We start from the raw sequence: 72,089 nt of genomic DNA, 5'->3' as shown, positions 1-72,089 counted from the left end.
CACTTTTGCGTGCTATTCTTAAAAGGAACTTGGATTGACATTTCTATGAACTTTATTTTGTGGTTGCATAGGACTAAGATGTGGAGGGATTCTATTTTTGTTGTTGTGGATAGATTCTCTAAGATGGCACATTTTATAGCTTGTCATAAAACCGATGATGCTTCAAACATTGCGGATTTGTTCTTTAGAGAAGTCGTTAGGTTGCATGGCATGACTAGGAATATTGTTTCTGGTCGCAATGTTAAATTCTTGAGTTACTTTTGGAATACTTTATGGGCTAAACTTGGTACAAAATTGTTGTTTTCTACTACTTGTCATCCTCAAAAGAATGGACAAACTGAAGTTGTAAATAGAACTTTGGGAACACTTTTGTGTGCAATTTTTAAAAAGAACTTGTATTGACATTTCTATGGACTTTATTTTTGGGATGCCTAGGACTAAGAAGGGGAGGGATTCTATTTTTGTTGTTGTGGATAGATTCTCTAAGATGTCACATTTTATAGCTTGTCATAAAACCGATGATGCTTCAAACATTGCGGATTTGTTCTTTAGAGTAAGTCGTTAGGTTGCATGGCATGCCTAGGACTATTGTTTCTGGTCGCGATGTTAAATTCTTGAGTTACTTTTGGAAGACTTTATGTGCGACACCCTGAGCCGTTACAATTAAATAAACAGCGGAATTTAAAATTTTCTTGCAAATGGAAGGAGTTTCCAAATATCATCAAAAGTATTAACATGATCAACTAAATGATACGTCAAAATACAAAACATCATTTTAATGATCATGTCCAAAAATATTGCTTGCAAAACAAACTAATTCCTTCCAATCTTCGTATGCATATGACTCCCATCCACAGTCAACGTCCTGGCCCGTCACTCTTATCTGCATCACATGAAAATAACTGAAATGAGTATAAAACTCAACAAGTGGAACTCTTACATAGCAATGAACATATCATACTCTGTAAAACATGGCTTTAAAACATAAATACCATCAACTCTGAAATAAATATCATAGCAATGGCATAGCAATAAGATAGTATTTCTCTTTACTCTGGTTGGATTGATATCAATAGTAACTCTGTCTGTGGTGCTCGTATCCCAATCGATATAAACCGATAACTCTGAGGGATATAAGCCAATGGGCGTTGATCAACTAATTGCATGCAATCTCTGACTATATATCTATCAATCCAATAAAACATTTGAAACTCTCTCTTGGCATTTAAACAACACTTTAGAAACTATACTCTTTGTATTCCCTTTGAACAATTGAGACATCAAATGCCTCCCATATATATAACAATTGAATCAATACATATTATGGATCAAATGGAAGGGAATATCACAATAAAATCTTTGAAACACAACACATATATATACATGTGAGCACAAGGGATGAAATTCCACTTACAAACCACAATAACACCTCAATCTATGATCTTGATACACCACCTACAACAATAATCCATAAATAACACCAACATCAACTCAATATCCAAGAACTTATGCCAAATAATCCATTAAACTAACAAATACATCAAACCTATAACATCTCTTCTCCAAAACCAAGAGATAACACCACCAAAAGCTTACCTTAGCTTCCTAGCACAAAGGAGAAACTCGAACTCAAGTCGAAAATCCAACTAGATCCAAGAATCAAAGGTAGGAAGTGAAAGAAAATGAAGAAAACCCTTGTCTTCCAAGAGAAAAACGAGATGGAGAGGAAAGGGATGGGAAAAAGTGAAGTCATCTTATCCAAAAAGGTACTTAAAATCTCGACCATACCTCTACTGTTCATCACCGCGGGTGCGCTGCCAACAAGCACCGCGGGTGCGCTGAGCTCTCGGCAATCCAACAATTTCTGAAATACTCGGACCGTGGGTACGGCGCTGCACACACCGCGGGTGCGGTCACTACCGCGGGTGCGGTCTCAACACCACCGCGGGTGCGGTGATGCCACGGCTCTCTAACAACAAAATTATGAAGAGTATACCGCGGGGGCACTCCTACTATGACCGCAGGTGCACTAAGGTCACGGCCAAGAAACAAAACAATGCAACCAAAATCGATCCGAAATGCTGAAACGAACAACCAACAACAACTACACCTCAAGACAATAATAACCAACAATACTATGGCCCATAATCACAAATCTAATCATCTAATCAAATAACCCAAATAAACATACAAAACTTAAACCGTACCGTACACCGGGCTCGGCTATTACAATCTCCCCTCCTTAAGGGAATTTCGTCCTCGAAATTGACGTCACTGCACGAACAACTCAGGATACTTCTCTCTCATCTCATCCTCTGGTTCCCACGTAGCCTCTTCGATCAAATGGTTCCTCCAAAGGACTTTAACGATGCCGATCTCTTTGTTTCTCAAAACTCTAACTTTGCGATCCAAAATCTGGACCGGAATCTCTTGGTAGGTCAAATTCGGCGTCAAGTCCAATGGCTCGTGGCGAAGAACATGGGAAGGATTAGCAATATATTCCTGAGCATCGATACGTGAAAAACATTATGGACTCTGTCAAGATTTGGCAGTAGGGCTAACGTGTAGGCTCGATCACCAACTCTGTCCAATATCTCGAATGGACCAATAAATCTCGGACTCAACTTACCCTTCCTGCCAAATCGCATCACACCCTTGAGAGGTGCTATCTTCAGAAACACGTGGTCGACAGCCTCAAACTGCAAAGGTCTACGACGAACATCTGCATAGCTCTTCTGTCTCGACTGCGCAGTCTTCATCCTCTCACGGATAACAGCAACAACATCGGCCGTCTGTTGGACCAACTCTGGTCCCAACATCTTCCTCTCACCAACCTCATCCCAATACAAGGGAGATCTACACTTCCTGCCATAAAGTGCTTCGTACGGTGCCATCCCAATCGTCGCTTGGTAGCTATTATTGTACGTGAACTCAACAAGAGGCAATTTAGAATCCCAGCTACCAGAATAATCGATAGTACAAGCTCTGAGCATATCCTCTAGAATCTGAATGACTCTCTCTGACTGACCGTCGCTCTGAGGATGATAAGCTGTACTGAATGCTAACCGTGAACCCATAGCTCTGTGCAAACTCTTCCAAAACTCTGAGGTAAATCTAGGGTCACGATCAGACACAATCGACACAAGGACACCGTGAAGTCTAACAATCTCTGCTATGTAATCCTCTGCATACTGGTTCATGGAATACGTCGTCTTGACTGGAAGAAAGTGCGCTGACTTGGTCAATCGATCGACAATAACCCAAATGGAATTAAAACCCATCTGCGTCCTAGGAAGAACAGTCATGAAATCCATCGTAATATGCTCCCACTTCCACTGAGGAATCGGCAAAGATAGCAATATCCCAGCAGGTCTCTGGTGCTCAATCTTCACCTGCTGACAAGTTAAGCACTGAGAAATGAACATAGCAATATCTTTCTTCATACCTGGCCACCAGTAAAGTCGACGAAGATCCTGATACATTTTGGTGCTGCCTGGATGTATCGAATATGGCGCGGTATGAACCTCTGTCAAGACGTCTCGCCGAATATCATCACCAACCGGAACACAAATACGGCCTCTGAAAGTCACCAAACCATCACCATTCATCGCAAACTCTGAGTTACCTCTCTCCTCTACTCTAGCTCTCAACTCTGTCAACTGAACATCAACAGTCTGCTCTCTATGGATCCTGTCCGTCAATGTAGCCCGAATGACCAACGCTGAAAAGCGGGCAATGGTCCTCGAAACTACCAAAGAAATCTTCTCTCTCTGCAAATCCATCAACAATGGTCTCTGAATCAAAGAACTCAAGGAAGAACTCGACTTACGGCTCAAAGCATCAGCCACAACGTTCTCCTTCCCCGGGTGGTAACTAATAGTCACATCAAAATCTTTGACAAGTTCTAACCACCTCCTCTGCCGCATGTTGAGCTCTTTCTAGGAAAACAGATACTTCAAACTCTTGTGGTCTGTGAAGATGTCACATTTTTCGCCATACAAATAATGTCTCCAGATGTTCAGGGCGAAAACCACAGCTGCTAGCTCCAAATCATGCGTCGGATAATTCTTCTCATAGTCTTTCAACTGGCGAGAAGCATAGGCTATAACCTTACCTCACTGCATCAGCACTGCACCAAGGCCTTTCTTCGACGCATCGGTATACACAACGAAATCCTCTGAACCACATGGCAATAAAAGAACAGGAGCTGTCGTCAATCTATCCTTCAACTCTTGGAATGAACTCTGGCAATCAATGGACCATTCGAACTTCACAGTCTTCCTCGTCAAATTGGTCAATGGCAAGGCAATCTTGGAGAAATCTGAAATAAAGCGACGATAATAACCCGCCAAACCAAGGAAACTGCGTACCTCTAAAACAGTAGTAGGAATAGGCCATCTCTGAACTGCCTCTATCTTCACTGGATCAACGGCAATGCCATCTTTCGAAACAACATGGCCTAAGAAAGAAATCTGATCCAGCCAAAACTCACACTTCTTCAACTTGGCAAACAGTCTCCTCTCTCTCAACAACTGAAGAACCACTCTAAGATGCTCTGCATGAAGCTCTCTGGTCTTGGAATAAATCAAGATGTCGTCGATGAAAACAATGACGAAGCTATCCAAGAACGGTTTGAACACACAGTTCATCAGGTCCATGAAAACTGAAGGAGCATTTGTCAGACCAAAAGACATCACAAGAAACTCATAGTGACCGTACCTGGTCCGGAACGCTGTCTTAGGGATATCGGACTCCCTAACCTTCAACTGATAGTAGCCAGACCGAAGATCAATCTTCGAAAATACGGTGGCACCCTGAAGTTGGTCAAACAGATCGTCAATCCGTGGCAACGGATACTTATTCTTGACAGTCACTTTGTTGAGCTCCCTGTAGTCGATACACAGCCGCAAAGACCCATCTTTCTTCTTGACAAACAGAACCGGAGCTCCCCAAGGCGAAGAACTCGGACGAATAAAACCCTTGTCCAATAGATCCTGCAACTGCGTCTTCAACTCCTTCATCTCGGTAGTGGCGATTCGGTACGGAGCCTGAGAAATAGGAACCGTACCTGGAGCTAGATCAATAACAAACTCAACATCTTTGTCCGGTGGCAAACCCGGCACATCATCCTCAAACACATCAGCAAACTCCCTCACAACATCGATATCATCAATATTCAACTTAATCATTCTATCCACATCCACAATCGAAGCCAGAAACACATCACAACCTCTACACATCAACTTCTCAGCCTCAAGACAAGAAATAAAAGGAAGGACCATCGAAGTACCTGCACTGGCGAGAACTCCTCCCTTAATGCTATCATCTGCAAATGTCACCGTCTTAGCAACGTAATCAATAACAGCACGATAGGTCGACAGCCAAGAATAACATCAAAGGCAACCATCGGGATAACAATCAAATCAGCAAAAACAACTCGCTCCTCAATACGAACAGGGCATGCAAAAACAATAGACGTCGGGCACAACACGTCCCCCGAAGGCAAAACAACATTAAGCTGGAGGGGAAGAATAGAAGGAACTATACCCAACAATCTCAAAAACAATTCAGATATAAAAGAATGAGTAGCACCAGTATCAATCAAATTCGTAGCTACTCTGCCTGAAATCAAAATAGTGCTAGAGATCACAGAAGAATCATGATTAATACCTTCCTTGGTCATCGAAAAGATGTGACCCTGCACCTTAACCTTGCTTGCTCCCTTCGGACAATCTCTGGCAATGTGGCCTGCCGTGCCACAACGATAACAAGAATGAGTGCCAAATCTGCACTCTCCTCTATGATGTCTGCTATACTTAGGACACAGCGGCTTCTCGGGATCAACTGGAACTGACGGTGGTCTAGGACTCGACTCCATCTAGCCCTTCCCTTTGAAACGATCCTTGCCTCGCTGATTCGGGCCCTGTCATCTCTGAACAACAGCTTGATGCCTCTCCTGCCTCTCTCTGGCGATATCTTTCTCGTCCTGCTCAGCCAACAAAGCCTTGGACACGATCTCCTCGAAAGTCACAGCCTTGGACATGTTAATGTCCCTCCTGATCTCTGCTCGAAGGCCTCGAATGAAGTGAGCGCCCTTGTCCTTGTCGTTCGAAGCAATATACGGAGCAAAAAGACAACCCTCCTCGAACTTGAGAATGTACTCATCAACATTCAAGCTCACCTGTCGAAGCTCCAGAAACTCTGTAACCTTCCTCGCTCGAAGTGCGTCGGGGAAATACTTGTCATAGAACAAATCAGTGAACTCTGATCACTTCAACGCTGAAACGTCAACACCAACCTTCGTGGCATTCCACCAGATACGTGCAGCCTTTACCAACATGAATACTGCACAGCTGATCCTGTCTTTATCATCATACTGTAGATGATCGAAGATCGCCTCTAGAGCCTTGATCCACTCCACTGCAACTAAAGGATCAGTGCTACCTGCGAATTCCGGTGGATCCATTCTCTTGAAAGTAGAAAAGACGGCATCAGTGCCAACTGCCTGAGCTACTTGGCCTCTCACTTGGCCTCTACCCTGTCCTGTTCCTTGCAATCGAAGCAGCTGCTGAATCTCCTCGCTATGAACTTTGGCCTGCTTTTTAAGCAACTTGCCGAACTCGTCGACAACTCTCGAGGAAGAACTATCCTCACCCTCTGACGCCTTACGCTTAGGAGGCATACTCTACAATGTGCTCACAAAACACCAATCAATAGATAACAATGGATAGATGCAAAGAAAACATACCCGGACAGTTGAAAGTAGACGAAGTCATATGCATTGTGTGGGGACCCGGGCTAGAGAGACTCTTTCTTTGGGATTTAATGGATCGTTAATATAAAAAGTGGGTCAAATTTTTTTGCTTTTCAACATTTATTCTAATGTTGTATAAACAAGCATACAATCTTTATTTATTTTACAATCATAATATACAAACATAAAGTACAACATGTATTGTTCCAACCATACTCAATAACTAGTAATTAAATACAGTACATGCCAAAAGTACAACTACTAGCTCTTCTGCTAAGCCCGAGATCACCACGCTATGTCCATCTCTCATCCTCTGCGTGACCCAGATCCTGCCCCACCTGTTGTTATGCACACATACAGACATAACAACAGCCGGAAACTCCGGTGAGAACAAATCCCAGTATAAACATGTATACATGCATATAATCAATTAAACATGAAACATACTATCATGAATGACATCATATGCACATGAAATGCAATGCGAATCAAATCATGTCTAGACTCGATTCGACTAGAACTCTAGGGATCCCGGTGTGAATAAGATGTCAATGGCTGTCACCTACCCTCCACTCGGGGTGACTGTACGTCTTATTCCTAAACTTCGGTCTGAGCTGTATCAACGACTGCAATAGGAGTCAAGGCTGCTCCTAAGCTGAGATACACCGAACATCTAGATTGTTGACAATGGCTGTCAACGACTCTCCTATCTTAAATGCAATGACTATCAACCTGTAACAAAGCATGCTCATATTCATATCTGAATATTACAATAATCTTACATGCTTGAATACAATTCTATAATCAAAGCAAACTCATGTAACAAGATTTGAATATAATTCTATAAACAAGTCATAAACATGTTACCATATATACAACAATACTAGTATGTGATTTTGGTTTTGGGAAACTCAAATAATATCTTATTTGAGTTGTGGCTTCCCAACCAACATGGTTTATACCTTTCGTTGCACAATTGCTGTCGCTGTCACCAATACGAATCGGAAATGGAAATGTTGATACACAATCTATCAATTTATAATCTCAATCAACACATACCCACTTAAATACTTGATTTCGATATTCTTTCAACGGCATAATCTCCATATTAAACCATCTATATTAATTCTCCTAATTCATAGTCGATAACGGTATAAATTTGATACCATAACTCAACTAATACAACTCTGAAATTCATAACAATTCTATACGGTGTCCGTTCTTAATTCCGCTTGTAATTATACGATGTCTAATATGTCAGAAACAACATATATGAATCATATCTGATTCTTTCAACATCATAATTTCAAGACATGCCAAAACATAGTAAAACTTACGTCCACGCGTAGCCTACAACGATAGGAACACGGTACCGAAGTCGGATTTAAAATCTGACGGACGGATTGAAATAAAAAGGCGTAAGGATTTGAAGCTTTCTCTCGGGAGCCTTATTTGATTCTTACCTCATTTTCTGAAGAATGGCAACATGATATACGTTTATATATATATATATATATATATCCCTTGCATGCTGATGAGACGTGTCACACATTTGCTCAATTCCAAACGACGCTCGGGCGGTCAAATCTTACCGCCCGGGCGCGAGCTCGGCGCTCGGGCGGTCATAAATTACCGCCCGGGCGCCACACATTCTGCCCGAACATAATTCCATTGAACATTGGCGCTCGGGCGGTCACTTTCTACCGCTCGGGCGCCACTAGTTCTGCCCGAATCTTATGAAATTTATATTTTTTGTCCAATCTGGTCTCGTAGTGGCCCGTTTACAATTATATCTATTTAATTCACTAATCTCATAGCAAATTATGATAATCAAATTCTTGGGCATTACACATTGGTCCGAAGAACGGTGCTCTGATACCACTAAATGTGACACCCTGACCCGTTACAATTAAATATACAGCGGAATTTATAATTTTCTTGCAAATGGAAGGAGTTTCAAAATACATTTCCAAATATCATCAAAAGTATTAACATGATCAACTAAATGATACGTCAAAATACAAAACATCATTTTAATGATCATGTCCAAAAATATTGCTTGCAAAACAAACTACTTCCTTCCAATCTTCGTATGCATATGACTCCCATCCACAGTCAACGTCCTGGCCCGTCACTCCTATCTGCATCACATGAAAATAACTGAAATGAGTATAAAACTCAGCAAGTGGAACTCTTACATAGCCATGAACATATCATACTCTGTAAAACATGGCTTTAAAACATAAATACCATCAACTGTGAAATAAATATCATAGCAATAGCATAGAAATAAGATGGTATTTCTCTTTACTCTGGTTGGATTGATATCAATAGTAACTCTGTCTGTGGTGCTCGTATCCCAATCGATATAAACCAATAACTCTGAGGGATATAAGCCTATGGGCGTTGATCAACTAATTGCATGCAATCTCTGACTATGTATCTATCAATCCAATAAAACATTTGAAACTCTCTCTTGCCATTTAAACAACACTTTAGAAACTATACTCTTTGTATTCCCTTTGAACAATTGAGACATCAAATGCCTCATTGAATCAATACATACTATGGATCAAATGGAAGGGAATATCACAATAAAACCTTTGAAACACAACACATATATATACATGTGAGCACAAGGGATGAAATTCCACTTACAAACCTCAATAACACCTCAATCTATGCTCTTGATACACCACCTACAACAATAATCCATAAATAAAACCAACATCAACTCAATATCCAAGAAATTATGCCAAATAATCCATTAAACTAACAAATACATCAAACCTATAACATCTTGTAATGCCCGGTTACTCGTACCAATGATTATAACACGTTTATGTCGTTTATTTTGTAGTTAATTACCTTATTAGATTTCACGTGATGATTGAAGTATCAATATTGAGATTGAACATGACTTTTATATTGTTTATGGTGCATTGAGAATGAATAAATGTCAAAATAGTGATGGTAAGATGTGTACATAGAAATAGTGTTATGAAGTTGGTAGGAAATGAGATGTAGATATGGTAGTTCGTACGGGTTTTAGCATAATGATTTGAATATTGATCCAAATTGAGTGAGGCCATAACCATTAGAAAGCTAAGATATAATGCTACAACTTTCAAGTTTTGAGTTTTGTCCAAATCATTGTGGAAGACAAGCCAAAAGCGCCCCGAAGTGTGTCGTGTATACCGTCATTCCTTCACTGACACATGTTAGGAGAATGGGCATAACTTTTTACTCAGACCTCCAAATGACCTGAACGTTTGGGAGCTTAAAGCCAAGACATAGGGCTACAACTTTGTAGTTTACCATTTTTTCAGATTATGAACGGAAGAGACGTTTCTGGAGCGATCTTTGGAGAAGCAGTGCGCAGAAGTAAAATAGGTGGCGCTCGAGCGGTAAGAAATTACCGCCCGAGCGCCAATGGTTCTGGAATTTTGTTTCGGACAGAAAGTGCCGCGCTCGAGCGGTAATTTATGACCGCCCGAGCGCCGCCTTGCATATAAGAAGATAAGTTTCGACTTTCTGAACCATCTCTTTAGTTCTTCCCCTCCTTTATCAGCAAAAGCTCGAAGTAAAGCAAGAAACTCATCCTCCAAAAGCTCTCTTCTTCCTTTCCTTCATCATTTTGAAGATAGATCTTAGTTCTCCATCACAAGAACATCATAGAAGTGTAAGTTTTCTTCTCTTTTAGTTGTCCTACATGTAGAGGAGTGATTTTCACCTAGTCTAAACAATAGTAACTGAATTATTGATGTATTTGACAGTATAGGAGCGAGATACACCGTCTCAAACCAGTGTTCATAAGCTTGGACTGTAAGTTGGCATGTTCTTGAAGTAATACATGAGTAATATTATGAATTTCAAATGCATCTCATTGTCTATTGATATATGTACATTGTTAGTATGTTTATTGATGAAAACATAGCACCATATTCCATTGTTATGTATTAAATATGTAAGGAACTCATGAATATTGATGATGGGTGCTATGTCATGAACAAGAACATGAACATGAAAAGAAAATGATTGATTTACATGATATAGAGCTTGTTGACATCATGGGTGGTTTTAAGTCCACGAAAGCTATTGGCCAATATATGTTCATGGGGCGTGGGGTTGCCAAAGGTTGCTCCCTGACGTCCAACACAGTAGTAGCTATATAATAAAGCAAGCACAGTAGTACAGGTCAACTAATGAGGCTCAAGTACAAAAATGAACATTGAATATATGCTACGGTATGACATGTTTTTAAGATTCATTATTGATCACGACTTGATATGTATGTTCCTTCGAAGCATATTGATACGTACAGGTGCCAACTTATTGAGTTTTATAAACTCACGTAGCTCATGTATTACAGGATCAGGTAGTGAAGATGTGTAGGATGCCGGTTCGCCAATGGATGCTTGTGACGTGCCTCACCTAGACAAGAACCTGGACTTATTATTGTATAGCTTCCGCATATGTATTATAATGAGTGAAATGTTAGGGTTTGAAACAAGTATCATATTATGTTTATGATGATACATAGTATGCATGTATATGAGAATATGGACAATATGGTGCATAGTTTTATATGAAAATATAGTTGATATTGTTGTATATATGGTATTGCTTGAGGTTTGGTTTAAACAAAATGTAGGGACATCATGCCAAATTTTTTTATAAACCATTAAAGTGATGCCTCTTGTTTGATTTGCTTCATAATATATTTATATCATTCAAACCTTATTTTAATTATGGTAATTATGCTAAGTATAGAGTAAGGGTGTGACATTTTTATGGTATCAGAGCCCACGGTTCTTTGACAGGGAAGACACTGCACTTCATCCAAATGGGGAACTCGGCAAGTAAGTATCTTTGTATTCCATAGTTTATGCTAAGTTATGTGTCTATGTATCCTAATTGTAGGTTAAGATAGGCGACGATGCCACCGAAACGTAAAGTACAGGAAGGAGAGTCATCTAAGGGCAAGGCCCCAGCAGTCGAAGGTGAGGGCAGTGCGCCACGACCTGTAGATGACTTCGCTCAATTACTCCAACAACAAGCAAAAGTCCATGGTGAACAAATCCAGCAGCTACTGGAGATGCAACGGACTACTCATGAACAGGCACAAGCTCAAGCCATAGTACACAGACATGTGCCTGTTCAAACAGATGTATATGATCGTTTTAGACGTTTAAATCCTCCGGAATTCATGGGAAGCACTGATTCAGCTGTAGCAGAAGAGTGGATTAAGTCGTTGGAGTCCATCTTCTCCTACCTTCATATGGAAGATGCTGATAAAGTCACTTGTGCCATCTTTTTGTTAACAAAGCATGCAAGGATATGGTGGGAGAGTGCAAGAGTGGTATTACCTGCGATACCATTGACATGGGAAACTTTCAAATCCATGTTTTACAACAAGTATTTCAGTAAAGACGTACGAGCCAAGAAAGCCAGTGATTTTCTGAATTTAAAGCAAGTAACCATGTCAATAACTGAATATATACAACAATTTGAGGCCGGAGTCCAATATGTACCATATATTGCACAAGATGACACCAGTAAGGGCGAACATTTCATGCGAGGACCTCGCTCTGAAATTAAAAGAGATGTACGAATGTCGAAAGTTGCTACGTATGGGGAGATAGTGGAAAGAGCACTTATGGCAGAACAGGATGAACAAGAAATTGACAGAGACGGGCAACAACGAAGGCAGCAGTACCTTCAAAGGAGCCAAGCAACAGGACAAGGCAAGAAGACTGACAGTAAAGGTACCAAACCAGAGGAACCCCGTGGCAAGGGTCCCCCTCCACGTAAAGAACAGGACAGACCACCTTGTCCTAAATGTGGAAAACTCCATGGCGGGGAATGTATGCAAGGTTCTAATGTCTGTTATCGTTGCAAAAAGCCAGGGCATCTCGCCAAGAATTGTCCAGGAAGTTCTGAGAAAGTACAGGGACGCCTTTTCTCTATGACTAAAGAAGAAGTGGATGCGGATACGTCGATGATCACTGGTATGTTCTTGATTTCTGGTATTACTGCTATTGTTTTACTAGATTCAGGAGCCACGCATTCTTTTATTTCGGAATCGTTTGTAAGGAGACTGGGCATTACAGCAAGTACAACAGAGACACAACTCGCCATATCCTTACCTTCCGGGCAAGAATTACAGACAGACCAAATTGTGCGAGGATGTCCACTTTATGTCCAAGGATATCAGATGTATGCTGACTTGATAGTTCTTAGGATGACTGATTTTGATGTGATATTGGGAATGGACTGGCTCTCGAAGTACAGAGTTACTATTGACTGTGGCTTAAAGATGATCAAGTTTGCGCTAGTAGGAGCTGAACCATTCACAGTATCAAGTGTAGGTATATCCTTACCTCTACGGATAATCTCTTGTATGAAGGCTTGTAAATTACCGCCCGAGCGCCAATGGTTCTGGAATTTTGTTTCGGACAGAAAGTGCCGCGCTCAAGCGGTAATTTATGACCGCCCGAGCGCCACAATGCATATAAGAAGATAAGTTTCGACTTTCTGAACCATTTCTTTAGTTCTTCCCCTCCTTTATCAGCAAAAGCTCGAAGTAAAGCAAGAAACTCTTCCACCAAAAGCTCTCTTCTTCCTTTCCTTCATCATTTTGAAGATAGATCTTAGTTCTCCATCACAAGAACATCATAGAAGTGTAAGTTTTCTTCTCTTTTAGTTGTCCTACATGTAGAGGAGTGATTTTCACCTAGTCTAAACAATAGTAACTGAATTATTGATGTATTTGACAGTATAGGAGCGAGATACACCGTCTCAAACCAGTGTTCTTAAGCTTGGACTGTAAGTTGGCATGTTCTTGAAGTAATACATGAGTAATATTATGAACTTCAAATGCATCTCATTGTCTATTGATATATGTACATTGTTAGTATGTTTATTGCTGAAAACATAGCACCATATTCCATTGTTATGTATTAAATATGTAAGGAACTCATGAATATTGATGATGGGTGCTATGTCATGAACAAGAACATGAACATGAAAAGAAAATGATTGATTTACATGATATAGAGCTTGTTGACATCATGGGTGGTTTTAAGTCCACCAAAGCTATTGGCCAATATATGTTCATGGGGCGTGGGGTTGCCAAAGGTTGCTCCCTGACGTCCAACACAGTAGTAGCTGAAAGGGGATCGGTTACGGTGGCCGGAAATGCAACGGAAGCACAAAAATTTTCGATTTTAGCATATAAATTTCGGCCACCATGATTTTGTGTAGGAAATACAATAAAACACCAAAATGACATTCATATTGTGTTTAGAAATAGTTACCTATCAACCTCTTAAGGTTGATGATGGCTCCAACCAAGTTGTGAACAACTTGGCTCTTGAATGGAATGAAGATATACAAGCTTCCTTAGACTAATTTCTTTCCTTCAAAATTAGGCCCACCACTAGCAAACTAGAACCCCTCTTATTTTGCACTAGAAAAATAAAAGGATTTTTCAAAGAGAAGTATTTTTCTTCTCAACACTTGAAGAGAAAAATCGAGAGAAAACCTGAGAGAATGGTGTGTAATGTTTCGGCCATCATGCATGGAAAAGAGGGGAGGGAGACTTGTCTTGGACTTGCAAAAAATAGAGACAAAAGTAGCATGCCAAGCCTTGATATTTGAAAAAGTTGTCTCCAACCCTTCACCTCCCATGCATGCATATTATATGGTTTATTATCAAAATAAAAACCATGGACTAAATTTAATTATCTCAAACATTTTGAGACTAATTAAACATTACTTGAATTTACCCAAGTCCCACTAGTTAAATAATTAATTTAAATTGAGCTCTACAAGACTCAATATAATTTAATTAATTCAACACTTGAATTAATTTAATTATTTGGACTCTACTAGGTCCACTAGTGTTTAATTAATTCAACACTTGAATTAATTTAATTTAGTCCATAATAATGTTTACGTAAAGAACAGGACAGACCACCTTGTCCTAAATGTGGAAAACTCCATGGCGGGGAATGTATGCAAGGTTCTAATGTCTGTTATCGTTGCAAAAAGCCAGGGCATCTCGCCAAGAATTGTCCAGGAAGTTCTGAGAAAGTACAGGGACGCCTTTTCTCTATGACTAAAGAAGAAGTGGATGCGGATACGTCGATGATCACTGGTATGTTCTTGATTTCTGGTATTACTGCTATTGTTTTACTAGATTCAGGAGCCACGCATTCTTTTATTTCGGAATCGTTTGTAAGGAGACTGGGCATTACAGCAAGTACAACAGAGACACAACTCGCCATATCCTTACCTTCCGGGCAAGAATTACAGACAGACCAAATTGTGCGAGGATGTCCACTTTATGTCCAAGGATATCAGATGTATGCTGACTTGATAGTTCTTAGGATGACTGATTTTGATGTGATATTGGGAATGGACTGGCTCTCGAAGTACAGAGTTACTATTGACTGTGGCTTAAAGATGATCAAGTTTGCGCTAGTAGGAGCTGAACCATTCACAGTATCAAGTGTAGGTATATCCTTACCTCTACGGATAATCTCTTGTATGAAGGCTTGTAAATTACCGCCCGAGCGCCAATGGTTCTGGAATTTTGTTTCGGACAGAAAGTGCCGCGCTCAAGCGGTAATTTATGACCGCCCGAGCGCCACAATGCATATAAGAAGATAAGTTTCGACTTTCTGAACCATTTCTTTAGTTCTTCCCCTCCTTTATCAGCAAAAGCTCGAAGTAAAGCAAGAAACTCTTCCTCCAAAAGCTCTCTTCTTCCTTTCCTTCATCATTTTGAAGATAGATCTTAGTTCTCCATCACAAGAACATCATAGAAGTGTAAGTTTTCTTCTCTTTTAGTTGTCCTACATGTAGAGGAGTGATTTTCACCTAGTCTAAACAATAGTAACTGAATTATTGATGTATTTGACAGTATAGGAGCGAGATACACCGTCTCAAACCAGTGTTCTTAAGCTTGGACTGTAAGTTGGCATGTTCTTGAAGTAATACATGAGTAATATTATGAATTTCAAATGCATCTCATTGTCTATTGATATATGTACATTGTTAGTATGTTTATTGCTGAAAACATAGCACCATATTCCATTGTTATGTATTAAATATGTAAGGAACTCATGAATATTGATGATGGGTGCTATGTCATGAACAAGAACATGAACATGAAAAGAAAATGATTGATTTACATGATATAGAGCTTGTTGACATCATGGGTGGTTTTAAGTCCACCAAAGCTATTGGCCAATATATGTTCATGGGGCGTGGGGTTGCCAAAGGTTGCTCCCTGACGTCCAACACAGTAGTAGCTGAAAGGGGATCGGTTACGGTGGCCGGAAATGCAACGGAAGCACAAAAATTTTCGATTTTAGCATATAAATTTCGGCCACCATGATTTTGTGTAGGAAATACAATAAAACACCAAAATGACATTCATATTGTGTTTAGAAATAGTTACCTATCAACCTCTTAAGGTTGATGATGGCTCCAACCAAGTTGTGAACAACTTGGCTCTTGAATGGAATGAAGATATACAAGCTTCCTTGGACTAATTTCTTTCCTTCAAAATTAGGCCCACCACTAGCAAACTAGAACCCCTCTTATTTTGCACTAGAAAAATAAAAGGATTTTTCAAAGAGAAGTATTTTTCTTCTCAACACTTGAAGAGAAAAATCGAGAGAAAACCTGAGAGAATGGTGTGTAATGTTTCGGCCATCATGCATGGAAAAGAGGGGAGGGAGACTTGTCTTGGACTTGCAAAAAATAGAGACAAAAGTAGCATGCCAAGCCTTGATATTTGAAAAAGTTGTCTCCAACCCTTCACCTCCCATGCATGCATATTATATGGTTTATTATCAAAATAAAAACCATGGACTAAATTTAATTATCTCAAACATTTTTGAGACTAATTAAACATTACTTGAATTTACCCAAGTCCCACTAGTTAAATAATTAATTTAAATTGAGCTCTACAAGACTCAATATAATTTAATTAATTCAACACTTGAATTAATTTAATTATTTGGACTCTACTAGGTCCACTAGTGTTTAATTAATTCAACACTTGAATTAATTTAATTTAGTCCATAATAATGTTTATGAAAATCACAATTTTCAAATACATTATTCAATTGGCCAAATTTTAATTTAGGAACACTTCCATAAATTAAAATTTACGTTTCTCTTATAGAAGTCATACTTCTATTTTTCCTTACACTTATAAACTCCTTTATAAGCCGTTCAACACATTGAACTAATTTTACTTCTCAACGGGATCTAGAAAGCCAGCACTTGTGTGGCCCTCAATGGTTCATTGATACAACTAGCCGTGGGTTCACATCTCCATGTGATTCGGACTAAACATGTCCTTATATGAGCATACCCCAATTGCTCCATTCTTACTTATCAACTCCTTGATAACAAGAACGTCAGAACTCAAGTCTGATAGTACCCAACCAATCATTTTAAATGCCTAGCAGCATCGCTTACATGATTCCCTAGGTATCAAATGATATTGCCTGCAAGAACCATTCAATTATGGTTAGCGTACAGTATGGTCCCTTCAACTCAAATATCCCGACCGATTCGACAACCATTGGTTTATCGAGAGTTGTCAATGAATCGATACTATGTGTCATGACGTAGTTGCATCGATGGTGTAATCTATGAAACTCCTTTCATAATTACCACCATACTCTGATCAGAGATTTCACACTACATATACATGAAAACACATAGGATATCCATACCCGAAGGTAAGCGGTGAATACCCGACTACAATGCATCGACTCCTATATGTTTCGACAGAACACCCAACCTTGCCACCTGATGACCCCTTGAGAGTCGGTAAACAAGTCAAAGTGCAATGCTAGCACATAGAGTCTCAATGTTGTCCCGGTTCATAAGGACTAATGGTGTACAACCTTAAACTAGGACGTTTCCACTCGATAAGTGAGAACCACTTGGAAAGTCCTTTAATGGAGGGTTGTTCAGTGCACTCTACCAGGAGCACCTATCTGCATGCTTGAACATCACAATGTCCCCTACCAATGAAACATGGTACTCACATCGCAGATAATAGTCTCTAACACGAGCGGCCTATATCCTTCTTAGCGGCGGCTGAATCGACTAGGAACTGTTTAGAATATACATTATTCCAAATATGAGTTTCATGATACTCATTGAAACTAGAGCCAACTACCCATATGCTTCAAACCCATTGATTCGCGATGCTTCTCGAATAATGGTCCAGGTAAAGGCTTAGTTAGTGGATCAGCAACATTATCTGTGGAGTCGACTTAGTCAATCATGACATCTCCTCTTTCCACGATCTCTCTGAGGATGTGGTACTTTCTCAATACGTGTTTGGACTTCTGATGAGACCTCGGCTCCTTTGCTTGAGCAATGGCTCCCGTGTTGTCACAAAACACCGGGATAGGAGCAACTCCATTAAGAATGACGCCCAACTCTTGGACGAAATTCCTTATCCAAACTGCCTTCTTTGCTGCAGCTGATGCAGCAATGTATTCTGCCTCAGTGGTGGAATCCGCTGTACTGTCTTGCTTGGAACTCTTCCAAGAGACAGCAGCACCATTGAGCATGAATATGAATCCAGAGGTTGACTTTGAGTCATCAATATCGCTTTGGAAGCTAGAGTCGGTATAGCCTTACAATTTTAGTTCTCCACCCCCATAGACCAAGAACAATTTATTGGTCCTCCTCAAGTACTTGAGGATGTCTTTCACAGCTTTCCAATGTGGAAGACCAGGGTTCGATTGATATCTAATCACTACACTTAGTGCAAAAGCCACGTCAGGACGTGTGGATATCATTCCATACATGATACTACCAATTGCCGAAGCATACGAAATATGTGTCATCGCCGCTATCTCCGCATCAGTCTTGGGAGACATAGACTTGGATAGGGTCACGCCATGACACATTGGTAGATGTCCTCTCTTGGACTCATCCATCGAGAATCGCTTCAGGATGGTATCAATGTATGTGGACTGGGTGAGACCAAGCAATCTCTTTGATCTATCTCTATAGATTTGTATTCCCAATACAAAAGATGCTTCACCCAAGTCTTGCATCGAGAACCTGCTTGCTAACCATATCTTGGTTGATTGCAACATTCCTACATCATTCCCAATGAGTAGAATGTCATCAACATACAACACCAAGAATGTCACAGCACTCCCACTGACCTTCTTATACACACAGGGTTCCTCAGGATTCTTAGTAAAATCAAACTCTTTGATTGTACTATCGAATATAAGGTTCCAACTCCTAGATGCCTGTTTTAGACCATAAATAGATCTCTGAAGTTTGCATACCATATGCTCACTTCCGACAGATGTAAACCCTTCGGGTTGAGACATGTAAATTTCTTCCTTAATATCCCCATTAAGAAATGCTGTCTTAACATCCATCTGCCATATCTCATAGTCATACCATGCAGCTATGGCTAGCAAAATCCTTATGGACTTGAACATTGCGACTGGAGAAAATGTTTCTTCAAAGTCAACTCCTTGTCTTTGAGTATATCCTTTTGCTACCAATCGCGCTTTGAAGGTCAATAACTTCCCATCCACCCCAAGTTTCCTCTTGTAAATCCATTTACACCCTATGGGAACAGTTCTCTCAGGTGGATCCACAAGATTCCACACTTGGTTCGAATGCATGGAATTCATCTCAGATTCCAATGCTTCAAGCCACTTGGATGAATCGGCATCAGATAACGCTTTCTTGAAGGTCCTTGGATCACATCCAAGGTTAGGCTCATCACGGCCCTCTTCAAGAAGCAGATCATACCTCATAGGTGGTCTCGAGACTCTCTTGGATCTTCTAGGAGCTTGTATCTCCTCCCTTGGCTCTTCGGGTGTGGGTTCTACAATTGTGGGTGTCTCTCGAACTTCTTCGATTTCTATCATCTCTCCTTTTCTATTCAATAGAAATTCCTTTTCCAAAAAGGTTGCATTCCTAGAAACAAATACCTTTGTTTCTTGGGGATGATAGAAGTAATATCCAACAGAATTCTTTGGATATCCCACAAATTAACATAAAATGGATCGACTATCCAATTTATCTCCCACTACCTGCTTCACATAAGCAGGGCACCCCCATATTCTAAAATATGAATATTTGGGTGGCTTACCCATCCATATCTCATATGGTGTCTTATCAACTGCTTTTGTATGAACATTGTTCAACAACAGTGCCGCTGTCTCAAGCGCATATCCCCAAAAGGATGGCGGCAACTCCGTGAACCCCATCATAGACCGAACCATGTCCATCAAAGTCCGGTTACGACGCTCCGAAACACCATTCAACTGCGGTGTAGCGGGCGGAGTCCACTGCGAGAGAATCCCATTCTCCCTAAGATACTCTTGGAACTCGGCACTCAAGTACTCACCACCTCGATCCGATCGAAGTTTCTTGATGCTTCGTCCCAATTGCTTCTCTACTTCACTTCTGAATTCTTTGAACCTTTCAAAGGCTTCAGACTTGTGTTTCATCAAATACACATACCCATACCTCGAAAAGTCATCGGTAAAGGTGATGAAGTAGGCATGTCCATGCTTAGTAGTGATGCTAAGCGGACCGCACACATCGGTATGGATCAAATCCAATAACCCTTTGGCTCGCTCCGCATGGCCCTTAAAGGGAATTTTGGTCATCTTTCCTTTTAGACAGGATTCACAAGTCGTGAGAGCATTAATATCGGACATATCAAACATGCCAACTCTCACTAGCTTGTTCATCCTTCTTAAGGAAATATGTCCTAATCGAGCATGCCATAATTGTGCCGAATTTAGAGTATCTTGTTTTCTCTTGTTTGTTGTTGTTATTGCTTGGACATTGTTTAGTGGAATATCTTTCAATTTTAAGTTATAGAGATCGTTTTCAAGTTCCCCGGTACCAACTAAACATTCATTCTTGTAAATGTTGCAAACACCTTTGCTAAATAAACAAGAAAATCCATCTTTGTCCAACATAGAAATGGAAATAATGTTTTTCACCAAGTCGGGTACAAATAAAACATCTCTCAAAATTAACTTAAAATCATTGTTCAAAAGCAAGTAAACATCTCCTACGGCCTTGGCAGCAACCCTTGCTCCATTGCCCATCCTCAAAAAGGTCTCACCTTTTCTAAACCTTCTACTTCTTCCCATCACCTGCAAATCATCACAGAGATGTGAGCCACAGTCGGTATCCAATACCCAAGAAGTAGAGTTAATTGAAATGTTTACTTCAATATAGAACATACCGTTTCCAGAACCCTTCTGGGCAAGATATTCCCTGCAGTTACGCCTCCAATGTCCAGGCTTCTTGCAGTAATGACAAACGTCAACAGTCTTGTTAGCCTTCACTGGTGTCGCTACCACAACGGGACTCGGAGCTTGTCTCTTCAAGGGCACGTTCTTCTTGGGACGTTGGAAAGAACGCTTCTTCCTCTTCCCACGTGGATCAGTCTTCGTACCAGATGAAGAACCCACATAAAGAACCGACTTCTCTTTCTTGATAGTGGACTCAAAAGTCACAAGCATGTTCACCAACTCCTCAAGGGTCGGCTCCATCTTGTTCATATTGAAATTCACCAAAAAAGGATCAAATGAACTAGGCAGCGATAACAGCAACACGTCGGTGGTCAACTCCGAAGGCAATATAAAATCCATGCCAACAAGCTTGTCCACGAGCCCAATCATCTTTAGGCCATGCTCATGGACCGAGGCTCCATCTCGCATGCGCAAAATGATTAGCTCCTTGACGGTAGCATGCCTAAGAGGCCGAATCTGCTCACCAAAGAGCTCCTTGAGGTGCAAATGAATGTCAGCAGCACTCTTTGCACCCTCAAAACGCCTCTGCAGCTCATCATTCATAGAAGCCTGCATATAACACTTGGCCTTCAAGTCATGGTCACACCAATCCTTGTAGGTCTGCAAATCCTCAGGAGTGCAGTCAGTTGGAGCCTTATCAGGGGGCGACTCAGTCAGTGTATATGCAATCTTTTCCGAGTTCAAGACGATTTTCAGGTTTCTTAGCCAAGTGAGGTAGTTAGGTCCGGTTAACACATGTTTTTCGAGTATGGCAGAAAGCGGATTGCGAATTGAAGACATCGTTAAATAGTACTGAAAAGTAAACAGATAAATGTTAATGACTATTTTAAAATATTTAGTAAGATATAAAGTATGGACTTTAACTTTATAAATGTTTACTCCCACTGTTTTGACATCTTTCACTACCCTCTAGTGAAAACGGGAAACTCCTTTCCTCAGTAGGTACGTAAGGTCCAATTAGCGAATTATGATCCCGAATAATATCAGCCAATCACAATTCCTAAAAGGTAGTTTCCAATTGCATCACAATGCAACCCTCTACGTAAACTTTTGTCTCACGTTTGATTAGGACCCAATAATATGACGTCGTTCATCTTTACGTGTCAAGCCTTACCCATCGATGTTGAACCTTAATGGACGGTCGCCAAGAGTTTCCTCAATAATATGAGCCGAAGTCATGGGAGTTCCACGTAGTTCACATCACCATGTCAAATGGATGTCACAGCTTTCCGGTACTAACGGCTCCACCAATAATATGAGCCGAGCCCCGAGTACGGGTAGCGATTCGTCATGCACCCATTTGTCGATGGAAGAGAAGGAAATTATAAAAAAATTTATAATTCACCTTTTCGGGCTTGATATTAATTTTGAATCTAATTCAAAACGAGGGTTTTTAATTTGAAAAGGTCTCATCATTAATTTTATTTAAAAGCTCGCCATGTTTGATCGTATGTTTGTCGGATTCATGCAACTTTGTTATTATAATAATAACGCACATACTCATTATTTATAACATATCATGCATATATTATAAACAGTAAACAAACAAGGATGATCAATCGCCCCAATACTAACGGACCGTGTGAGCTAAACACGGGCCTAGGTCCAATCCTAGGGAAATGCACGGGATGCAAATGCAACTATTACATAAGCTTCCAATATTTACATGTCTTCGATCTTCATAATCATCATGGCCACCATCTTCCAATCTCGATCATCCACTATACTAATATTTACAAATAATTATCCATGGCAAATAGGGATACATCTCATGGGGTGGGAACGGGCCATAAACCAAGCCCACTTTATAAATTGATAATTATTACAATCATTCAACACAAAATATCCTAGCATACACCTAGCAAATTGGGCTTGGGCTTTTGATCATCCTTCATGCATAATATCACATATCCTACACCATCAATTAATTATCACATTAATTAATTGATCCAATATTATATATCTTGATCCAATCACTAACCGCAAACTAAATTAACAAAGTATACAAACACCTTTGTATACTTTCCAATTAGTTTATTTATAACTGAATTTCTTGTAAATCACCATTTACTATAAATAATTAAAGTCCAACTTAAATTATTTATTTCATGAGAAAATATTTGCAACTTTTGTAATTTTAAACTTAAGGGCCCAAAAACTCATTTTTCACCAAAAACGTTTTGGCCCATTTAAAATTCACAAATATGTTAGCCATCCAATGGCCCAACAACTCAAGGCCCATGACACTTGGATATTTCAAAACACCTTTTGAAAACCCTAGTCGTCATTGCCGTCGCCGGAGCTCCGTCGCCGGATTCCGGTAACAAATTTTTTTTTTTTTATTTTTAAAAGAGGGGCGTTCGGGCAGCCCCTCGGGCAGCCCGAGCTGCCCGACACGGGCAGCAACATGCTGCCCGAAATTTCCCCAAAAAAGCCTTGGTATTTTGTTGCAAAAAATAGACTCATGCGGTTAGAAATCGATCTCAACATAATATCTTGTATTTGCTACACAAAAACGTAACCATAGCTCGGATACCACTTGAAAGGGGATCGGTTACGGTGGCCGGAAACGCAAGGAAGCACAAAAAATTACGATTTTAGCATATAAATTTCGGTCACCGTGATTTTGTGTAGGAAATACAATAAAACACCAAAATGACATTCATAGTGTGTTTAGAAATAGTTACCTATCAACCTCTTAAGGTTGATGATAGCTCCAACCAAGTTGTGAACAACTTGGCTCTTGAATGGAATGAAGATCTACAAGCTTCCTTGGACTCCTTTCTTTCCTTCAAAATTAGGCCCACCACTAGCAAACTAGAACCCCTCTTATTTTGCACTAGAAAATAAAAGAATTTTTCAAAGAGAAGTATTTTTCTTCCTCAACTCTTGAAGAGAAAAATTGAGAGAAAACTTGAGAGAATGGTGTGTAATGTTTCGGCCATCATGCATGGAAAAGAGGGGAGGGAGACTTGTCTTGGACTTGCAAAAAGTAGAGACAAAAGTAGCATGCCAAGCCTTGATATTTGAAAAAGTTGTCTCCAACCCTTCACCTCCCATGCATGCATATTATATGGTTTATTATCAAAATAAAAACCATGGACTAAATTTAATTATCTCAAACATATTTGAGACTAATTAAACATTACTTGAATTTACCCAAGTCCCACTAGTTAAATAATCAATTTAAATTGAGCTCTACAAGACTCAATATAATTTAATAATTCAACACTTGAATTAATTTAATTATTTGGACTCTACTAGGTCCACTAGTGTTTAATTAATTCAACACTTGAATTAATTTAATTTAGTCCATAATAATGTTTATGAAAATCACAATTTTCAAATACATTATTCAATTGGCCAAATTTTAATTTAGGAACACTTCCATAAATTAAAATTTACGTTTCTCTTATAGAAGTCATACTTCTATTTTTCCTTACACTTATAAACTCCTTTATAAGCCGTTCAACACATTGAACTAATTTTACTTCTCAACGGGATCTAGAAAGCCAGCACTTGTGTGTCCCTCAATGGTTCATTGATACAACTAGCCGTGGGTTCACATCTCCATGTGATTCGGACTAAACATGTCCTTATATGAGCATACCCCAATTGCTCCATTCTTACTTATCAACTCCTTGATAACAAGAACGTCAGAACTCAAGTCTGATAGTACCCAACCAATCATGTTAAACGCCTAGCAGCATCGCTTACATGATTCGCTAGGTATCAAATGATAGTGCCTGCAAGAACCATTCAATTATGGTTAGCGTACAGTACGGTCCCTTCAACTCATATATCCCGACCGATTCGACAACCATTGGTTTATCGAGAGTTGTCAATGAATCGATACTATGTGTCATGCCGTAGTTGCATCGATGGTATAATCTATGAAACTCCTTTCATAATTACCACCATACTCTGATCAGAGATTTCACACTACATATACATGAAAACACATAGGATATCCATACCCGAAGGTAAGCGGTGAATCCCCGACTACAATGCATCGACTCCTATATGTTTCGACAGAACACCCAACCTTGCCACCTGATGACCCCTTGAGAGTCGGTAAACAAGTCAAAGTACAATGCTAGCACATAGAGTCTCAATGTTGTCCCGGGTCATAAGGACTAATGGTGTACAACCATAAACTAGGACGTTTCCACTCGATAAGTGAGAACCACTTGGAAAGTCTTTTAATGGAGGGTTGTTCAGTGCACTCTACCAGGAGCACCTATCTGCATGCTTGAACATCACAATGTCCCCTACCAATGAAACATGGTACTCACATCGCAGATAATAGTCTCTAACTCGAGCGGCCTATATCCTTCTTAGCGGCGGCTGAATCGACTAGGAACTGTTTAGAATATACAGTATTCCAAATATGAGTTTCATGATACTCATCATATGAGCATCTCATATTCTTTCTACTATTTGTATATACAAGGACTTTATCTATGCAACTAGCATGGGTATACAGATAAAGATGTGCCAAAATAATAATTTCAAATATAATTAAAATAAAGATCGTTTATACATAGAGTTTCATTGTGAACACTTGGCTCGACGGGCACCTACTCTAACAGTAGCTATATAATAAAGCAAGCACAGTAGTACAGGTCAACTAATGAGGCTCAAGTACAAAAATGAACATTGAATATATGCTACGGTATGACATGTTTTTAAGATTCATTATTGATCACGACTTGATATGTATGTTCCTTCGAAGCATATTGATACGTACAAGTGCCAACTTATTGAGTTTTATAAACTCACGTAGCTCATGTATTACAGGATCAGGTAGTGAAGATGTGTAGGATGCCGGTTCGCCAATGGATGCTTGTGACGTGCCTCACCTAGACAAGAACCGGGACTTATTATTGTATAGCTTCCGCATATGTATTATAATGAGTGAAATGTTAGGGTTTGAAACAAGTATCATATTATGTTTATGATGATACATAGTATGTATGTATATGAGAATATGGACAATATGGTGCATAGTATTATATGAAAATATAGTTGATATTGTTGTATATATGGTATTGCTTGAGGTTTGGTTTAAACAAAATGTAGGGACATCATGCCAAAATTTTACATAAACCATTAAAGTGATGCCTCTTGTTTGATTTGCTTCATCATATAGTTATATCATTCAAACCTTATTTTAATTATGGTAATTATGCTAAGTATAGAGTAAGGGTGTGACACATCTCTTCTCCAAAACCAAGAGATAACACCACCAAAAGCTTACCTTAGCTTCCTAGCACAAAGGAGAACCTCGAACTCAAGTCGAAAATCCAACTAGATCCAAGAATCAAAGGTAGGAAGTGAAAGAAAATGAAGAAAACCCTTGTCTTCCAAGAGAAAAACGAGATGGAGAGGAAAGGGATGGGAAAAATTGAAGTCATCTTATCCAAAAAGGTACTTAAAATCTCGACCATACCTCTACTGTTCATCACCGCGGGTGCGCTGCCAACAAGCACCGCGGGTACGCTGAGCTCTCGGCAATCCAACAATTTCTGAAATACTCGGACCGCGGGTGCGGTCTCTACCGCGGGTGCGGTGATGCCACGGCTCTCCAACAAAAAAATTATGAACAGTACACCGCGGGGGCACTCCTACTATGACCGCGGGTGCACTAAGGTCACGGCCAAGAAACAAAATAATGCAACCAAAATCGATCCGAAATGCTGAAACGAACAACCAACAACAACTACACCTCAAGACAATAATAACCAACAATACTATGGCCCATAATCACCGTACCGTACACCTCAAGACAACTACAACTCTAATCATCTAATCAAATATCCCAAATAAACATACAAACTTAAACCGTACCGTACACCGGGCTCGGCTATTACATTATGGGATAAACTTGGCACAAAATTGTTGTTTTCTACTACTTGTCATCCTCAAACGGATGGACAAACTGAAGTTGTCAATAGAACTTTAGGAACACTTTTGCGTGCTATTTTTAAAATGAACTTGGATTGACATTTCTATGGACTTTATTTTGGGGTTGCCTAGGACTAAGAAGGGGAGGGATTCTATTTTTGTTGTTGTGGATAGATTCTCTAAGATGCCACATTTTATAGCTTGTCATAAAACCGATGATGCTTCAAGCATTGCGGATTTGTTCTTTAGAGAAGTCATTAGGTTGCATGGCATGCCTAGGACTATTGTTTCTGGTCGCGATGTTAAATTCTTGAGTTACTTTTGGAAGACTTTATGGGCTAAACTTGGCACAAAATTGTTGTTTTCTACTACTTGTCATCCTCAAACGGATGGACAAACTGAAGTTGTCAATAGAACTTTGGGAACACTTTTGCGTGCTATTCTTAAAAAGAACTTGTATTGACATTTCTATGGACTTTATTTTGGGGTTGCCTAGGACTAAGAAGGGGAGGGATTCTATTTTTGTTGTTGTGGATAGATTCTCTAAGATGTCACATTTTATAGCTTGTCATAAAACCGATGATGCTTCAAACATTGCGGATTTGTTCTTTAGAGGAAGTCGTTAGGTTGCATGGCATGCCCCTAGGACTATTGTTTCTGGTCGCGATGTTAAATTTTTGAGTTACTTTCGGAAGACTATATGGGATAAACTTGGCACAAAATTGTTGTTTTCTACTACTTGTCTTTCTGAAACGGATGGACAAACTGAAGTTGTCAATAGAACTTTGGGAACACTTTTGCGTGCTATTCTTAAAAAGAACTTGGATTGACATTTCTATGGACTTTATTTTGGGGTTGCCTAGGACTAAGATGGGGAGGGATTCTATTTTTGTTGTTGTGGATAGATTCTCTAAGATGTCACATTTTATAGCTTGTCATAAAACCGATGATGCTTCAAACATTGCGGATTTGTTCTTTAGAGGAAGTCGTTAGGTTGCATGGCATGCCCCTAGGACTATTGTTTCTGGTTGCGATGTTAAATTCTTGAGTTACTTTTGGAAGACTTTATGGTCTAAACTTGGAACAAAATTGTTGTTTTCTACTACTTGTCATCCTCAAACGGATGGACAAACTGAAGTTGTCAATAGAACTTTGGGAACACTTTTGCGTGCTATTCTTAAAAAGAACTTGGATTGAAATTTCTATGGACTTTATTTTGGGGTTGCCTAGGACTAAGAAGGAGAGGGATTATATTTTCGTTGTTGTGGATAGATTCTCTAAGATGGCACATTTTATAGCTTGTCCTAAAACCGATGATGCTTCAAACATTGCGAATTTGTTCTTTAGAGAAGTCGTTAGGTTGCTTGGCATGCCTAGGAATATTGTTTCTGATCGAGATGTTATATTCTTGAGTTACTTTTGGAAGACTTTATGGGCTAAACTTGGCACAAAATTGTTGTTTTCTACTACTTATCATCCTCAAACGGATGGACAAACTGAAGTTGTCAATAGAACTTTGGGAACACTTTTGCGTGCTATTCTTAAAAAGAATTTGGATTGACATTTCTATGGACTTTATTTTGGGGTTGCCTAGGACTAAGAAGGGGAGGGATTATATTTTCGTTGTTGTGTATAGATTCTCTAAGATGGCACATTTTATAGCTTGTCATAAAACCGATGACGCTTCAAACATTGCGGATTTGTTCTTTAGAGAAGTCGTTAGGTTGCATGGCATGACTAGGAATATTGTTTCTGGTCGCGATGTTAAATTTTTGAGTTACTTTTGGAATACTTTATGGGCTAAACTTGGTACAATATTGTTGTTTTCTACTACTTGTCATCCTCAAATGGATGGACAAACTGAAGTTGTAAATAGAACTTTGGGAACACTTTTGCGTGCTATTCTTAAAAAGAACTTGGATTCACATTTCTATGGACTTTATTTTGGGGTTGCCTAGGACTAAGAAGGGGAGAGATTATATTTTGTTGTTGTGGATAGATTCTCTAAGATGGCACATTTTATAGCTTGTCATAAAACCGATGATGCTTCAAACATTGCGGATTTGTTCTTTAGAGGAAGTCGTTAGGTTGCATGGCATGACTAGGAATATTGTTTCTGGTCGCGATGTTAAATTCTTGAGTTACTTTTGGAATACTTTATGGGCTAAACTTGGTACAAAATTGTTGTTTTCTACTACTTGTCATCCTCCAACGGATGGACAAACTGAAGTTGTCAATAGAACTTTGGGAACACTTTTGCGTGCTATTCTTAAAAAGAACTTGGATTGACATTTCTATGGACTTTATTTTGGGGTTGCCTAGGACTAAGAAGGGGAGGGATTCTATTTTTGTTGTTGTGGATAGATTCTCTAAGATGGCACATTTTATAGCTTGTCATAAAACCGATGATGCTTCAAACATTGCGGATTTGTTCTTTAGAGGAAGTCGTTAGGTTGCATGGCATGCTAGGACTATTGTTTCTGGTCGCTATGTTAAATTCTTGAGTTACTTTTGGAAGATTATATGGGATAAACTTGGCACAAAATTGTTGTTTTCTACTACTTGTCATCCTCAAACGGATGGACAAACTGAAGTTGTCAATAGAACTTTGGGAACACTTTTGCATGCTATTCTTAAAAAGAACTTGGATTGACATTTCTATGGACTTTATTTTGGGGTTGCCTAGGACAAAGAAGGGGACGGATTCTATTTTCGCTGTTGTGGATAGATTCTCTAAGATGCCACATTTTATAGTTTGTCATAAAACCGATGATGCTTCAAACATGGCGGATTTGTTCTTTAGAGAAGTCGCTAGGTTGCATGGCATGCCTAGGAATATTGTTTCTGGTCGCGATGTTAAATTTTTGAGTTACTTTTGGAATACTTTATGGGCTAAACTTGGTACAAAATTGTTGTTTTCTACTACATGTCATCCTCAAACGGATGGACAAACTGAAGTTGTAAATAGAACTTTGGGAACACTTTTGCGTGCTATTCTTAAAAAGAACTTGGATTCACATTTCTATGGACTTTATTTTTGGGTTGCATAGGACTAAGAAGGGGAGGGATTCTATTTTTGTTGTTGTGGATAGATTCTCTAAGATGCCACATTTTATAGCTTGTCATAAAACCGATGATGCTTCAAACATGGCGGATTTGTTCTTTAGAGAAGTCGCTAGGTTGCATGGCATGCATAGGACTATTGTTTCTGGTCGCGATGTTAAATTCTTGAGTTACTTTTGGAATACTTTATGGGCTAAACTTGGCAAAAAATTGTTGTTTTCTACTACTTGTCATCCTCAAACGGATGGACAAACTGAAGTTGTCAATAGAACTTTGGGAACACTTTTGCGTGCTATTCTTAAAAAGAACTTGGATTGAAATTTCTATGGACTTTATCTTGGGGTTGCTTAGGACTAAGAAGGGGAGGGATTCTATTTTTGTTGTTGTCGATAGATTCTCTAAGATGGTACATTTTATAGCTTGTCGTAAAACCGATGATGCTTCAAACATTGCGGATTTGTTCTTTAGAGGAAGTCGTTAGGTTGCATGGCATGACTAGGAATATTGTTTCTGGTCGTGATGTTAAATTCTTGAGTTACTTTTGGAATACTTTATGGGCTAAACTTGGTACAAAATTGTTGTTTTCTACTACTTGTCATCCTCAAACGGATGGACAAACTGAAGTTGTCAATAGAACTTTGGGAACACTTTTGCGTGCTATTCTTAAAAAGAACTTGGATTGACATTTTATGGATTTATTTTGGGGTTGCCTGGGATTAAGAAGGGGAGGGATTCTATTTTTGTTGTTGTGGGTAGATTTTCTAAGATGACACATTTTATAGCCTGTCATAAAACCGATGATGCTTCAAACATGGCGGATTTATTCTTTAGAGAAGTCCCTAGGTTGCATGGCATGCCTAGGACTATTGTTTCTGGTCACGATGTTAAATTCTTGAGTTACTTTTGGAATAATTTATGGGCTAAACTTGGCACAAAATTGTTGTTTTCTACTACTTGTCATCCTCAAACGGATGGACAAACTGAAGTTGTCAATAGAACTTTGGGAACACCTTTGCGTGCTATTCTTAAAAAGAACTTGGATTGACATTTCTATGGACTTTATTTTGGGGTCGCCTAGGACTAAGAAGGGGATAGATTCTATTTTTGTTGTTGGGGATAGATTCTCTAATATGGCACATTTTATAGCTTGTCATAAAATCGATGATGCTTCAAACATTGCAGATTTGTTCTTTAGAGAAGTCGCTATGTTGCATGGCATGCCTAGGACTATTGTTTCTGGTCGCGATGTTAAATTCTTGAGTTACTTTTGGAAGACTTTATTAGCTAAACTTGAAACAAAATTGTTGTTTGTAGTGACCCGTTCCAGAATCACCTACTAATCAGAACTTAAGCATGCAATTAACTTAATAAAAATGAATCAGATAAACAGCGGAAAAAACAACATATACAGCCCGATCGAATCAGTAAGTACGAATACTAAAACAACCAAATCAAACTAAATCCCAAGAATAAAATACCAGCAACTACAGGTCAACCCCTGCTAGCTCCCTGTCCTCTCCCTCCTGGACCGTCCAACCTGAGACCTGCCCCATCGAATAGGGTGTCCAAAACAGAGATAAACCGAGGACGTGAGCATAAAACGCTCAGTACCGAGAGAATGAGTATACAAGACTATGACATGCATGTATGCAAAATGTACTGGATACCAGGGTCTGGGTATAACGAAAAACTGCTCAGGCAAATGACGTCAAGGTATGTAGCACTCTGCGCCGTCGCACCAGGAGGTGGCTCCCATACCATAAACCTGTGGATATACCGGTATCCTGACCACCGTCGGCCAACGGGGTCCAACCATCCACAACAACCGAGGGCTGAGCACCCTCTGAACAGGCTATCTCAAAAGATAAACAGGCCCAACATGATTATGCAAATGCCGCATAATAAACCATGCATCATATGTCAGATAATAATGCAACACATAAACATGCAACACATAGTAAAGCATACTCAACCAGGATATCTCGGATAGTACTTCCGTACCTCAAACCAGTAGATCCTAGTAATCAGCCCTAGAATCAAGCCTACAATCCAAGTGATACCATATCACTAAACCACATCTAAAAGCCTTAACTAGACTAATAGATACTTCCAAATCTCAAGGGAACCTAGAACCATACCTGCGTCCGTAGTCAGCCCACTGATGCAGCTAGCTCCCAACTAGAGCACAGCTCCGCTACAAAGCCAGTAGCTCCCTGCTAGTGCCCGAACCTCGGGAAAAGCTAGAAACCCATCAGAAACGACTAAAACGCTCTGGAACTCTCGGAATTGGTAATTGAAAAGTGAAGCCTCGCGCCTCTATTTATAGACGACGATCGGACGATCCGATCCACTTCGGAAGATCCGATCCTGTGCACTTCGGACGATCCGATCCACTTCGGACGTTCCGAACTCTGCATGTCTTCCACGTGTCCAGCCACCTGTCTTCGGATGATCCGAACCTCTTCGGACGATCCGAACCCTGACACGGTCTACTGTTGACAAGACTCGGTCTGACACCGAACCGAACGGTCCATCCGAACCCACTTCGGACGATCCGAACCTCTTCGGACGGTCCGATCCTGGTTCGTTCCTTCCGAACTCGCAGAATATAATTAATCCAATAATTACTCAATTTAGGCATCGGGATACTACATTCTCCCCCTCTAAAAAGGATTTCGTCCGCGAAATCGAGTCTGAAGAATAACAATTCTGAACAATCAATACATTCATCTCAAGAATGAATTACAAATTGAAAGCCCAACTGAAATTACAATCATAACTGAAAATGCTACAACTAGAACAACTCAGGATGCTCTGACCGCATGCGACTCTCTAGTTCCCAAGTAGCTTCTTCAGTACCTCGGCGCTGCCACTGCACTAAGACAAGAGGAATAGTCTTATTCCGCAGTACCTTATCCTTCCGGTCTAAGATCGAAACCGGTCTTTCTACAAAAGACAAATCCGGATTCAACTGAACTTCTGTCGGATGCAAAACATGGGACTCATCCGCTACGTATCGTCTCAACAAGGACACATGAAACACATTGTGAACACTAGACAGATACGGTGGCAAGGCTAATCTGTAGGCCAAATCTCCCACACATTCCAAGATCTCAAAAGGACCAATGAATCTCGGAGATAGCTTACCCTTGAGTCCAAATCTCAGAATCCTCCGAAAAGGTGATACCTTGAGAAACACTTTCTCGCCTGCATCAAAATGAAGAGGCCTGCGCTTGGTGTTCGCATAACTCGCTTGTCGATCCTGAGCAGTCTTAATCCGCTGCTTGATCACAAGAACTTTATCCTTGGCCTGCTGAATCAATTCTGGACCCTCGACCTGTCGTTCTCCGACTTCCTCCCAGAACAGAGGAGTACGACAACGTCGACCATACAACGCTTCAAACGGAGACATACCAATACTCCTATGAAAGCTGTTGTTGTATGCAAACTCTATCAGTGGCAAATGATCCTGCCAAGCTGGCCCGAAATCCATCACACAAGACCTCAACATATCCTCAAGCGTACGAATAGTCCTCTCTGACTGTCCGTCAGTCTCTGGGTGATACGCAGTACTCAAACTCAAAGTAGTGCCCAAAGCTTGCTGAAAGCTACCCCAAAATCTAGACGTAAATCGAGGATCTCTGTCACTAACGATACTCACAGGCACACCATGAAACCGTACAATCTCCTGAATGTACAACCGTGCCATCCGATCGAAAGTGAAATCTCTGTTATACGGAAGAAAATGGGCAGACTTGGTAAGCCGATCTACTACAACCCAGATAGCATCTCTATTCCCCACAGACATAGGCAAGTGAGTCACGAAGTCCATCGTGATATGCTCCCACTTCCACTCCGGAATAGGAAGATTCTGCAACAAACCTCCAGGTCGTCGATACTCTGCCTTTACCTGCTGACAGACCAGGCACTTGGAGACATACTGATAAACATTGCGTTTCATACCTTTCCACCAAAATCGAGTCCTTAAATCTTTATACATCTTGTTGCTCCTCGGATGAACACTCAACTTGCTACGATGAGCCTGGGACAAAATCTCCTCCCTCAAAGTGTCATCCTCCGGTACAACAACACGACCAGATAAGCACAAAAGACCCTGAGACTGATAGTGGAAACCAGAAGTATTATCTCCATCAGCCAACCGAGCTAATTTCTGAACCTTAGAATCAGACATCTGAGCATCTCTAATCCGAGAGTACAACACTGGTTCAGACAAAATAGTAGCCACACGGATACTCTCTGATCCCTTCCGATGCTTATAATTGAATCCCATCGAACAGAAATCCTGAATAATCCCAGATACAGCACAAGTCTGAAGAGCAGACAATCTCACCTTGCGACTAAGAGCATCAGCCGTGAGATTCGCAGATCCTGGATGATACTTGATCTCACAATCATAATCCTTGAGTAGATCCATCCAGCGACGCTGACGCATGTTCAACTCTGCCTGAGTGAACAGATACTTCAAACTCTTATGATCGGTGAAAATCTCAAATCGCTCACCATACAGATAATGGCGCCAGATTTTCAAAGCAAAAACGATCGCTGCTAATTCCAGATCATGAACAGGATAGTTCTCCTCATGAGGCTTCAACTGCCTCGACGCATAAGCAATCACATGCTCATTCTGCATCAAAACACACCCTAGACCCTGCAAAGAGGCGTCGGTGTAAACACTAAAACCACCAGATCCAGCCGGTAAGGCCAAAACAGGCGCAGATGTCAACCGTCTGCGAAGCTCCAAGAAACTCTCTTCGCACTCTGATGTCCACTCAAATGAAACATCTTTCCGAGTGAGCTGAGTAAGTGGCTTAGCAATCTGAGAGAAGTTGACAATGAAGCGGCGATAATACCCAGCCAATCCCAGAAAACTGCGGATCTCGGCTACTGTCGTCGGACGCGACCAGTTCAATACCGCCTCCACCTTGCTCGGGTCAACTGAAACTCCCTCGCTAGAAATAACATGACCAAGGAATACAACCCTGTCAATCCAAAACTCGCATTTACTCAACTTCGCATAAAGCTGATTCTCGCGAAGTATCTGTAAAATAATTCTCAAGTGTTGTACGTGTTCTCGCTGATCACGCGAATAGATTAAGATATCATCTATGAACACCACAACAAATTTATCCAAGAAGTCTCGAAATACCCGATTCATCAGATCCATAAAAACTGCTGGTGCATTCGTCACCCCAAAAGGCATAACCAGAAACTCATAATGCCCATACCGGGTCCTGAATGCAGTCTTTGATATATCTCCCTGATGAACTCGAAGTTGATGATAACCAGACCTTAAATCGATCTTGGAATACACAGAGGTACCTTGCAGTTGATCAAATAAATCATCAATCCGTGGCAACGGATACTTATTCTTTATCGTAGCACGATTCAACTGCCGATAATCTATGCAGAGCCGCATAGAACCATCCTTCTTTTTGACAAAAAGAACTGGTGCTCCCCACGGGGACACACTGGGTCGAATATACCCCTTGTCAAGAAGATCCTGCAACTGCTGTTTCAATTCTTGCATCTCTGATGGAGCTAAACGATAAGGAGCTCTGGAGATTGGTGCCGTGCCTGGCACTAAATCAATGCTGAAATCCACTTCCCGAACTGGAGGAAAACCAGGAATCTCCTCGGGAAAAACATCCGGAAAATCGCAAACCACTGGAATGTCACTGACCCCGACACTGTCTGCGGACGAATCAATAGCATAGATAAGGTAGCCTTCCCCGCCCGACTCTAAGGCACGACAGGCTTTCAGAGCAGAAACCACAGGCATCGGGGGTCGCGCTCCCTCTCCATAGAAAAACCAACTGTCGCCCTCCACTGGACGAAACTGCACGAACTTCTGGTAACAGTCCACAGTAGCTCTATACACAGTCAGCACATCTATTCCCAGAATGCAATCAAAATCCTCCATCGCAAGAATCATCAAATTAGCAGTTAAGATATTACCCTCAAACTCTAGAGGACAACCCATCACTAGACGTTTAGCTAACACCGAATGACCCATCGGTGTGGAAACAGATACCACAATGTCCAAAGAAGTGAAAGGTAAAGCATGACGCTTAGCAAACCTCGCAGATATAAATGAATGCGATGCACCAGTATCAATGAGAACGTAAGCAGGTAATCCACATAAATTACAAATACCTGCAATAACTCTCTCGTTCTCCTCAGCAGCCTGATCCTGGTTAAGAGCAAAGACCTGCCCTTGAGTACGCGGTCGGAGGTTAGAGCCCTGAGTAGACTGTCCCTGCTGTGGCCTCTGATGAACTGAAGCCTGAGAACCAGATCCTGATCCTCCACCCATCTGTGGACAATCTCTCTTCATGTGGCCCATCTCACCGCACCTGAAACAAGCACCCGCAACTCTGCGACAACGCTCTGTCGGATGGTCCTTCCCGCAATGCTGACACGGGCCCTTCTTCTTCCCAAAATGGTGAACTCCTCCAGATCCAGAGGAAGAAGAAGTAGATCCAGCCTTCTTAAATGATTGGGCACGGGGACCCAAAGAACTAGTAGGACGAGCAGACTGCATGGCTCGACCCCTCAGCAAACTGCCCTCTGCCTGGCGACAACGGTTCACAAGGCCCTCATACGACGTCGGATCATCACAGACCACGACCCGATCATAAATCTCCTGATTGAGGCCCTGAAGAAAATGATTATACTTGGCCACCGCATTGTCACTGACGTGCGGAACATATGGGAGCAACTCAAAGAACTTCTGCTTATACTCATCAACAGACAAACTTCCCTGCTTCAGATTGATCAACTCAATCGCCTTGGTCTGCAGAAGAGCTGGCGGAAAGTAAAGCAGTATGAAAGCAGCTCGGAAATCGGCCCAAAGAACTCGGCCCTGACGCTGAACTATCGGTGCAGAGGTAGACCTCCACCACTTACGTGCACCGCCCTCCAGCAAGAAATCAAGGGTATCCATCTGCTGCTCCGCCGAGCACTGGAAAGACTTGAAACAGCTCTCCATCCTCTCAAGCCAGTTCTCCGCAACATCCGGAGTCTCGCCGCCCGAAAGAGGTTTCGGCCCCATCTGCAAGAACCTATGCATACTGAAACTCCGAGGCTCATCTCGTCGGTGTGGACGACGTTCCCGATGCTCTCGACGACGCTCCCGATCGTCGCGGTCTCCCCAGCGTCCCACGCTGCCATGACTACTAGCATCGTCGTCAAAACCAAACATCTCTACAAAAAGTCACCAGAGATTAGACCCAAAAGAACAGTTCTAAATCCCAAAATCTTAATGCATGCTCTGATACCATAAATGTAGTGACCCGTTCCAGAATCACCTACTAATCAGAACTTAAGCATGCAATTAACTTAATAAAACTGAATCAGATAAACAGCGGAAAAAACAACATATACAGCCCGATCGAATCAGTAAGTACGAATACTAAAACACCCAAATCAAACTAAATCCCAAGAATAAAATACCAGCAACTACAGGTCAACCCCTGCTAGCTCCCTGTCCTCTCCCTCCTGGACCGTCCAACCTGAGACCTGCCCCATCGAATAGGGTGTCCAAAACAGAGATAAACCGAGGACGTGAGCATAAAACGCTCAGTACCGAAAGAATGAGTATACAAGACTATGACATGCATGTATGCAAAATGTACTGGATACCAGGGTCTGGGTATAACGAAAAACTGCTCAGGCAAATGACGTCAAGGTATGTAGCACTCTGCGCCGTCGCACCAGGAGGTGGCTCCCATACCATAAACCTGTGGATATACCGGTATCCTGACCACCGTCGGCCAACGGGGTCCAACCATCCACAACAACCGAGGGCTGAGCACCCTCTGAACAGGCTATCTCAAAAGATAAACAGGCCCAACATGATTATGCAAATGCCGCATAATAAACCATGCATCATATGTCAGATAATAATGCAACACATAAACATGCAACACATAGTAAAGCATACTCAACCAGGATATCTCGGATAGTACTTCCGTACCTCAAACCAGTAGATCCTAGTAATCAGCCCTAGAATCAAGCCTACAATCCAAGTGATACCATATCACTAAACCACATCTAAAAGCCTTAACTAGACTAATAGATACTTCCAAATCTCAAGGGAACCTAGAACCATACCTGCGTCCGTAGTCAGCCCACTGATGCCGCTAGCTCCCAACTAGAGCACAGCTCCGCTACAAAGCCAGTAGCTCCCTGCTAGTGCCCGAACCTCGGGAAAAGCTAGAAACCCATCAGAAACGACTAAAACGCTCTGGAACTCTCGGAATTGGTAATTGAAAAGTGAAGCCTCGCGCCTCTATTTATAGACGACGATCGGACGATCCGATCCACTTCGGAAGATCCGATCCTGTGCACTTCGGACGATCCGATCCACTTCGGACGTTCCGAACTCTGCATGTCTTCCACGTGTCCAGCCACCTGTCTTCGGACGATCCGAACCTCTTCGGACGATCCGAACCCTGACACGGTCTACTGTTGACAAGACTCGGTCTGACACCGAACCGAACGGTCCATCCGAACCCACTTCGGACGATCCGAACCTCTTCGGACGGTCCGATCCTGGTTCGTTCCTTCCGAACTCGCAGAATATAATTAATCCAATAATTACTCAATTTAGGCATCGGGATACTACATTGTTTTCTACTACTTGTCATCCTCAAACGGATGGGCAAATTGAAGTTGTTAATAGGACTTTGGGAACACTTTTGTGTGCTATTCTTGAATAGAACTTGGATTGACAATTCTATGGACTTTATTTTGGGGTTGCCTAGGGCTAAGAAGGGGATTGATTCTATTTTTGTTGTTGGGGATAGATTCTCTAAGATGGCTCATTTTATAGCTTGTCATAAAACCGATGATATTTCAAACATTGCGGATTTGTTCTTTAGAGAAGTCGTTAGGTTGCATGGCATGCCTAGGACTATTGTTTCTGGTCGCGATGTTAAATTCTTGAGCTACTTTTGGAAGACTTTATGGGCTAAACTTGGCAGAAAATTGTTGTTTTCTACTACTTGTCATCCTCAAACGGATGGGCGAACTGAAGGTTTTAATAGGACTTTGGGAACACTTTTGCGTGCTATTCTTAAAAAGAACTTGGATTGAAATTTCTATGGACTTTATTTTGGGGTTGCCTAGGACTAAGAAGGGGACGGATTCTATTTTTGTTGTTGTGGATAGATTCTCTAAGATGGCACATTTTATAACTTGTCATAAAACCGATGACGCTTCAAACTATCGAATCTGAGGTTCCAGCTCTTCGATGCCTGCTTAAGACCATAAATAGATCTTTGAAGTTTGCATACCATATGCTCACTTCCGATGGATGTAAACCCTTCAGGTTGAGACATGTAAATTTCTTCCTTAATATCCCCATTAAGGAAGGCTGTCTTCACATCCATCTGCCATATCTCATAGTCATACCATGCAGCTATGGCTAGCAATATCCTAATGGACTTGAACATCGCAACTGGAGAAAAGGTTTCCTCATAGTCAACACCTTGTCTTTGAGTATACCCTTTTGCTACCAATCGCGCTTTGAAGGTCAATACCTTCCCATCCGCCCCAAGTTTCCTCTTGTAAATCCATTTACACCCTATGGGAACAGTTCCCTCAGGTGGATCCACAAGATTCCACACTTGGTTCGAATGCATGGAATTCATCTCAGATTCCATTGTTTCAAGCCACTTGGATGAATCGGCATCCGATAACGCTTCCTTGAAGGTCCTTGGATCACATCCAAGAATAGGCTCATCATGGCCTTCTTCAAGAAGCAGACCATACCTCACAGGTGGTCTTGAGACCCTCTCAGATCTTCTAGGAGCTTGTATCTCCTCACTTTGCTCATTGGGTGTGAGTTCTACAACTGTGGGTGTCTCTCGAACCTCTTCGAGTTCTATCATCTCGCCTTTTCTATCCAATAGATATTCCTTTTCCAAAAAGGTTGCGTTTCTAGAAACAAACACCTTTGTTTCTTGGGGATGATAGAAGTAATATCCAACTGAATTCCTTGGATATCCCACAAAGTAGCATAAAATGGATCGACTATCCAATTTATCTCCCACTCTCTGCTTCACATAAGCAGGACACCCCCATATTCTAAGATAAGAATACTTGGGAGGCTTACCCATCCATATCTCATATGGAGTTTTGTCAACTGCCTTTGTATGGACATTGTTCAACAACAGTGCCGCTGTTTCAAGCGCATATCCCCAAAAGGATGGCGGTAACTCCGTGAAACCCATCATAGACCGAACCATGTCCATCAAAGTCCGGTTACGACGCTCCGAAACACCATTCAACTGTGGTGTGGCGGGCGGAGTCCACTGCGAGAGAATCCCATTCTCTCTAAGATACTCTTGGAACTTGGCACTCAAGTACTCACCACCTCGATCCGATCGAAGTGTCTTGATGCTTCGTCCCAATTGCTTCTCTACTTCACTTCTGAATTCTTTGAACCTTTCAAAGGCTTCAGACTTGTATTTCATCAAATACACATACCCATACCTCGAAAAGTCATCGGTAAAGGTGATGAAGTAGGAATGTCCATGCTTAGTGGTGATGCTAAGCGGACCGCACACATCGGTATGGATCAAATCCAATAACCCTTTGGCTCGCTCCGCATGGCCCTTTAAGGGAATTTTGGTCATCTTTCCTTTTAGACAGGATTCACAAGTCGTGAGAGCATTAATATCGGACATATCAAACATGCCAACTCCCACTAGCTTGTTCGTCCTGAAAGCGGACCGGTTACGGTGGCCGGAAGCCGCAACGGAAGCTAAAATTCGAAATTTTGAGGCACAAATTTCGGCCACCCCAAATGAATCTTGTGTAATATTTACAAGATCAAAAACATACATAGGATGTTTAGAAGTTTTACCTATCAACTTTAAAAAGTTGATGTTGGCTCCAACTTTGTTGTCAAACAACAAAGCTCTGGAATGGAAGATGAATCTACAAGCTCTCCTCCTTTCTTCTTGAATCTTTCCTTCAAATTAGGCCCACCACCAACTAGGTAGATCCCCTCACAATTTGCACTAGAAAAATGTGAGGATTTTTCAAAGAGAAGTGTGTGTTTTCTCCAACAAATTGAAGAACACAAAAGAAGAGAAAAATGGAGAGAATGAGGAAGAGAGGTTTCGGCCATCATGCTTGGAGGAGGGAGGAGAATAATTTTTAATTCCATGTCTTGGTGTTGCAAAAAGCAAAAGTGAAAAGTAGCATGCCATGCCATTATTTTATTCAAAAGTAATCTCCAACCCTTCACCTCCCATGCATGCATACAATATAGTTTTTAATCAAATTAAAAACTTTGGACTAAATTTAATTATCTCAAACATATTTGAGACTAATTAAACATTACTTGAATTTACCCAAGTCCCACTAGTTAAATAATTATTTTAATTGAGCTCTACTAGACTCAATATTATTTAATTAATCCAACACTTGAATTAATTTAATTATTTGGGCTCTACAAGGCCCACTAGTGTTTGATTAATTCAACACTTGAATTAATTTAATTTAGTCCATTATAATGTTTATGAAAATCACAATTTTCAAATACATTATTCTCTTGGCCAAATTTTAATTTAGGAACACTTCCATAAATCAAAATTTACATTTCTCTCATAGAAGTCATACTTCTATTTTTCTTTACACTTATAAACACATTTATAAGCCGTTCAACACATTGAACTATTTTCTCCTTTATAGAAGTCATACTTCTAATTTTCCTTACGCTTATAAACTCCTTTATAAGCCGTTCAACACATTGAACTATTTTACTTCTCATCGGGATTTACAAAGCTAGTACTTGTGTGGCCCTCAATGGTTCATTGATACAACTAGCCGTGGGTTCACATCTCCATGTGATTCGGACTAAACATGTCCTTATTCGAGCATACCCCAAATTCTCCATTCTTACTTATCAACTCCTTGATAGTAAGAACGTCAGAACTCAAGTCTGATAGTACCCAACCAATCACGTTAAACGCCTAGCAGCATCGCTTACGTGATTCCCTAGGTATCACATGATAGTGCCTGCAAGAACCATTCAATTATGGTTAGCGTACAGTACGGTCCCTTCAACTCATATATCCCGATCGATTCGACAACCATTGGTTTATCGAGAGTTGTCAATGAATCGATACTATGTGTCATGTCGTAGTTGCATTGATGGTGTAATCTATGAAACACCTTTCATAATTACAACCATACTCTGGCCAGAGATTTCAACCTACATACACATGATTACACATAGGATATCCATACCCGAAGGTAAGCGGTGAATCCCCGACTACAATGCATCGACTCCTATGTGTTTCGACAGAACACCCAACCTTGCCACCTGATGACCCCATGAGAGTCGGTAAACAAGTCAAAGTGTAATTCTAGCACATAGAGTCTCAATGTTGTCCCGGGTCATAAGGACTAATTATGTACAACCATAAACCAGGACTTTTCCACTCGATAAGTGAGAACCACTTGGAAAGTCCTTTTATGGTGGGTTGTTCAGTGCACTCTACAAGGAGCACCTATCTGCATGTTCGGACATCACAATGTCCCCTACCAATGAAACATGGTACTCACATCGCAGATACTAGTCTCTAACTCGAGCGGCCTATATCCTTCTTAGTGGCGGCTGAATCGACTAGGAACCGTTTAGAATATACAGTATTACAAATATGAGTTTCATGATACTCATCATATGAGCATCTCATATTCTTTCTACTATTTGTATATTCAAGGGCTTTATCTATGCAGCTAGCATGGGTATACAGATAAAGATTCGCCAAAATAATAATTTCAAATATTATTAAAATAAAGACTGCTTATTCATAGAGTTTCATTGTGAACACTCGGCCAACACTTGGCTCGACGGGCACCTACTCTAACAATCTCCCACTTGCACTAGAGCCAACTACCCATATGCTTAAAACCCATTGATTCGCGATGCTTGTCGAATAATGGTCCAGGTAAAGGCTTAGCTAGTGGATCAACAACATAATCTGCGGAGCCGACTTTGTCAATAGACACTACTCTTCATTCCACAATCTCTCCGAGGATGTGGTACTTTCTCAATACGAGTTTGGATTTCTGATGAGACCTTGGCTCCTTTGCTTGAGCTATAGCTCCCGTGTTGTCACACAACACCGGGATAAGAGCAATTCCATTAGGAATGACGTCCAACTCTTGGACGAAATTCCTTATCCAAACAGCCTCTCTTGCTGCATCTGATGCAGCAATGTATTCGGCCTCTGTGCTGGAATCCGTATTATTGTCTTGCTTGGAACTCTTCCAAGAGACAGCAGCACCGTTGAGCATGAATACAAAACTAGAGGTTGACTTCGAGTTATCGATATCGCTTTGGAAGCTAGAGTCGGTATAGCCTTCCAATTTCAGTTCTCTACCCCCATAGACCAAGAACAACTTATTGGTCCTTCTCAACAACTTGAGGATGTCTTTCACAGCTTTCTAGTTGTGGAAGACCGGAGTTCGATTGATATCTTTTCACTACACATAGTGAAAACGCCACGTCAGGACGTGTAGATATCATCCCATACATGATGTTACCAATTGCCGAAGCATACGGAATGCGTGTCATCGTCACTATCTCTGCATCAGTCTGAGGAGACAGACTTGGATAGGGACACGCCATGACACATTGGTAGATGTCCTCTCAAGGACGCATCCATCGAGAACCGCTTCACGATGGTATCATGTATGTGGACTGGGTGAGACCAAGCCATCTTTTCGATCTATCTCAATAGATTTGCATCCCAATACAAAAGATGCTTCACCCAAGTCCTTCATCGAGAACTTACTCGCTAACCATATCTTTGTTGATTGCAACATTCCTACATCATTCCCAATGAGTAGAATGTTATCAACATATAACACCAGGAATGTCACAACACTCCCACTGACCTTCTTATACACATAGGGTCCCTCATGATTCTTAGTAAATCAAACTATTTGATTGTACTGTCGAATCTGAGGTTCCAACTCCTTGATGCCTGCTTTAGATCATAAATAGATCTCTGATGTTTACATACCATATGCTCACTTCCGATAGATGTAAACCCTTCAGGTTGAGACATGTAATGTAGTGACCCGTTCCAGAATCACCTACTAATCAAGAACTAAGCATGCAACTTAACTTAATTAATAACAATCAGAGATAATAGCGGAAAAGGTCAACAAATGATAGTTATACAACCCCATCGAAAATCCATAACAACTCAGAATGAAAAGAAAGTATACGGTACAACCATATCGAATCAAAGAGTACTGAATAAATAACTCCACCGGCTACTCAACGTCCTCCTCCTCCTCCTGAGCCATCCAACTTGAGGCCTGCCCCGTGGAAATGGGGTGTCCAAGATAAACAAAACCGAGGACGTGAGCGATAAGAACGCCCAGTACAAAAGCATGAGTATACAAACCTATATGAAATGCACATGCTATGATATGATACCAGGGTAGTCAAGAAACAGGAATCACAAAAGATCTCAAAATGCTCAGTCTAGAGGCGCCAAGTGGATAGTGCCGCGCGGTCCTACCTCTGGGTCACTGCATCCACTGCAAGAACAGACGTGGACCTAAAATGTCCCGGATCACCGAAGCCCTCCCGACCCGTCGGCCACTGTGTACTCTCGGTGTCCATGCGTCCACAAGACAAGACAGGGCTGAGCGGCCCCACAAGATATATAGCTTATCTCGAAAGAGATACAGCTCAACAGTAAAGGCTATCTCGAAGGAGATACGGCTCAACATGAAATGCAACATGCAGTAATAAACGTGACATAATAGCATGCATCATATGACATATATCAATGCACCACATAATCATGCAACACATATAAGAATGTATACTCGACCAGGATATCTCGGATAGTACTTTCGTACCTCTATCACAGCAATCCTAATCCACTGGAATAACCAGACAACAGGTCTAGTCCAAGCCTATGCATCAAGTGAAAACCATCACTAAAACTTATCTACCAGACTTAACTAGATAATCCTGAGATAATACTGATACAATTCCAAACCTTCGTCCGTCGCTAGCCCACTGATGCCGCTAGCTCCCAACTAGAGCACAGCTCCGCTACAAGACCAGCAGCTCCCCGCTAGTGCCCGAACCTCGGAAAAAGACTAGAATCTCACTGAAACGACTGAAATGCTATGGAACTCTCTGAATTGGCGAGTCACAAATGAAGCCTCGCGCCTCTATTTATAGCCAATGTTCGGACGATCCGAACCATTTCGGAAGCTCCGATCCGGCACACTTCGGACGGTCCGAACTCTGATCGGACGATCCGATCCTTGCATGACTTCCACGAGTACAGCCACCTGTCTCGGACGATCCGAAACCCAATCGGATGATCCGAACCTTACCACGTGTCCAGAACCCTTCCACGTGTCCAGCCACCTGTCTCGGACGGTCCGACACTGGCTCGGACGATCCGAACTCATCGGACGATCCGAACTCATCGGACGATCCGAACTTGTTCGGTCCTTCCGATCCCACCGAAAATATAATTAATCCGATAATTAACTCAAATTAGGAATCGGGTTACTACATGTAAATCACTTTCTTAAAATCCCCATTAAGAAAGACTGTCTTAACATCCATCTGCCATATCTCATAGTCATACCATGCAGCTATGGCTAGCAAAATCCTTATGGACTTGAACATTACGACTGGGAAAAGGTTTCCTCAAAGTCAACTCTTTGTCTTTGAGTACATCCTTTTGCCACCAATCGCGCCTTGAAAGTCAATACCTTCCCATCCGCCCCAAGTCCCTATGGGAACAGTTCCCACAGGTGGATCCACAAGATCCTACACTTGGTTCGAATGCATGGAATTCATCTCAGATTCCATTGCTTCAAGCCACTTGGATGAATCGGCATCCGATAACGCTTCCTTGAAGGTCCTTGGATCACATCCATGGTTAGGCTCATCATGGCCCTCTTCAAGAAGCTGACCATACCTCATAGGTGGTCTCGAGAATCTCTCGGATCTTTTAGGAGCTTGTATCTCCTCTCTTGGCTCATCGGGTGTGGGTTCCATAATTGTGGGTTTCTCTCGAACCTCTTCGAGTTTTATCATCTCTCTTTTTCTATCCAATAGAAAATCCTTTTCCCAAAAAGGTTGCATTCCTAGAAACAAACACTTTTGTTTCTTGGGGATGATAGAAATAATATCCAACTTAATTCCTTGGATATCCCACAAAGTAACATAAAATGGATCAACAATCCAATTTATCTCCCACTTACCTGCTTCACATAAGCAGGGCTCCCATATTCTAAGATAAGAATATTTGGGAGCTTTACCCATCCATATCTCATATGGTGTCTGCCTTTGAATGGACATTTAAAGGAATATCTTTCCATTTTAAGTTATAGAGATTGTTTTCAAGTTCTCAAGTACCAATTAAACATTCATTCTTGTAAATGTTGCAAACACCTTTGCTAAATAAACAAGAATATCCATTTTTATCACAATAGAAATGGAAACAATGTTTTACATCAAACAGGTACAAACAAAACATCTCTTAAAATTAACTTAAAAATCAATGTTCGACAATAAGTAAACATTTCTTAAGGTCTTGGCAGCAACTCTTGCTCCATTGCCCATCCTCAAGAAGGTCACACCTTCCTTAAGCTTCCTACTTCTTCCCATCACCTGTAACCCATTACAGAGATGTGAGTCACAACCGGTATCTAATACCCAAGAAGTAGAGTTAATTAAAATGTTTACTTAAATTTAGAACATACCGTTTCCAGAACACTTCTGGGCAAGATATTCTTTGCAATTACGCCTCCAATGTCCAGGCTTCTTGCATTGATAACATACATCATTAGTCTTGTCAGCCTTAACTGGTCTGGCTGCCTCAACAGGGTTCGGAGATTGCCTCAACAAGGGCACGTTCTTCTCGGGACGTTGGAAAGAACTCTTCTTTCCCTTCCCATGTGGATCAATCTTCGTACCAGATGAAGAACCCACATAAAGAACCAACTTCTCTTTCTTGATGGTGGATTCAAACGTAACAAGCATGTTTATCAACTCCTCAAGGGTCGGTTCCATCTTGTTCATGTTGAAATTCACCACAAAAGGATCAAATGAGCTAGGCAGTGATAACAGCAACACGTCGGTGGTCAACTCCGAAGGCAAGATCAGATCCATGCCAACGAGCTTGTCCACGAGCCCGATCATCTTTAGGCCATGCTCATGGACCGAGGTCCCATCTCGCATGCGCAAAGTGATCAGCTCCTTGACGGTAGCATGCCTTAGAGGTCGTGTTTGCTCACCAAAGAGCTCTTTGAGATGCAAATGAATGTCAGCAGCACTCTTTGCACCCTCAAAACGCCTCTGTAGCTCATCGTTCATAGAAGTCAACATATAACACCTCGCTATCAAGTCATGGTCACACCATTCCTTGTAAGCCTGCAATTCCTCAAGATTGCAGTCAGTCGGAGCCTCAACAGGGGGCGACTGAGTTAGTGTATATGTTACCCTTTCCGAATTTAAGACTATTTTCAAATTTCTTAGCCAAGTGAGGTAATTAGGTCCAGTTAATATGTGTTTGTCGAGTATTGCAGATATCGGATTGCGAATCGAAGACATTGTCAAAATTTGTACTGAAAAGTAAAACAGATAAATGTTGATGACTATTTAAAATATTTGGTAAGAAATAAAGTATGGACTTTAACTTTATAAATATTTACTCCCACTGTTTTGACATCTTTCACTACCCTCTAGTGAAAACGGGAAACTCCTTTCCTCAGTAGGTACGTAAGGTCCAATTAGCGAATTATGATCCCGAATAATATCAGCCAATCACAATTCCTAAAAGGTAGTTTCCAATTGCATCACAATGCAACCCTTAACGTAAACTTTTGTCTCACGTTTGATTAGGACCCAATAATATGACGTCGTTCTTCTTCACGTGTCAAGCCTTACCCATCGATGTTGAACCTTAATGGACGGTCGCCATGAGTTCCCTCAATAATATGAGCCGAAATCATGGAGTTCCACGTAGTTCACATAACCATGTCAATGGATGTCACAGCTTTCCGGCACCCAGGGCCCCCCCAATAATATGAGCCGAGCCCCAAGTACGGGTAGCGTTCATCATGCACCCATTGTCGATGGAAGACAAGGAAATTATAAACAAATTTATAATTCCCCTTTTCGGGCTTGATATTAATTTTGAATCTTATTCAAAATGAGGGTTTTTAATTTTGAAAGGTCTCATCATTAATTTTATTTTAAAAGCTCGCCATGTTTGATCGTATGTTTGCCGGATTCATGCAACTTTGTTATTATAATAATAATAACGCACATACTCATTATTTATAACATATCATGCATATATCATAAATAGAAAACATTACAAGGATGATCAATCGCCCCAAAACTAATGGTCCGTGTGAGCCAAACACGGGCCTAGGTCCAATCCTAGGGTAAATGCACGGGATGCAATGCAACTAAATTATTACATTAGCATCCAATATTACATGTCTTCGATCTTCATAATCACCAAGGCCACCATCTTCCAATCTTGATCTTCCCCTATTCTAATATTTACAAATAAATATCCATGGCACATAGGGATACATCTCATGGGGTGGGAACGGGCCATAAACCAAGCCCACTTGATAAATTGATAATTATTACAATCATTCAACACAAATATCCTAGCATACACCTAGCAAATTGGGCTTGGGCTTTTGATCATCCTTCATGCATAATATCACATATCATACACCATCAATTAATTATCACTATAATTAATTGATCCAATATTATATATCTTGATCCAATCACTAACCGCCACAATTATAAATTAAATTAACAAAGTATACAAACACCTTTGTCTACTTTCAAATTAATTTATTTATAATCGAATTTCTTGTAAATCACCATTTACTATAAATAATTGAAGTCCTACTTCAATTATTTATTTTATGAGAAAATATGTGCAACAATTGTAAATTTAAACTTAAGGGCCCAAAACTCATTTTTCACCAAAAATACTTTGGCCCATTTAAATTTCACAAAATATGTTGACCATCCAATGGCCCAACATCTCAAGGCCAATGACACTTGAATTAACCAAAACACTTTTGGAAACCCTAGCCGTCATCGCCGTCGCCGGAGCTCCGTCGCCGGATTCCGGCAACCAAAAAAAATATTTTTTATTTTTTTTTATTTAAAAAACAGCAACTTTCGGGCAGCCCCTCGGGCTGCCCCTCGGCTGCCCGAAACTTTCGGGCAGCCCCTCGGCTGCCCGAAAAAACTATTTTTTTTTTTTTTTTTTTTAAAATTCGGCCCTTGTATTTTATGCACCAAAAAATCTCAAGCGGTTAGAAATCGATCTCAACATAATATTACGTAAATATTACACAAAATCCGTAACCTTAGCTCGGATACCACTTGAAAGCGGACCGGTTACGGTGGCCGGAAGCCGCAACGGAAGCAAAAATTCGAAATTTTGAGGCACAAATTTCGGCCACCCCAAATGAATCTTGTGTAATATTTACAAGATCAAAAACATACATAGGATGTTTAGAAGTTTTACCTATCAACTTTAAAAAGTTGATGTTGGCTCCAACTTTGTTGTCAAACAACAAAGCTCTTGAATGGAAGATGAATCTACAAGCTCTCCTCCTTTCTTCTTGAATCTTTCCTTCAAATTAGGCCCACCACCAACTAGGTAGATCCCCTCACAATTTGCACTAGAAAAATGTGAGGATTTTTCAAAGAGAAGTGTGTGTTTTCTCCAACAAATTGAAGAACACAAAAGAAGAGAAAAATGGAGAGAATGAGGAAGAGAGGTTTCGGCCATCATGCTTGGAGGAGGGAGGAGAATAATTTTTAATTCCATGTCTTGGTGTTGCAAAAAGCAAAAGTGAAAAGTAGCATGCCATGCCATTATTTTATTCAAAAGTAATCTCCAACCCTTCACCTCCCATGCATGCATACAATATAGTTTTTAATCAAATTAAAAACTTTGGACTAAATTTAATTATCTCAAACATATTTGAGACTAATTAAACATTACTTGAATTTACCCAAGTCCCACTAGTTAAATAATTATTTTAATTGAGCTCTACTAGACTCAATATTATTTAATTAATCCAACACTTGAATTAATTTAATTATTTGGGATCTACAAGGCCCACTAGTGTTTGATTAATTCAACACTTGAATTAATTTAATTTAGTCCATTATAATGTTTATGAAAATCACAATTTTCAAATACATTATTCTCTTGGCCAAATTTTAATTTAGGAACACTTCCATAAATCAAAATTTACATTTCTCTCATAGAAGTCATACTTCTATTTTTCTTTACACTTATAAACACATTTATAAGCCGTTCAACACATTGAACTATTTTCTCCTTTATAGAAGTCATACTTCTAATTTTCCTTACGTTTATAAACTCCTTTATAAGCCGTTCAACACATTGAACTATTTTACTTCTCATCGGGATTTACAAAGCTAGTACTTGTGTGGCCCTCAATGGTTCATTGATACAACTAGCCGTGGGTTCACATCTCCATGTGATTCGGACTAAACATGTCCTTATTCGAGCATACCCCAATTGCTCCATTCTTACTTATCAACTCCTTGATAGTAAGAACGTCAGAACTCAAGTCTGATAGTACCCAACCAATCACGTTAAACGCCTAGCAGCATCGCTTACGTGATTCCCTAGGTATCACATGATAGTGCCTGCAAGAACCATTCAATTATGGTTAGCGTACAGTACGGTCTCTTCAACTCATATATCCCGATCGATTCGACAACCATTGGTTTATCGAGAGTTGTCAATGAATCGATACTATGTGTCATGTCGTAGTTGCATCGACGGTGTAATCTATGAAACACCTTTCATAATTACAACCATACTCTGGCCAGAGATTTCAACCTACATACACATGATTACACATAGGATATCCATACCCGAAGGTAAGCGGTGAATCCCCGACTACAATGCATCGACTCCTATGTGTTTCGACAGAACACCCAACCTTGCCACCTGATGACCCCATGAGAGTCGGTAAACAAGTCAAAGTGTAATTCTAGCACATAGAGTCTCAATGTTGTCCCGGGTCATAAGGACTAATTCTGTACAACCATAAACCAGGACTTTTCCACTCGATAAGTGAGAACCACTTGGAAAGTCCTTTTATGGAGGGTTGTTCAGTGCACTCTACAAGGAGCACCTATCTGCATGTTCGGACATCACAATGTCCCCTACCAATGAAACATGGTACTCACATCGCAGATACTAGTCTCTAACTCGAGCGGCCTATATCCTTCTTAGTGGCGGCTGAATCGACTAGGAACCATTTAGAATATACAGTATTACAAATATGAGTTTCATGATACTCATCATATGAGCATCTCATATTCTTTCTACTATTTGTATATTCAAGGGCTTTAACTATGCAGCTAGCATGGGTATACAGATAAAGATTCGCCAAAATAATAATTTCAAATATTATTAAAATAAAGACTGCTTATTCATAGAGTTTCATTGTGAACACTCGGCCAACACTTGGCTCGACGGGCACCTACTCTAACACGTCCTTCTTAGGGAAATATGACCTAATCGAGCATGCCATAATTGTGCCGAATTAAGAGTATCTTGTTTGCGCTTATTTGTTGTTGTTATCGTTTGGACATTGTTAAGTGGAATATCTTTTAATTTTAAGGTGTAGAGATTGTTTTCAAGTTCACCCGTACCAACTAAACATTCATTCTTGTAAATATTGCAAACACCTTTGCCAAATAAACAAGAAAATCCATCAATATCAAGCATAGAAATGGAAATAATGTTTTTAACCAAGTCTGGTACATACAAAACATCTCTTAAAACAAGCTTAAAATCATTGTTCAATATTAAATAAACATCTCCTACGGCTTTGGCAGCAACCCTTGCTCCATTGCCCATCCTCAGGAAGGTCTCACCCTCTCGGAGCCTCCTACTTCTTCCCATCACCTGCAAATCATTACAGAGATGTGAGCCACAGCCGGTATCTAATACCCAAGAAGTAGAATTAATCGAGATATTTACTTCAATATAGAACATACCCTTGCCAGAACCCTTCTGCGCAAGATATTCCCTGCAGTTACGCCTCCAATGTCCAGGCTTCTTGCAGTGATGACAGATGTCAACTGTCTTCTCAGCCTTGGCTTGCGCGGCTGCCACTATGGTACTCGGAGTCTGCCTCTTCAAGGGCTCGCTCTTCTTGGGGCGCTTGAAAGAACGCTTCTTTCCCTTCCCAAGTGGACCGGTCTTCGTGCCAGATGAAGAGCCCACATAAAGAACCGACTTCTCCTTTTTGATGGTGGACTCAAAGGTCACAAGCATGTTCACCAACTCTTCAAGGCTGGGCTCGAGCTTGTTCATATTGAAGTTCACGACAAAAGGATCGAAAGAGCTAGGCAGCGACAGCAACAGCACATCCGTGGTCAACTCCGATGGCAAGATCAAATCCATGCCAACAAGCTTGTCCACGAGCCCAATCAACTTTAGGCCATGCTCATGGACCGAAGTCCCATCTCGCATGCGTAAAGTGATGAGCTCCTTTACTGTGGCATGCCTCAAAGGCCGAGTTTGCTCACCGAAGAGCTCCTTGAGGTGCATATGAATGTCAGCAGCATTCTTAGCATCCTCGAATCGCCTTTGCAGCTCATCGTTCATCGAAGCCTGCATATATGTGGGGACCCGGGCTCTAATTCTTTTTCTTGTACAACATACAACAAAAGATACATGTCTTATTCTATATACAACTAGTGTTCACTACCATCTATAAACAAAAGATAGTCCAAAGCTAATAAAAAGACCACTAGTCCTCTGCTGCGCCCGTGATCTCCACGCTAACCCGATCATCTCTGTCTCGACCCAGATCCTGCCCCACCTGTTGTTATGCACACATACAGACATAACAACAGCAGGAAAACCGGTGAGAACAAATCCCAGTATAAACATGTAACATGCATAAAACAATCTAAACATGAAACATGCTGATATGAATGTCATTCATATAAAATCATGCAATGTGAATCTAATCATGTCTAGACTCGACTCGACTAGAACTCTAGGGATCCCGTTGTGAATAAGACGTCACTGGCTGTCACCTACCCTACCAATCGAGTTGCTGTACGTCTTATTCCTAGACTTCGGCCTGATCTGTATCCGCGTCTACAATAGGGGCGGTGATCTTCCCCTAAGCTGAGATATCGCCGAACATCTAGTAGTCTGCCTGATCTCCAGACTGCCCTATCTTAATGCATGAATACAAAATCTGTAAACAAGCATAATGCAATGCTACACGATCTGTAAACAAAGCATAGCAAGATCTGCATACAAATTCTATAAACAAATCTATAACAATCATAATCATATCAAGGTATGAACAATAAAACAAGTATGTGATTTTGGTTGGGAAACTCAAATGTGATCTTATTTGAGTCACAATTCCCCAAACAAAACATGTACTATACCTTTCGTCGTAGAATCGCTGTCACGGTCGCCAATACGAATCTGAAATAGAAATGTGGATACGCACTCTATCAATTTCTAATCTAAATCAACATATATCCAAGTCACTACGTGATCTCAATACATTTCGACGGCATAACAACGTAATTCTCGATACCGGTCAATCAATTCTCAACATATACCAACATAGACCAATATCCCATTTCAAGAATCAATAATCGATCTCATAAATACATTATACTCTCCCAAATCTGCACAAAACTCAAGTTATATAACTAAAATTCTATTACAATAGCATATGACATCCGTTTTTCAATCCGGTTTCGATTCTACAATTCTCAACTTAGCAAGAACACATAATCTAGTGTAATTCATAATTTACCCAATCCATATATTTCAAAACATGCTGGAATCAAGGAGAACTTACGTCACCTTGCAGCTAATACGGAGAGGAGTTCAAAACCGAAGTCGGATCAAAGTTTGGATAGTTAAATCTTGTACAATCGCAATGTAAAGGTGTTTAAGAAAGAAAGCTTTCCTCCTCAGCAACCTGCCGATTCTTCTGTTGAATGAGGAGAATTCGTGCCACCTTATATATATATCTTGCATGCCTAACACACATGGCTCATCCTTTGCATTACACGTCTCGCGCATATGCGCGGCATTACTCGCGCATATGCGCCGAACCTACTGTCCCGGCAGATTTAGCACTCGCGCATATGCGCCACTAAACTCGCGCATATGCGCCAATGGTTCTGGACGCCCCGCGCATATGCGCCACTACTCTCGCGAATATGCGCCAAGGCTGCTGTACATGTCGCGCATATGCGCCACTCTTTCCGCGCATATGCGCCAATGCTACTGGAATTCTCATGCATATGCGCGCATTCCTTCGCGCATATGCGCCATAGCTTCGGCCCTTTACATTTATTCTTCACCTTTCACATCTTTATTATACATTTCCCTTTCTTTTCTAGTCCAATGAAATACATCTACAATCATCTTAATTATCAACAAATCCATCTGATTATGATAACTAAATCTTCGAGCCTTACATTTCTCCCCCTCTAAGAAATGATTTCGTCCTCGAAATTGTAGATAATCACTTAAAGTACAACAAGATGCAATACAAGCAAAGTAAACAATTACATACATCATGTAAATAACTCGGGATGTTTCTGTCTCATACTTGCTTCTGTTTCCCAAGTCGCTTCCTCAATGCCATGACGACTCCACTGAACTTTCACAAGTGGAATAATCTTTGTTCTGAGCTTCTTTTCTTTCCGATCAAGGATCTGTATCGGTTGTTCCACATAGCTCAATGTCTGATCAAGTTCAGCTTCGTCAGGTTGAATGACATGAGAAACATCTGGCATATACTTACGCAACATCGATACATGAAAGACATCATGTATCCCGGATAGAGAAGGAGGAAGTGCAAGTCGATAAGCTCGATCGCCAATCTTCTCAAGAATCTCGTAAGGACCAATGTATCGAGGAGATAGTTTCTCGCGTTTGCCAAATCGAACAACGCCTCTGAATGGAGAAATCTTTAAGAATACTCTATCACCCGCCTCAAATACTAACGGTCTACATCTGATATTGGCATACTTTGCTTGTCGATCTTGTGCTGTCTTCATCCTCTTCTGAATGAGTTTCACCTTCTCTGTCATGTCACGAATCATATCTGGCCCAAGTTCTGGTACCTCTGAAACGTCATCACAGTATAGCGGAGATCTGCACTTCTTGCCATACAAAGCTTCAAACGGTGCCATCTCGATACTCGTCCGATAGCTATTATTGTAAGAGAATTCGCAAAGAGGTAGGGAATCTTGCCAACCAATGCCAAAATCTAGCACGACGGCTCTCAACATATCCTCTAAAGTCTGGATAGTCCGCTCTGACTGTTCGTCTGTCTGAGGATGGTAAGCAGTACTCAGGTGTAATGTCGTACCTAAGGCCTGCTGTAGACTGTGCCAGAAGTGTGAAGTGAATCGTGGATTACGATCTGATACGATAGACTTCGGCACTCCATGCAATCTGACTACCTCACGAATATAAATCTCCGCCATCTGATCCTGTCTATATGTCATTCTGTATGGGATGAAACATGCAGATTTGGTCAATCTGTCAATGATAACCCAAATCGCATCGCAGCCTCTGGATGATCGTGGTAACTTCGTCACAAAATCCATGGAAATGTGATCCCATTTCCATTCTGGAATGGCTAAACTTTGAAGTAATCCACCAGGTTTCTTCCTCTCAGCTTTCACCTGTTGGCAGTTCAAACACTTAGACACAAATTCGGCAATGTCTGACTTCATTTGCTTCCACCAGAACTGTGTCTTCAAGTCGTTGTACATCTTCCTGCCACCCGGATGAATGCTGAACCGACTACAATGTGCCTCTGTCAGAATCTGCTGTCTCAAATCTGCAACATCTGGCACAACTAGACGGTTATTCACGTACAACACATGATCTCGTACCTGATATTCTGATACATGCCCTGATCTGACCATTTGGATTGATTTCTGCACATTCTGATCGGTTCTTTGTGCTTCCTTGATCCTCATAATCAAATTGGGCTCAACTTTGATCGTAAAAAGTCGTAGTGGCTTACTATCTGTATCAAATTCTAATCCAGATGTACAGCAATTTTCAACTAACTTGTTAACACCTATCGTCGATAAGGACAAAGAACATACCTTACGACTCAAGGCATCTGCTGCTGCATTTGACTTCCCTGGATAATATTTGATTTCACAGTCAAAATCTTTCAGAAGATCTAGCCATCTACGCTGCCTCATGTTCAGTTCTGATTGAGAAAATAGGTACTTTAAGCTCTTGTGATCGGAAAATATCTCAAATTTTTCGCCGTAGAGATAATGACGCCAAATCTTTAATGCAAATACGATAGCCGCCAATTCCAAATCATGAATGGGGTATCGGACTTCATGTGGCTTCAATTGTCTCGAGGCGTATGCGACCACATGACCTCGCTGCATCAAAACACATCCCAAACCTCTGTGAGAGGCATCACAATATACAACGAAATCACCCGTACCTGAAGGTATCGTCAATACTGGAGCATTGGTCAACTTTTTCTTCAATTCAACAAAGCTAGACTCACACTCCTCTGACCAAACAAATGGTGCATTCTTTTGTGTCAATTGAGTTATTGGCTTTGCAATACTGGAGAAATCTTGAATAAATCTTCGGTAGTATCCTGCCAGACCCATGAAACTGCGTATTTCTGGTACCGAAGTCGGTCTTGGCCAATTGATCACAGCTTCCACTTTACTCGGATCAACAGAAATACCATCTCCAGAAATGATATGCCCCAAGAATACGACTCGATTCAACCAAAACTCACACTTTGACAATTTAGCATACAATTTCTCATTTCACAGTGTCTGCAACACAATCCTGAGATGTTCTGCATGCTCATTCCTATTCTTCGAATACACCAAAATATCATCGATGAAGACAATGACAAATTCATCTAAATACCTCTGAAACACTTGGTTCATCAAGCCCATAAATACCGCAGGAGCATTGGTTAAACCAAAAGGCATGACAATAAATTCGTAATGTCCATACCTGGTTCGGAATGCTGTCTTTGGTATGTCTATATCTCGAACTCTGAGCTGATGATACCCAGAACGCAAATCAATCTTCGAATACACGGAGGATCCCTGCAACTGATCAAATAAATCATCAATCCTAGGCAAAGGATATTTATTCTTGATCGTTGCCTTGTTCAGTTGCCGGTAGTCTATACACAATCGCATCGAACCATCTTTCTTTCGCACGAACAGCACCGGAGCGCCCCAAGGAGATACACTAGGTCTGATATATCCCTTGGCCAGAAGATCTTCTAACTGTGCTTTCAGTTCTTTTAGTTCGATGGGTGCCATCCTATACGGAGCTCTCGAAATAGAGACGGTACCTGGTGTAAGATCAATACTAAAGTCTACCTCACGAACCGGAGGTAATCCTGGGATCTCATCTGGAAAAATATCTGGAAATTCCCGCACTACTGGTATATCTGCCAATGTCGGGCTCGACTTCTGCATGTCTACAGCATAAATAAAGAAACCATCTGCTCCTTTTTGCAACAATCTGTTCATAGATAGAGCCGAAATCAAGGGAATCCGAGATCTGGAACCCTTACCGTAGAATTTCCACTCGTCTGTCATCTCGGGTCTGAATCTGACAATCTTGTGGAAACAATCCACGGTAGCTCTATACTTTGTTAGCATGTCAATACCGACTATACAGTCAAAATCAGCTAGACCCAACACTATAAAATCTAGGTCAATCTCATGCCCTTCAAACTGTAGAATGCAATGTCTAACCGTAGTTACAGATATCAATCCACTTCCCAACGGAGAATTAATAGACACAACATCTAGCAAAGACTCAACAGGCAAAGAATGCAACAATGCAAATCGCTCCGAAATGAGAGTATGTGATGCACCTGTATCTATCAAGATATAAGCAGGATAACCATAAAGAGAGCAGTTACCTGCTATAACATCATCTGGTGCATCTTGTGCTTGCTCTTCTGTCAATGCAAACACTTGAGCCTGTTGCCTCGGAGGTTGACTCACCGTCTGACTACCTCGGCCTCTGGGTGGAGTCTGTACTGGTGGAGGCTGAAAAGAGTGAACTGATGATGCCTGCCGCTCAAACTGAGGTACGGAACCGGATGCTCTTCCACTCTGGCCTTGCTGTACACTCATCTGGGGACAGACTTTGGCAAAATGCCCCGGTTGCCTACAAATGTTGCATCGGCCTGTAACTCCTTGGCACTGTTCAATCGCATGCCTACCTCCACAAGAATTACAGTAGACACCTGAAGTCCTTGAACTTTGATCGAAACCCGTCTGTCTTGATCCGCTGGAGCTGGACGAACTGCTCCCAGGTCGCTTAAACTGTTTCCCCTTCGCCTTCAGCTGTTCTTTGCGTTCACTACTACTACCATCGCTTTCGAATCGAGGAGGAGGAACTTGGGATGGAGGTGGTGGCGGTCTCGGACTCGGTGCAACATACGGAGCACTCCGTTGCCTAAGTAATCCTGCTTCAGCTCCTTTGGCACGATTCAATGCATCCGAGAAATTATCGGGTCTCCCAGTATTGACCAACGTAAAGATATCTGGATTCAGGCCATTTATAAACTGATCTGCCATGGCCTCATCATTTCCTGAAATATGGGGTGCAAAACGAAGCAGAGAGGAAAATTTGGCAACGTACTCTTCAATGTTTAATTGCCCTTGCCTCAAATTGGCAAATTCAACACCTTTATCCTTGCGATAGGATATGGGAAAGAAACGCTGATAGAACTCCGTCTTGAATACTTTCCAAGTAATCTCGGTACCCCGCTGTTCTAAAGCTCTCCTAATGTTCAACCACCAATTCTTGGCTATATCTTGCAATTGATGGCCAATTAGCTTTATTCTTCTCGTCACTGTACTCCAAAGAGTCGAATAGCATTTCAATGTCCTCAAGCCAACTTTCGCACTCGATGGCATTCTCGGTACCTTTTAAGGTGGGAGGTCGAAAGGATTGGAATCGCTTCAGCAACATCTCCATAGGGGTCGCTGTAACATCCATAGGATCTCCGGATGTGCTCCCCTGTTCTGGCGCTGCTGGTCGTAGAGGTACGGCTGCTCTTCTAGGAGGCATATCTAATAACCCAACGGATTAATAAACAAAATATACTACTGTCTCAGCCATCCTCTAGTCAGTTACCTCTGATCTAGAATCAGTTCTGATTCAGTTTATCACATGCTGAAAGAAATCAAACACAAACAACATGTAATAGGAAAGCAATAATCATGCTAGCACATCATAAGCAAGGAAGAAGACTCGATCTACCCCGCTCATTCTATCCTATCTCAGTCTAAAGGAACTCTCTGCTCTCATACCACCTGTTGTGGGGACCCGGGCTCTAATTCTTTTTCTTGTACAACATACAACAAAAGATACATGTCTTATTCTATATAAAACTAGTGTTCACTACCATCTATAAACAAAAGATAGTCCAAAGCTAATAAAAAGACCACTAGTCCTCTGCTGCGCCCGTGATCTCCACGCTAACCCGATCATCTCTGTCTCGACCCAGATCCTGCCCCACCTGTTGTTATGCACACATACAGACATAACAACAGCCGGAAAACCGGTGAGAACAAATCCCAGTATAAACATGTAACATGCATAAAACAATCTAAACATGAAACATGCTGATATGAATGTCATTCATATAAAATCATGCAATGTGAATCTAATCATGTCTAGACTCGACTCGACTAGAACTCTAGGGATCTCGTTGTGAATAAGACGTCACTGGCTGTCACCTACCCTACCAATCGAGGTGCTGTACGTCTTATTCCTAGACTTCGGCCTGATCTGTATCCGCGTCTACAATAGGGGCGGTGATCTTCCCCTAAGCTGAGATATCGCCGAACATCTAGTAGTCTGCCTGATCTCCAGACTGCCCTATCTTAATGCATGAATACAAAATCTGTAAACAAGCATAATGCAATGCTACACGATCTGTAAACAAAGCATAGCAAGATCTGCATACAAATTCTATAAACAAATCTATAACAATCATAATCATATCAAGGTATGAACAATAAAACAAGTATGTGATTTTGGTTGGGAAACTCAAATGTGATCTTATTTGAGTCACAATTCCCCAAACAAAACATGTACTATATCTTTCGTCGTAGAATCGCTGTCACGGTCGCCAATACGAATCTGAAATAGAAATGTGGATACGCACTCTATCAATTTCTAATCTAAATCAACATATATCCAAGTCACTACGTGATCTCAATACATTTCGACGGCATAACAACGTAATTCTCGATACCGGTCAATCAATTCTCAACATATACCAACATAGACCAATATCCCATTTCAAGAATCAATAATCGATCTCATAAATACATTATACTCTCCCAAATCTGCACATAACTCAAGTTATATAAATAAAATTCTATTACAATAGCATATGACATCCGTTTTTCAATCCGGTTTCGATTCTACAATTCTCAACTTAACAAGAACACATAATCTAGTGTAATTCATAATTTCCCCAATCCATATATTTCAAAACATGCTGGAATCAAGGAGAACTTACGTCACCTTGCAGCTAATACGGAGAGGAGTTCAAAACCGAAGTCGGATCAAAGTTTGGATAGTTAAATCTTGTACAATCGCAATGTAAAGGTGTTTAAGAAAGAAAGCTTTCCTCCTCAGCAACCTGCCGATTCTTCTGTTGAATGAGGAGAATCCGTGCCACCTTATATATATATCTTGCATGCCTAACACACATGGCTCATCCTTTGCATTACACGTCTCGCGCATATGCGCGGCATTACTCGCGCATATGCGCCGAACCTACTGTCTCGGCAGATTTAGCACTCGCGCATATGCGCCACTAAACTCGCGCATATGCGCCAATGGTTCTGGACGCTCCGCGCATATGCGCCACTACTCTCGCGCATATGCGCCAAGGCTGCTGTACATGTCGCGCATATGCGCCACTCTTTCCGCGCATATGCGCCAATGCTACTGGAATTCTCATGCATATGCGCGCATTCCTTCGCGCATATGCGCCATAGCTTCGGCCCTTTACATTTATTCTTCACCTTTCACATCTTTATTATACATTTCCCTTTCTTTTCTAGTCCAATGAAATACATCTACAATCATCTTAATTATCAACAAATCCATCTGATTATGATAACTAAATCTTCGAGCCTTACAATATAACACCTCGCCTTCAAGTCATGGTCGCACCAATCCTTTTAGGTCTGCAATTCCTCAGGAGTGCAGTGTTAGAGTAGGTGCACGTCGAGCCAAGTGTTGGCCGACTGTTCACGATGAAACTCTTTGTATAAACGATCTTTATTTTAATAATATTTCAATTTATTAATTTGGCGCATCTTTATCTTTATACCCATGCTTGTTGCATAGATAAAGTCCTTGAATATACAAATAGTAGAAAGAATATGAGATGCTCATATGATGAGTATCATGAAACTCATATTTGGAATACTGTATATTCTAAACCGTTCCTAGTCGATTCAGCCGCCACTAAGAAGGATAAAGGCCGCTCGAGTTAGAGACTAGTATCTGCGATGTGAGTACCATGTTTCATTGGTAGGGGACATTGTGATGTCCGAGCATGCAGATAGGTGCTCCTGGTAGAGTGCACTGAACAACCCTCTATAAAGGACTTTCCAAGTGGTTCTCACTTATCGAGTGGAAACGTCCTAGTTTATGGTTGTACACCATTAGTCCTTATGACCCGGGACAACATTGAGACTCTATGTGCTAGCGTTTCACTTTGACTTGTTTACCGACTCTTTTGGGGTCATTAGGTGGCAAGATTGGGTGTTACGGCGAAACATATAGGAGTCGATGCATTGTAGTCGGGGATTCACCGCTTACCTACGGGTATGGATATCCTATGTGTTTTTCATGTATGTGTGGGTTGAAATCTCTGATCAGAGTATGGGGGTAATTATGAAAGGGGTTTGATAGATTACACCATCGATGCAACCACTACATGACACATAGTATCGATTCATTGACAACTCTCGATAAACCAATAGTTGTCGAATCGGTCGGGATATATGAGCTGAAGGGACCGTACTGTACGCTAACCATAATTGAATGGTTCTTGCAGGCACTATCATGTGATACCTAGGGAATCACGTAAGAGATGCTGCTAGGCGTTTAACGTGATTGGTTGGGTACTATCAGACTTGAGTTCTGACGTTCTTACTATCAAGGAGTTGATAAGTAAGAATGGAGCAATTGGGGTATGCTCGTATAAGGACATGTTTAGTCCGAATCACATTGAGATGTGAACCCACGGCTAGTTGTATCAATGAACCATTGAGGGCCACACAAGTACTTGCTTAGTAAATCCCGAAGAGAAGTAAAATAGTTCAATGTGTTGAACGGCTTATAAATGTGTTTATAAGCGTAAAGAAAATTAGAAGTATGACTTCTATGAGAGAAATATAAATTTTAATTTATGGAAGTGTTCCTAAGATTAAAATTTGGCCAAGTAAATAATGTAGTTGAAAATTGTGATTTTCATAAACATTGTTGTGGACTAAATTAAATTAATTCAAGTGTTGAATTAATTAAACACTAGTAGACCTAGTAGAGTCTAAATAATTAAATTAATTCAAGTGTTGAATTAATTAAATAATATTGAGTCTTGTAGAGCTCAATTTAAATAATTATTTAACTAGTGGGACTTGAGTAAAATCAAGTAATATTTAATTTACCTCAAATGTGTTTGAGATAATAAAATTTAGTCTATGGTTTTTAATGTGTTAAAAACCATATAATATACAAGTGAGACATGTAGGGATTGCATGCTTGGGAGGTGAAGAGCCTTGATTACTTTTTAATAAAATATTCAAAAGGCATGCAACTTTTGAGAGACAACTTTTCACAATACCTAGGCTATTCTCCCACACTCACACTCTCATCACTTGGCCGAAATTTCTTGGAGGATTTCTCTCCATTTTTCTTTCTCTTTTGTTCTTCATTTTCTTGGAAGAAAATCATTCTCTTTGAAAAATCCTCAAGTTTTTTAGTGCAAAACTTGAGGGGATTTACCTTGTTGAGTGGTGGGCCTAATTCTTTGGGAGAAGAAGGTGAGCTTGTAGATTTGTCCACCAAACAAGAGCTTTGTTATTTAAAACAAAGTTGGAGCCATTTCATCAACTCTAAGGAGTTGATAGGTATATTTCTTAAAACATCCTATGCATGTTTTTAGTTTTTGTAAATGTTGCACAAAAATATATGGGGGCCGAAATTTATGCTCAAAATTTTTGTTTTTCGCTTCCGTTGCGTTTCCGGCCTCCGTAACCGGTCCGCTAACAAGTGGTATCCGAGCTAAGGTTGCGGTTTTTGTGCTATATTTACGTAATATTGTATTGAGATCGATTTCTAACCGCTTGAGAATTTTTTGTGCATAGATTCAAGAGGGCCGAAAATTTTATGTCAAAAACAAAAAAAAAAAAATAAATTTTCGGGCAGCATGTTGCTGCCCGAGGGCTGCCCGAGCTGCCCGGAAATTTCGGGCAGCAAAGGGCAGCCCGAGGGGGCTGCCCGAAACTTCCAGTTTTTAATAAAAAAAATTTTTTTTTTGTTGCCGGAATCCGGCGACGGAGCTCCGGCGACGGCGATGACGGCTACGGTTTCCAAAAGATGTTTTGGATAATCTTAGTGTCATGGGCCTTGAGATGTTGGGCCATTGGATGGACAACATATTTTGTAAATTTTAAATGGGCCAAAGTATTTTTGTGAAAATGAGTTTTGGGCCCTTAAGTTTAAATTTACAATTGTTGCACATATTTTCTCATAAAATAAATAGTTGAAGTGAGACTTTAATTATTTATAGTAAATTGTGATTTACAAGAAATTCGATTATAAATAAATTAATTTGAAAGTAAACAAAGGTGTTTGTATACTTTGTTAATTTAATTTATAATTGTGGCGGTTAGTGATTGGATCAAGATATATAATATTGGATCAATTAATTATAGTAATAATTAATTGATGGTGTATGATATGTGATATTATGCATGAAGGATGATCAAAAGCCCAAGCCCAATTTGCTAGGTGTATGCTAGGATATTTGTGTTGTATGATTGTAATAATTATCAATTTATAAAGTGGGCTTGGTTTATGGCCCGTTCCCACCCCCCATGAGATGTATCCCTATGTGCCATGGATATTTAATTGTAAATATTAGAATAGGGGAAGATCAAGATTGGAAGATGGTGGCCTTGGTGATTATGAAGATCGAAGACATGTAATATTGGATGCTAATGTAATAATTTAGTTGCATTGCATCCCTGCATTTACCCTAGGATTGGACCTAGGCCCGTGTTTGGCTCACACGGGCCATTAGTTTTGGGGCAATTGATCATCCTTGTACTGTTTTCTATTTATAATATATGCATGATATGTTATAAATAATGAGTATGTGCGTTATTATTATTATAATAACAAAGTTGCATGAATCCGGCAAACATACGATCAAACATGGCGAGCTTTTAAAATAAAATTAATGATGAGACCTTTCAAAATTAAAACCCTCATTTTGAATAAGATTCAAAATTAATATCAAGTCCGAAAAGGGGAATTATAAATTTGTTTATAATTTCCTTGTCTTCCATCGACAATGGATGCATGATGAACGCTACCCGTACTCGGGGCTCGGCTCATATTATTGGGGGAGCCTTGGGTGCCGGAAAGCTGTGACATCCATTGACATTGTGATGTGAACTACGTGGAACTCCCATGATTTCGGCTCATATTATTGAGGGAACTCATGGCGACCGTCCATTAAGGTTCAATATCGATGGGTTAGGCTTGACACGTAAAGATGAACGACGTCATATTATTGGGTCCTAATCAAACGTGAGACAAAAGTATACGTAGAGGGTTGCATGGCGATGCAATTGGAAACTACCTTTTAGGAATTGTGATGGCCGATATTATTCGGGATCACAATTCGCTAATTGGACCTTACGTACCTTCTGAGGAAAGTGTTTCCCGTTTTCACTAGAGGGTAGTGAAAATGTCAAAACAGTGGGAGCGATTATTTATAAAGTAAAAGTCCAAACTTTATATCTTATTAAATATTTTAAAATAGTCATTAACATTTATCTGTTTTACTTTTCAGTACAATCTTTGACATGTCATCAATTCGCAACCCGTTTTCGGTCATTCTCGAAAAACACATTCTAACCGGACCAAACTATATCACTTGGCTAAGAAATTTAAAGATTGTCCTAAACTCGGAGAAGATCGCATATACACTTACTGAGGCGCCCCCTGCTGAGGCTCCTATAGGCTGCACTCCTGAGGAATTGCAGACCTACAAGGATTGGTGCGACCATGACTTGAAGGCGAAGTGTTATATGCAGGCTTCGATGAACGATGAGCTGCAAAGGCGATTCGAGGATGCTAAGAATGCTGCTGACATTCATATGCACCTCAAGGAGCTCTTCGGTGAGCAGACTCGGCCTTTGAGGCATGCCACAGTGAAGGAGCTCATCACTTTACGCATGCGAGATGGGACTTCGGTCCATGAGCATGGCCTAAAGTTGATTGGGCTCGTGGACAAGCTCGTAGGCATGGATTTGATCTTGCCATCGGAGTTGACCACGGATGTGTTGCTGTTGTCACTGCCCAGCTCTTTCGATCCTTTTGTCGTGAACTTCAACATGAACAAGCTTGAGCCCAGCCTTGAAGAGTTGGTGAACATGCTTGTGACCTTTGAGTCCACGATCAAGAAGGAGAAGCAGGTTCTTTTTGTGGGCTCTTCATCTGGCACGAAGACCGGTCCACCTGGGAAGGGAAAGAAGCGTTCTTTCCAGCGTACCAAGAAGAGCGAGCCCTTGAAGAGGCAGACTTCGAGTCCCGTAGTGGCAGCCGCGCCAGTGAAGGCTGAAAAGACTGTTGACATCTGTCACCACTGCAAGAAGCCTGGACATTGGAGGCGTAACTGCAGGGAATATCTTGCGCAGAAGGGTTCTGCCAAAGGTATGTTCTTTATTGAAGTAAATATCTCGATTAACTCTACTTCTTGGGTATTGGATACCGGCTGTGGCTCACATCTCTGTAACGATTTGCAGGTGATGGGAAGAAGTAGAAGGCTCCGAGAGGGTGAGACCTTCTTAAGGATGGGCAATGGAGCAAGAGTTGCTGCCAAGGCCATAGGAGATGTTTGTTTAATTTTGAACAATGATTTTAAGTTTGTATTAAGAGATGTTTTATTTGTACCAGACTTGATTAAAAACATTATTTCCATTCCTATGCTTGATATTGATGGATATTCTTGTTTATTTGGCAAAGGTGTTTGCAATATTTACAAGAATGAATGTTTAGTTGGTACCGGTGAACTTGAAAACAATCTCTACACCTTAAAATTAAAAGATATTCCACTTAACAATGTCCAAACGATAACAACAACAAATAAGCGCAAACAAGATACTCTTAATTCGGCACAATTATGGCATGCTCGATTAGGTCATATATCCCTAAGAAGGATGAACAAGTTAGTGGGAGTTGGCATGTTTGATATGTCCGATATTAATGCTCTCACGACTTGTGAATCCTGTCTAAAAGGAAAGATGACCAAAATTCCCTTTAAGGGCCATGCGGAGCGAGCCAAAGGGTTATTGGATTTGATCCATACCGATGTGTGCGGTCCGCTTAGCATCACCACTAAGCATGGACATGCCTACTTCATCACCTTTACCGATGACCATTCGAGGTATGGGTATGTGTATTTAATGAAATACAAGTCTGAAGCCTTTGAAAGGTTCAAAGAATTCAGAAGTGAAGTAGAGAAGCAATTGGGACGAAGCATCAAGACACTTCGATCGGATCGAGGTGGTGAGTACTTGAGTGCCGAGTTCCAAGAGTATCTTAGAGAGAATGGGATTCTCTCGCAGTGGACTCCGCCCGCTACACCGCAGTTGAATGGTGTTTCGGAGCGTCGTAACCGGACTTTGATGGACATGGTTCGGTCTATGATGGGGTTCACAGAGTTGCCGCCATCCTTTTGGGGATATGCGCTTGAAACAGCGGCAATGTTGTTGAACAATGTCCATACAAAGGCAGTTGACAAGACTCCATATGAGATATGGATGGGTAAGCCTCCCAAGTATTCTTATCTAAGAATATGGGGGTGTCCTGCTTATGTGAAGCAGACAGTGGGAGATAAATTGGATAGTCGATCCATTTTATGCTACTTTGTGGGATATCCAAAGAATTCAATTGGATATTACTTCTATCATCCCCAAGAAACAAAGGTGTTTGTTTCTAGGAACGCAACCTTTTTGGAAAAGGAATTTCTATTGGATAGAAAAGGCGAGATGATAGAACTCGAAGAGGTTCGAGAGACACCCACAGTTGTAGAACCCACACCCGAGAAGCCAAGTGAGGAGATACAAGCTCCTAGAAGAACCGAGAGAGTCTCGAGACCACCTGTGAGGTATGGTCTGCTTCTTGAAGAGGGCCATGATGAGCCTAATCTTGGATGTGATCCAAGGACCTTCAAGGAAGCGTTATCTGATGCCGATTCATCCAAATGGCTTGAAGCAATGGAATCTGAGATGAATTCCATGCATTCGAACCAAGTGTGGAATCTCGTGGATCCACCTGAGGGAATTGTTCCCATAGGGTGTAAATGGATTTACAAGAGGAAACTTGGGGCGGATGGGAAGGTATTGACCTTCAAGGCGCGACTGGTAGCAAAAGGGTATACTCAAAGGCAAGGTGTTGACTATGAGGAAACCTTTTCTCCAGTTGCGATGTTCAAGTCCATTAGGATTTTGCTAGCCATAGCTGCATGGTATGACTATGAGATATGGCAGATGGATGTCAAGACTGCCTTCCTTAATGGGGATATTAAGGAAGAGATTTACATGTCTCAACCTGAAGGGTTTACATCTATCGGAAGTGAGCATATGGTATGCAAACTTCAAAGATCTATTTATGGTCTTAAGCAGGCATCTAGGAGCTGGAACCTCAGATTCGATAGTACAATCAAAGAGTTTGGTTTTACTAAGAATCCTGAGGAACCCTGTGTGTATAAGAAGGTCAGTGGGAGTGCTGTGACATTCCTAGTTCTTTATGTTGATGACATTCTACTCATTGGGAATGATGTAGGAATGTTGCAATCAACAAAGATATGGTTAGCAAGTAAGTTCTCAATGCAGGACTTGGGTGAAGCATCTTTTGTATTGGGAATACAGATCTATAGAGATAGATCAAAAAGATTGCTTGGTCTCACCCAGTCCACATACATTGATACCATCGTGAAGCGGTTCTCGATGGATGAGTCCAAGAGAGGACATCTACCAATGTGTCATGGCGTGTCCCTATCCAAGTCTATGTCTCCCAAGACTGATGCAGAGATAGCGGCGATGACACGAATTCCGTATGCTTCGGCTATTGGTAGTATCATGTATGGGATGATATCTACACGTCCTGACGTGGCATTTGCACTAAGTGTAGTGAGTAGATATCAATCCAACCCCGGTCTTCCACACTGGAAAGCTGTGAAAGACATCCTCAAGTATTTGAGAAGGACCAATAAGCTGTTCTTGGTCTATGGGGGTGGAGAACTGAAATTGGAAGGCTATACCGACTCTAGCTTCCAAAGCGATGTTGATGACTCGAAGTCAACCTCCGGATTCATATTCATGCTCAATGGTGGTGCTGTCTCTTGGAAGAGTTCCAAGCAAGACAGTACTGCGGATTCCACCACTGAGGCAGAATACATTGCTGCATCGGCTGCAGCAAAGGAGGCTGTTTGGATTAGGAATTTCGTCCAAGAGTTGGGCGTCATTCCAAATGGAGTTGCTCCTATCCCGGTGATGTGCGACAACACGGGAGCCATAGCTCAGGCGAAGGAGCCAAGGTCTCATCAGAAGTCCAAACACGTATTGAGAAAGTACCACATCCTCAGAGAGATCGTGGAAAGAGGAGATGTCGTGATTGACAAAGTCGGCTCCGCAGATAATGTTGCTGATCCACTAACTAAGCCTTTACCAGGACCATCGTTCGAGAAGCATCGCGAATCAATGGGTCTAAAGTATATAGGTAGTTGGCCTCTAGTGCAAGTGGGAGATTGTTAGAGTAGGTGCACGTCGAGCCAAGTGTTGGCCGACTGTTCACGATGAAACTCTTTGTATAAACGATCTTTATTTTAATAATATTTCAATTTATTAATTTGGCGCATCTTTATCTTTATACCCATGCTTGTTGCATAGATAAAGTCCTTGAATATACAAATAGTAGAAAGAATATGAGATGCTCATATGATGAGTATCATGAAACTCATATTTGGAATACTGTATATTCTAAACCGTTCCTAGTCGATTCAGCCGCCACTAAGAAGGATAAAGGCCGCTCGAGTTAGAGACTAGTATCTGCGATGTGAGTACCATGTTTCATTGGTAGGGGACATTGTGATGTCCGAGCATGCAGATAGGTGCTCCTGGTAGAGTGCACTGAACAACCCTCTATAAAGGACTTTCCAAGTGGTTCTCACTTATCGAGTGGAAACGTCCTAGTTTATGGTTGTACACCATTAGTCCTTATGACCCGGGACAACATTGAGACTCTATGTGCTAGCGTTTCACTTTGACTTGTTTACCGACTCTTTTGGGGTCATTAGGTGGCAAGATTGGGTGTTACGGCGAAACATATAGGAGTCGATGCATTGTAGTCGGGGATTCACCGCTTACCTACGGGTATGGATATCCTATGTGTTTTTCATGTATGTGTGGGTTGAAATCTCTGATCAGAGTATGGTGGTAATTATGAAAGGGGTTTCATAGATTACACCATCGATGCAACCACGACATGACACATAGTATCGATTCATTGACAACTCTCGATAAACCAATAGTTGTCGAATCGGTCGGGATATATGAGCTGAAGGGACCGTACTGTACGCTAACCATAATTGAATGGTTCTTGCAGGCACTATCATGTGATACCTAGGGAATCACGTAAGCGATGCTGCTAGGCGTTTAACGTGATTGGTTGGGTACTATCAGACTTGAGTTCTGACGTTCTTACTATCAAGGAGTTGATAAGTAAGAATGGAGCAATTGGGGTATGCTCGTATAAGGACATGTTTAGTCCGAATCACATTGAGATGTGAACCCACGGCTAGTTGTATCAATGAACCATTGAGGGCCACACAAGTACTTGCTTAGTAAATCCCGAAGAGAAGTAAAATAGTTCAATGTGTTGAACGGCTTATAAATGTGTTTATAAGCGTAAAGAAAATTAGAAGTATGACTTCTATGAGAGAAATATAAATTTTAATTTATGGAAGTGTTCCTAAGATTAAAATTTGGCCAAGTAAATAATGTAGTTGAAAATTGTGATTTTCATAAACATTGTTGTGGACTAAATTAAATTAATTCAAGTGTTGAATTAATTAAACACTAGTAGACCTAGTAGAGTCTAAATAATTAAATTAATTCAAGTGTTGAATTAATTAAATAATATTGAGTCTTGTAGAGCTCAATTTAAATAATTATTTAACTAGTGGGACTTGAGTAAAATCAAGTAATATTTAATTTACCTCAAATGTGTTTGAGATAATAAAATTTAGTCTATGGTTTTTAATGTGTTAAAAACCATATAATATACAAGTGAGACATGTAGGGATTGCATGCTTGGGAGGTGAAGAGCCTTGATTACTTTTTAATAAAATATTCAAAAGGCATGCAACTTTTGAGAGACAACTTTTCACAATACCTAGGCTATTCTCCCACACTCACACTCTCATCACTTGGCCGAAATTTCTTGGAGGATTTCTCTCCATTTTTCTTTCTCTTTTGTTCTTCATTTTCTTGGAAGAAAATCATTCTCTGTGAAAAATCCTCAAGTTTTTTAGTGCAAAACTTGAGGGGATTTACCTTGTTGAGTGGTGGGCCTAATTCTTTGGGAGAAGAAGGTGAGCTTGTAGATTTGTCCACCAAACAAGAGCTTTGTTATTTAAAACAAAGTTGGAGCCATTTCATCAACTCTAAGGAGTTGATAGGTATATTTCTTAAAACATCCTATGCATGTTTTTAGTTTTTGTAAATGTTGCACAAAAATATATGGGGGCCGAAATTTATGCTCAAAATTTTTGTTTTTCGCTTCCGTTGCGTTTCCGGCCTCCGTAACCGGTCCGCTAACATGCAGCTGGTCGGAGCCTCAGCAGGGGGCGACTCAGTCAGTGTGTATGCGATTTTCTCCGAGTTTAAGACAATCTTTAAATTTCTTAGCCAAGTGATATAGTTTGGTACGGTTAGAACGTGTTTTTCGAGAATTACGGAAAACGGGTTGCGAATTGATGACATTGTCACAGATTTGTACTGAAAAGTAAAACAGATAAATGTTAATGACTATTTTAAAATATTTAATAAGATATAAAGTTTGGACTTTTACTTTATAAATTATCGCTCCCACTGTTTTGACATTTTCACTACCCTCTAGTGAAAACGGGAAACACTTTCCTCAGTAGGTACGTAAGGTCCAATCAGCGAATTGTGATCCCGAATAATATCGTCCATCACAATTCCTAAAAGGTAGTTTCCAATTGCATCGCCATGCAACCCTCTACGTAAACTTTTGTCTCACGTTTGATTAGGACCCAATAATATGACGTCGTTCATCTTCACGTGTCAAGCCTAACCCATCGATATTGAACCTTAATGGACGGTCGCCATGAGTTCCCTCAATAATATGAGCCGAAATCATGGGAGTTCCACGTAGTTCACATCACTATGTCAATGGATGTCACAGCTTTCCGGCACCCAGGGCCCCCTCAATAATATGTGCCGAGCCCCGAGTACGGGTAGCGTTCATCATGCATCCATTGTCGATGGAAGACAAGGAAATTATAAACAA

This window comes from Primulina eburnea, chromosome 5, assembly GCF_022965805.1.
Source record: "Primulina eburnea isolate SZY01 chromosome 5, ASM2296580v1, whole genome shotgun sequence".
Classification (NCBI taxonomy): Eukaryota; Viridiplantae; Streptophyta; class Magnoliopsida; order Lamiales; family Gesneriaceae; genus Primulina; species Primulina eburnea.
Note: the sequence above shows the minus strand (reverse complement) of the source record.